General features: G+C 47.1%; 2 protein-coding genes across 2 annotated transcripts; one reads left to right on the top strand and one right to left on the bottom strand.

Annotated features, from left to right (window-relative positions):
• Positions 1 to 18,779: 18,779 nt before the first annotated feature.
• LOC138664742 (platelet binding protein GspB-like) lies at positions 18,780 to 42,392 on the bottom strand. The gene is made up of 2 exons (XM_069751693.1): positions 42,245 to 42,392; positions 18,780 to 19,616 (listed from the first exon to the last, which is right to left on the bottom strand). The coding sequence occupies exons 1-2, from the start codon at positions 42,248 to 42,250 to the stop codon at positions 18,942 to 18,944; spliced, it is 681 nt and encodes a 226-aa protein (XP_069607794.1). The 5' UTR covers positions 42,251 to 42,392; the 3' UTR covers positions 18,780 to 18,941.
• CISD3 (CDGSH iron sulfur domain 3) lies at positions 42,368 to 46,620 on the top strand. The gene is made up of 3 exons (XM_069751694.1): positions 42,368 to 42,482; positions 44,184 to 44,297; positions 46,081 to 46,620. The coding sequence occupies exons 1-3, from the start codon at positions 42,381 to 42,383 to the stop codon at positions 46,252 to 46,254; spliced, it is 390 nt and encodes a 129-aa protein (XP_069607795.1). The 5' UTR covers positions 42,368 to 42,380; the 3' UTR covers positions 46,255 to 46,620.
• Positions 46,621 to 72,089: the final 25,469 nt, after the last annotated feature.

Below are 72,089 nucleotides of genomic sequence, written 5' to 3'. Positions count from 1 at the left end.
TGTGTTTTTTTGTATGCGTTTTGACGCATTTTTGCAACGCATGCGTTTTTTCTGCATGCGTTGTGTTGCAGAAATGCAACATGTAGTATTTTTAGCTGCGTTTTTTTTTGCCGCAAAAAAACGCATGCATTTTTTTGCAGTAAAAAATGCATTGCTGTCTATGTAAACGCATGCGTTTTTAACCACATGCGTTTGCATGCGTTAAAAACGCATGCGTTTAACCCCTTTCTGACATCGGACGTACTATCCCGTCCATGTGGGGTGGGCCCCCATGACCATGGACGGGATAGTACGTCCAGCGCGATCGGCGGCGCTCACGGGGGGAGCGCGGCCGATCGCGGCCGGGTGTCAGCTGCCTATCGCAGCTGACATCCGGCACTATGTGCCAGGAGCGGTCACGGACCGCCCCCGGCACATTAACTCCTGGCACACCGCGATCAAAGATGATCGCGATGTGCCGGCGGTGCAGGGAAGCACCGCGCAGGGAGGGGGCTCCCTGCGGGCTTCCCTGAGCCCCCCGCAGCAACGCGATGTGATCGCGTTGCTGCGAGGGTCTTACCTCGCTCCCTCCCTGCTCGAGCCCCGGATCCAAGATGGCCGCGGATCCGGGTCCTGCAGGGAGGGAGGTGGCTTCACAGAGCCTGCTCAGAGCAGGCACTGTGAAGCCTGCAGCGCTGCATGTCAGATCAGTGATCTGACAGAGTGCTGTGCAAACTGTCAGATCACTGATCTGTGATGTCCCCCCCGGGACAAAGTAAAAAAGTAAAAAAAAAAATTTTCAAATGTGTAAAAAAAAATAAAAAAAAATATTCCAAAATAATGAAAAAAAAAAAAATATTATTCCCATAAATACATTTCTTTATCTAAATAAAAAAAAAAACAATAAAAGTACACATATTTAGTATCGCCGCGTCCGTAACGGCCCGACCTATAAAACTGGCTAGTTAACCCCTTCAGTAAACACCGTAAAAAAAAAAAAAAAAAAAAACGAGGCAAAAAACAACGCTTTATTATCATACCGCCGAACAAAAAGTGGAATAACACGCGATCAAAAAGACAGATATAAATAACCATGGTACCGCTGAAAACATCATCTTGTCCCGCAAAAAACGAGCCACCATACAGCATCATCAGCAAAAAAATAAAAAAAGTTATAGTCCTGAGAATAAAGCGATGCCAAAATAATTATTTTTTCTATAAAATAGTTTTTATCGTATAAAAGCGCCAAAACATAAAAAAATGATATAAATGAGGTGTCGCTGTAATCGTACTGACCCGAAGAATAAAACTGCTTTATCAATTTTACCAAACGCGGAACGGTATAAACGCCTCCCCCAAAAGAAATTCATGAATAGCTGGTTTTTGGTCATTCTGCCTCACAAAAATCGGAATAAAAAGCGATCAAAAAATGTCACGTGCCCGAAAATGTTACCAATAAAAACGTCAACTCGTCCCGCAAAAAAACAAGACCTCACATGACTCTGTGGACCAAAATATAGAAAAATTATAGCTCTCAAAATGTGGTAACGCAAAAAATATTTTTTGCAATAAAAAGCGTCTTTCAGTGTGTGACGGCTGCCAATCCTAAAAATCCGCTAAAAAACTCGCTATAAAAGTAAATCAAACCCCCCTTCATCACCCCCTTAGTTAGGGAAAAATTAAAAAAATGTATTTATTTCCATTTTCCCATTAGGGCTAGGGTTAGAGTTAGGGCTAGGGTTAGGGCTAGGGTTAGGGTTAGGGTTAGGGCTAGGGTTAGGGCTAGGGTTAGGGCTAGGGTTAGGGCTAGGGTTAGGGTTAGGGCTAGGGTTAGGGCTAGGGTTAGGGCTAGGGCTAGGGCTAGGGTTAGGGCTAGGGTTAGGGCTGGGGTTAGGATTAGGGTTAGGGCTAGGGTTAGGGCTAGGGCTACAGTTTGGGTTGGGGCTAAAGTTACAGTTAGGGTTTAGATTACATTTACGGTTGGGAATAGGGTTGGGATTAGGGTTAGGGGTGTGTCTGGGTTAGAGGTGTGGTTAGGGTTACTGTTGGGATTAGGGTTAGGGATGTGTTTGGATTAGGGTTTCAGTTATAATTGTGGGGTTTCCACTGTTTAGGCACATCAGGGGCTCTCCAAACGCGACATGGCGTCCGATCTCAATTCCAGCCAATTCTGCGTTGAAAAAGTAAAACAGTGCTTCTTCCCTTCCGAGCTCTCCCGTGTGCCCAAACAGGGGTTTACCCCAACATATGGGGTATCAGCGTACTCAGGACAAATAGGACAACAACTTTTGGGGTCCAATTTCTCCTGTTACCCTTGGGAAAATACAAAACTCGGGGCTAAAACATATTTTTTGTGGGAAAAAAAAAGATTTTTTATTTTCACGGCTCTGCGTTATAAACTGTAGTGAAACACTTGGGGGTTCAAAGTTCTCACAACACATCTAGATTAGTTCCCTGGGGGGTCTAGTTTCCAATATGGGGTCACTTGTGGGGGGTTTCTACTGTTTAGGTATATTAGGGGTTCTGCAAACGCAATGTGATGTCTGCAGACCATTCCATCTAAGTCTGCATTCCAAATGGCGCTCCTTCCCTTCCGAGCTCTGCCATGCGCTCAAACGGTGGTTTCCTCCAACATACGGGGTATCAGCGTACTCAGGACAAATTGGACAACAACTTTTGGGGTCGAATTTCTCCTCTTACCCTCGGGAAAATACAAAACTGGGGGCTAAAAAATAATTTTGGGGTGAAAGATTTTTTTTTTTTAATTTTCACGGCTCTGCGTTACAAACTGTAGTGAAACACTTGGGGGTTCAAAGCTATCACAACACATCTAGATGAGTTCCTTAGGGGGTCTAGTTTCCAAAATGGTGTCACTTGTGGGAGGTTTCTACTGTTTAGGTACATTAGGGGCTCTGCAAATGCAATGTGACACCTGCAGACCATTCCATCTAAGTCCTCATTCCAAATGGAGCTCCATCCCTTCCGAGCCCTCCCATGCGCCCAAACAGTGGTTCCCCCCCACATATGGGGTATCAGTTCACTCAGGACAAATTGGACAACAAATTGTGGGGTCGAATTTCTCCTGTTACCCTCGGGAAAATACAAAACTGGGGGCTTAAAAATAATTTTTGTGGGAAAAAATTTTTGTTTTATTTTTACGGCTCTCCATTATAAACTTCTGTGAAGCCCTTGGTGGGTCAAAGCGCTCAGCACACATCTAGATAAGTTCCTAAGGGGGTCTACTTTCCAAAATGGTGTCACTTGTGGGGGGTTTCTACTGTTTAGGTACATTAGGGGCTCTGCAAACGCAATGTGACACCTGCAGACCATTCCATCTAAGTCTGCATTCAAATGGCACTCCTTCCCTTCTGAGCCCTCCCATGTGCCCAAACAGTGGTTCCCCCCACATATGGTGTATCATCGCAATCAGGACAAATTGGGCAACAAATTTTGGGGTCCAATTTCTCCTGTTACCCTCAGGAAAATACAAAACTGGGGGCTAAAAAATAATTTTTGTGGGAAAAAAATTTTGTTTTATTTTTACGGCTCTGCATTATAAACTTCTGTGAAGCACTTGGTGGGTCAAAGTGCTCACCACACCTCTAGATAAGTTCCTTAGGGGGTCTACTTTCCAAAATGGTGTCATTTGTGGGGGGTTTCAATGTTTAGGCACATCAGTGGCTCTTCAAACGCAACATGGCGTTCTATCTCAATTCCTGTCAATTTTGCTTTGAAAAGTCAAACGGCGCTCCTTCCCTTCCAAGCTCTCCCATCCGCCCAAACAGTGGTTTACCCCCACATATGGGGTATCAGCGTACTCAGGACAAATTGTACAACAACTTTTGGGGTCCAATTTCTTCTCTTACCCTTGGGAAAATAAAAAATTGGGGGCGAAAAGATAATTTTTGTGAAAAAATATGATTTTTTATTTTTACGGTTCTACATTATAAACTTCTGTGGAGCACTTGGTGGGTCAAAGTGCTCACCACACCTCTAGATAAGTTCCTTAGGGGGTCTACTTTCCAAAATGGTGTCACTTGTGGGGGGTTTCAATGTTTAGGCACATCAGTGGCTCTTCAAACGCAACATGGCGTCCCATCTCAATTCCTGTCAATTTTGCATTGAAAAGTCAAACGGCGCTCCTTCCTTTCCGAGCTCTCCCATCCGCCCAAACAGTGGTTTACCCCCACATATGGGCTATCAGCGTACTCAGGACAAATTGTACAACAACTTTTGGGGTCCAATTTCTTCTTTTACCCTTGGGAAAATAAAAAATTGGGGGCGAAAAGATAATTTTTGTGAAAAAATATGATTTTTTATTTTTACGGTTCTACATTATAAACTTCTGTGAAGCACTTGGTGGGTCAAAGTGCTCACCACACCTCTAGATAAGTTCCTTAGGGGGTCTACTTTCCAAAATGGTGTCACTTGTGGGGGGTTTCAATGTTTAGCCACATCAGGGGCTCTCCAAACGAAACATGGCGTCCCATCTCAATTCCAGTCAATTTTGCATTGAAAAGTCAAATGGCACTCCTTCGCTTCCGAGTCTCTGCCATGCGCCCAAACAGTGGTTTACCCCCACATGTGGGGTATTGGCATACTCGGGACAAATTGTACAACAATGTTTGGGGTCTATTTTCTCCTGTTACCCTTGGTAAAATAAAACAAATTGGAGCTGAATTAAATTTTTTGTGAAAAAAAGTTAAATGTTCATTTTTATTTAAACATTCAAAAAATTCCTGTGAAGCACCAGAAGGGTTAATAAACTTCTTGAATATGGTTTTGAGCACCTTGAGGGGTGTAGTTTTTAGAATGGTGTCACACTTGGGTATTTTCTATCATATAGACCCCTCAAAATGACTTCAAATGAGATGTGGTCCCTAAAATAAAATGGTGTTGTAGAAATGAGAAATTGCTGGTCAACTTTTAACCCTTATAACTCCCTAACAAAAAAAAATTTTGGTTCCAAAATTGTGCTGATGTAAAGTAGACATGTGGGAAATGTTACTTATTAAGTATTTTGTATGACATATCTCTGTGATTTAATTGCATAAAAATTCAAAGTTGGAAAATTGCGAAATTTTCATAATTTTCGCCAAATTTCCGTTTTTTTCACAAATAAACGCAGGTACTATCAAAGAATTTTTACCATTGTCATGAAGTACAATATGTCACGAGAAAACAATGTCAGAATCACCAGGATCCATTGAAGCGTTCCAGAGTTATAACCTCATAAAGGGACAGTGGTCAGAATTGTAAAAATTGGCCCGGTCATTAACGTGCAATCCACTCTTGGGGGTAAAGGGGTTAAAAAAAACAAAAACCGCACTGATAAACCACCCCACACCATAAAATTGATAAAGGGATCCTACCCCTAACCCTAGCTCTACCGCTAACCCTAATCCCTTTAAGGGTAGGGTTAGGGGTAGGGGTAGGGTTAGGGTTAGGATCACTTTAGGGTTAGGGGTAGGGTTAGGATCCCTTTAGGGTTAGGGTTAGGATCCCTACCCCTAACCCTACCCCTAACCCTAGCTCTTTCTGTTTATAGTGGGTTTTATAATTTATTTTGATGATTGGCAGCTGTCACACATTTATCTGCATGCTTTTAAAAAACGCAAACGCATGAAAAAACTCATGTAAACGCGTTAAAACGCCGCGTTTTTTTCACCACACGCAAAAACGCATGCGTCAAAAAAACGCGGCGTTTGCACGCGTTTACATGCGTTTTTTCACCATGCGTTTTTTTTTTAAACGCAAGTGTGAAACCAGCCTTAGAGAAGGCCATGACAGTGTCGTAGCTGTTTTCGTTCTGACCCAAATGTCAGCTGACAGATCACCAGTGAGACCAAATTGTGGAATTACGCCTGTCATTTTACAAGCGCGCTTGGAGACAAAGGACACCTCACATATATTTCTGTGAGCAAGTCACCTTTATCTGATGTAATGCAGCAAGAGGCAATATTTTATACCATTTACAACAAATGCATTTCAATGTAAGTCATGTAGCCCCCACCATCACCCAGGGTCATACTTTACCATAACCCAGAACATGTTGTGACTGACTATTAAGAACATACATTGATAAGAAGTATGGTCTCCTTGAAAGGAGACCATCAGACTACTGCGTCAACAGATTCTAGCAATTCTAACAATTAAAGGTAGAAGACACTTAAAGGCAAACTAATAACCCTTCTATAACAGTGATTGGCTTGCTTTCTGTGGCGTCACAGGGGCTATAAAGGGGCATGCACGCCGACCGCCATCTTACTTCTGCCGATCTTAGCACAGGGAGAGGTTGCTGCAGCTTCATCAGAAGAAGGGATATAGTTAGGGAGGGAAGATTAACCCCCAAACCGATTGTGCTGTAGCGATTTTCAATGTCCAACACCAGCTTTTCTTTGCAGGGACAGTGGAGGCTATATTTTTGTGCATCAGCTCTGTAGCTTTTTAGGCTGCCTTATAAGGCTCACTGATAGCTGCATTGCTGTTTGTACGCTGCTGTGCAAACCAACTGCTTTTTTAAAAGCAAAAATCATGTTGCTCCTTTCTGCACAGGTATCTTGTTTCTTTGTCCACACTTTTGTGTGCAGCAGTCTTTTTTATTGCTGCCATACTTGTCCTGACTCTGAGATCATTGTAGGGAGATTGAAATTGTACTACTGTCCTTGTATTTTTTGATATATCTTCCAGCCACGTTCTGCCACTTATATTGTGTAGTGTAATACACTGGGCCTGAGTTTTGGGTGCAGTCTCCCCCCCAAAAAAGGGAGATTTACATTGCCACTAAGTGGATCTATGTCAGTTCTGTTTGTCGTATATCTTCCAGCCACGTTCTGCCACTTACATTGTGTAGTGTAATACACTGGGCCTGAATTTTGGTGCAGTCTCCCCCCAAAAAAAGGGAGATTTAAATTCTCAACAAGTTTATATACACCTTCTACCTTGTTTTACAGTTCCATATAATGGTTGTTATTACATTTTCCCAAAAATGAGGAAGTCTGGTGGAAGAGGCCATGGGCGGTCGTTGCCAGCTGGTAATGATGGTGGTGGTGGGTGAGCATCATCTGGTGGTAGCGGGAAAAGCAAAATAGCACCTAAGGCTCGAGGTGTTGAGCCAGCGTCATCGTCTGGCTACACAAGCCCTCGAAGGCTCCCTTATCTGGGAGTAGGAAAACCGCTTTTAAATCCGGAGCAGCAGGAAAAATTTTTGGCTTTCCTTGCTGACTCAGACTCTATCTCTTTTGCCTCCTCTTCAGAAAGTTTGAAATATAAAAGCAGCGAGTCGACAGTGGATGCTCTCGGTCAGGAACAAGTCGCTTCCTTGTGTCCTTCACCCAAAGCAAAGGATGCGTCAGGCGACACTACAGTTTACTGCATGGAGCTCTTTACACATACCGTGCCTGGGTTAGAAAGGGAAATTGTTAACAGCCCATTACAAGATGAATCGGACGTGGAGTGCACAGATGCACAGCCACAGCTAGATTATTATGCTGTTCCATTGACTCAGATCACTACATTGCCCTCGCAGTGTACTGAGCCAAAATCTGACCCTCATGAGACTATGGTTCCCCGCCCCAAACGCTATAGCACCTTACACGGTGACACAGAGGAAGGTGCACATGACATTGAAGAGGAGGTGATAGATGACCCAGTTGTTGACCCAGATTGGCAGCCATTGGGGGAACAGGGTGCCGCTGGCAGTAGCTCTGAAGCAGAGGAGGATGATCCGCAGCAGCCATCTACATCGCAACAGCTTTCATCTGGCAGGCTCGTATCTGGCCAAAAACGTTTGACAAAACCAAAAACACTTTTAGGGCAGCGTGGCCATCCGGTGAAAGTAGCACAGCGTGCAATGCCTGAACAGGTATTCGATATTAGGAAGAGTGCAGTGTGGGAATTTTTTAACCAAGATCCGAATGAGCAGTGCAAAGTTATCTGTAAGAACTGCTCAAAGATCTTTAGCAGAGGGAAGAATGTCCAAAATTTAAATACAACGTGCATGCGTAGACATTTAACCAGCATGTACTTGCAAGCCTGGACTAACTACCAAACGTCCTGTGCCGTTGGTGCACCCACTCAGAATGAAGGTAGTCAGCAACGCTACATTGCTTCCCTCACTGTAAGCCCACCACTTAGGACACCAGCAGCAGCAGCAAATGTGGAGGTATCGTCGCAAGGCCAAAGCAGTCAGGGAATCACAAGATTCTTAGTAGGAAACACTGTATGTAGGCCAACATCAAGAATACCATCACCAACCCTCTCTCAATCTGCCATGTCCACCACCACCCCCGCTAGTTCCACCATATGCAGCTCTCCAGTCCAGCTCACCCTACAAGAGACTCTCGTTAGGAAAAGGAAGTACACATCCTCTCATCCGCGTACACAGGGTTTGAACGCCCACATTGCTAGACTAATCTCGTTAGAGACGATGCCCTACCGGTTGGTTGAAAGCGAAGCTTTCAAAGCCCTGATGGCCTACGCAGTACAACGCTATGACCTACCCAGTCGACACTTCTTTGCGAGAAAAGCCATCCCAGCCCTCCACCAGCATGTCAAAGACCGCATTGTCCATGCACTCAGGCAATCAGTCAGTAGAAAGGTGCACCTCAGAACAGATGCATGGACCAGTAGGCATGGCCAGGGATGTTACGTGTCCATCACGGCACACTGGGTTAATGTGGTGGATGAAGGGTCTACAGGGGACAGCCATAGTGGGCCTAGCCACCCCTCCTCCTCCTCTTCCAGAAGCGAAAGCACCTCCACAGAGCGCAGTCGCACGACCACTCCATCCACAGCTGCCAGTGTTGCACACGAGGTGTCCCATTATGGAACAGCTAGTGGTAAGCGTCAGCAGGCTTTGTTGGAAATGAAGTGTTTGGGCGACAACAGACACACCGCGGAAGTACTGGCTGAGTACTTGCAGCAAGAAACGCATTCATGGCTGGGCAGTGTACATCTTGAGGCAGGCAAGGTAGTCAGTGATAACGGAAGGAATTTTATGGCTGCCATAGCCATTTCAGAACTGAAACACATGCCTTGCCTGGCTCACACCTTGAACCTGGTGGTGCAGTGCTTCCTGAAAAATTTTCCAAAGTTACCAGCCCTGCTCCTGAAGTTGCGAAGCCTTTGCTCCCACATCCGCCGGTCGTTCGTACACTCCAGCCGTATGCTCAACCATCCGCGATCGCTGAAGCTTTCCCAGCACCGCCTAATAATCGACGTTGCAACAAGGTGGAACTCCACACTGCACATGCTTCAGAGGCGGTGCGAACAGAGGTGTGCTGTCATTTATTTGTGGGAGGATACACATACACGGGCAGGCAGTTGGATGGCAGACATGGAGTTGTCTGGTGTGCAGTGGTCAAAGCTACAAGACCTCTGTCAAGTCCTTCAGTGTTATGAGGAATGCACATGGCTGGTAAGTGCAGACGACGCCATCATAAGCATGAGCATTCCACTAATGCGTCTGCTGATGCAAAGTTTGATGCACATTAAGGAGCAGGCGTCTGCGGCCGAGGAGGAAGGAAGCCTTGATGACAGTCAGCCATTGTCTGCTCAGGGAACTCTCTTGGACGAGGTGGCGGACGAAGAGGAGGAGGAGGAGGATGATGATGGGGATGAATATTTATGGGAGGATGCTTCTCAGGGGGCAATAGAAACTGGTGGCGTTGCAAGGTCAGGTACAGGGTTTTTGCGGGAGACAAGTGATGTTGATTTGCAAGAAAGGCTACGTTCACATTTGCGTTGTTGGGCGCAGCGTCGTCGATGCATACCGACGCATGCGTCATGCGCCCCTATCTTTAACATGGGGGGCGCATGGACATGCGCCGGTATGCGTTGTACTGCATTTTACGACGCATGCGTCATATAGACGCACAAGACAGGGCGCAGAGGATGCTACTTGTAGCGTTTTCCCTGCGCTGGAAATTCCTGATCTGTAGGATCTTATGACAACGCATGCGTCACAAAACGCTGCGTTATGTACATGCATTGTTGGTTGTGTCGTCGACACTGCGCACAACAACGCAAATGTGAACGTAGCCAAAGTGCTCCTCAACCCAGCACAAGCAGTGAATTGACACCTGGAACATTGGCCCACATGGCTGACTATGCATTGCGTATCCTAAAAAGGGACCCCCGCATTATCAAAATGATGACTGATGACGATAACTGGTTGGCCTACCTCCTGGATCCACGATATAAAGGGAAATTACAAAATATCATGCCACATGAGAACCTTGAGCAACTATTGGCTACCAAATAAGCAACTCTTGTAGACCGTTTGGTTCAGGCATTCCCAGCACACAGCGGCGGTGATGGTTCTCACACGAGCTGTAGGGGGCAACATGGCAGAGGTGTTAGAGGTGCACAAATCAGAAGTGGCGTTGGACAGAGGGGTTTTATGACCAGGTTGTGGAGTGATTTCGCAATGACCGCAGACACGACAGGTACTGCTGCATTGATTCAAAGTGACAGGAGACAGCATTTGTCCAGTATGGTTACAAACTATTTTTCCTCCCTTATCGATGTTTTCCCTCACAGGTCTTTCCCCTTTGATTACTGGGCATCTAAAATAGACACCTGGCCTGAATTGGCAGAATATGCATTACAGGAACTTGCTTGCCCAGCTGCTAGTGTGCTATCAGAAAAAGTCTTCAATGCTGCTGGTTCAATACTAACCGAAAAAAGGACTTGTCTGGCTACCCAGAATGTTGATGATCTAACCTTCATAAAAATGAACCATTGATGGATTTCAAATTATTTTGCCCCACTTTCTCCTGCTGACACGTTGCTTGCCTGAAAAATGTCTTGCTTTTGGCCTCCTCTTACTGACTGCTCCAATTCCTCCATTTGCAGCTGCTGAAAGTCCACCATAAGCCATTTTTATACCTCCCTAAATGGGCTGACTCCCCCCACAGGGCCGTGGTCACCACCTGGTGCAAGCACCCGTGCGAGTGCCGTTTACCTGGACAGGTGGGTGCGCCCACTCTTGGGCGACGGCACTGGCACAGGGTCCCTCATAGTACAATGAAGTGTCTCTGATGGTGGTGGTGCACAACCAACATCAGACACACCGTCGTAATATGAGGGGCCCTGTGCCAGTACCGCCGCCCACGAGAGAGTGTTCCCCCCAGCTCGAACCGTGCTCTACCACTTGCAATACTTACCTCTCCATGCTCCACCACTATGTAGTCTGTGCTGTTAAATCCTTCAATGGCACTGCCAATACAAATTTGTTGAAATGATAGATGATAGTTAAAATATACAGGGGCCCTGGCCTCCATTTAGACCAGTTAATACTTTGCGCCTACTACCACTGTCTGCTACTCAGCAGAGGAGCCTACCCCCGTACCTAGCTATGCCGCCTGTTTAGTCCTGTTACCAATTTTGAACTGCATTTAGCCTACTTTTTTATTTTGGGCCTACTTTTTCTGCGCCACTCAATACAGCTGTCCTCCACAGAACAAAGCTATGCCGCCTGTATACTCCTGTTACCATGTTTGAACTGCATTTAGCCTACTTTTTTTTATTTAAGGCCTACTAAGTCTGACTGTGCCACTCCTTACAGTTGTCCTCCACTGAACAAAGCTATGCCGCCTGTGTACTCCTGTTACCATTTTTGAACTGCATTTTGCCTACTTTTTTATTTTAGGCCTACTACCTGTGTCTGTCTGTGCCACTCCTTAGGGTAGGTTCCCATTGCGTTAATGGGACAGCGCTAACGGATAGCGTTGCACGGTGAAATTAACGCTGTGCAACGCATCCGTTAGAGCGCCAATTAACAGCAATGGGAACGCGCATCACTAGCGCGTGCCATTTTCGCCACGCACTAGCGATGTGCCGGTGTTTTGGGGCGCGCCGCGGACGCTGCTTGCAGCGTCCGAGGCGCACCCGAGGTCCGTTCCCCGCTCTCGCCGATCGGAGATCTGCGCTAGCGGGGGCATTTAACGCGACCCCTTAAAACACATTGCGTTAGCACAATCCGCTAGCGCTAGGCGCTAAACGGATTGCTCTAACGCAATCTGAACCTAGCCTTACAGTTGTCCCCCACCGAACAAAGCAATGCCGCCTGTGCACTCCTGTAACCAATTTTGAACTGCATTTAGCCTACTTTTTTTAGTCTCCCAAAGTTGTTGTGCAATTTTTCCTGAGTACACTTATGCCCCATGTTTGGGTAAACCACTGTTTGGGCGCACATCGGAGCTCGCAAGGGAGGGAGCACCATTGGACTTTTTGAATGCAAGATTGGCTGGAATCAATGGTGGCGCCATGTCGCATTTGGAGAGCCCCTGATGTACCTAAACAGTGGAAACCCGTCAATTCTAACTCCAACACTAACCCCAACACACATGTAAACCTAATCTCAAACCTGACACACCCCTAACCCTAATACCAACTATAACCCTAACCACAAGCCTAACCCTAAAGGTACCATCACACAGTGGCATTTTGATTGCTACGACGGCACGATTCGTGACGTTCCAGCGATATACTTACGATCTCGCTGTGTCTGACACGCTACTGCGATCAGGGACCCCGCTGAGAATCGTACATTGTAGCAGATCGTTTGAAACTTTCTTTCGTCGTCAAGTGTCCCGCAGTGGCGGCATGATCGCATCGTGTAACAAAGGTGTGCACGATATTGTATGCGATGTAATGGGTGGAGGAGCTTGATACGTAGGAGCGCCAAATTCTCCACCCCTTGTGTGCTGATTAGGTGGTACAATACTGTGCGCTCATTCGACAGACGTAGTACTATTGTTCCTGGCCGATAAAACCGGAGCTATCGTGCGCTGTATTCTTTTCTCTCTTGAGCACGTGCTTGAACCAGAACTCCTAAATCCCCTGGACTTTAAACTACAGACTTTTACCGCAGGAGGTATGTACAACGCTACAGCAAAGCAGATAGTGCCCTTCAACGAGGATGTTACTTCCTGTTTACCGCTGGAGCGTGGACGATTGTTCCTTATGGAGAGTAGGGTAGGCAAGAGCGCCTCAGGTAGACAGCTGTAGCGTGGCCTATTTAATCCTTTTACAGATATAGCTGTTGTGCGGTGGACTGCCCCGTTTATGCCAGTAGCACCATATATATTTAGATCAATGGTCAAAACATTTTGTTTGTTAGCACGTGTATTTATTGTACGTTTGCTTTCTTTTTAGCAAGTATGCTCACTTCTGGTGAGAGGTCTGTCGTTGCTACTGCCCTGGTGTTTGAGGCAGCACGGCTCCTAGAGGAGAGACGTCCAAAACAAAAACGTCGCATGTGGACCAGGAGCTGGCTGCAGAAAAGGTCAACATTGTCACACATGGGTCTCATAAGAGAGCTACGTGATAACAACCCTCATGATTTCCGAAACTACCTTAGGATGTCAGAGGAATCCTTCAAGATAATACTTGCTGCTGTTACGCCACTCATACAAAGGCGGGATACGCCGATGCGTGCAGCCGTGCCCGTGGATGAAAGGTTGGTGGTGACACTGCGGTTCCTGGCCACAGGAAGGCCTCTTCAGGATTTGCAGTTTTCCGCTGCTGTTTCCAGGCCTTTACTGAGCGTTATGATTCCGGAGACATGCGAGGCCATTGTGCAGAGCTTAAGGCATTATATGGAGGTGACTGTATGTTTACTACTACTGGTTTTTGCTGCTGTGTTATGTTATGTCGATATTGTGTTCAGCAACCCTCTCATTCAGTGAAGCAGTCTGATAAAATGGCTGCCTGCATACTCTGGATTGTTGACTTTGTTTGACTACTCCATACTGCGCGTCAATCACTCTAAAGATGTCCACATGACAGTGTATGTGCACACCAATATATTTTTCCTAATTTGTACGTTTCCTTTTCATCTTGCAGTTTCCCAAGACGGCGAATGACTGGAAGATTGCTTCCGATTTTGAGCAGCTGTGGCAGTTTCCAAACTGCGGTGGCGCCTTGGATGGAAAGCATGTGCGCATCACGCAACCAGCCAACTCGGGATCATTTTTCTACAACTACAAAGGATATTTCAGTGTGATCCTCATGGCCCTTGTCAATGCGAACTATGAGTTCGTGGCTGTGGATGTTGGCATGAATGGTCGAGTCTCCGATGGTGGTGTTTTTGAACACACTTCATTTGGGGAAGGCTTGAGGAACAATTAACTGCAGTTGCCACAAAATGAAGACACAAAAGGAAACCTCAATTTTGTTTTCATCGCTGATGAAGTTTTCCCTCTTCATCCCCATCTGCTGAAGCCATTTGCGCAGAGAACACTCACAGCGGAGCGGAGAATCTATAACTACCGGTTGTCTAGGGCCCGTCGTGTGGTCGAAAATGCCTTTGGGATTATGGCGAATCGGTTTAGAGTTTTCCACACAGCTATCAACTTGAAGCTGCCGTCTATAGACTTAGTGGTTTTGGCATGCTGTGTGCTGCATAACTTCCTGAGACGCCACGATACCAGCTCCTACTCTCCTCCTTCATTTATTGATTCTGTGGACCCAAGAACCGGAGATATTGTGCCCGGGGAATGGCGGACACAAGAAGAAAATTTTGCAGGTCTTCAAGCGCTGGGATCTGGCAGACAGGCAGACGATGCAAGGGACTGTAGAGAAAAATACTGCCTGTACTTTAATGGTTCTGGAGCTGTGCCCTGGCAGGATCACACCGTATAAAAGCAAATTTGTATGTGTAGTGAAAACTCAATAATCAATTTGTTTTATGCTTTGGTTTCCACAATGTCATAGTTTGAATAGGTAACTCTCTTTTGTTTAATAAAATTGTATTGCTTACTCCCGTTATTCATGGTTGTACATTTTATGTAAAGTGGTTAACTCCTTAATCCCATATGACGTACTATCCCGTCAAGGTGACCTGGGAATTTATTCCCAGTACGGGATAGTACGTCATGGCGATCGGTCAATTTTGCATTGAAAAGTCAAATGACGCTCCATCCCTTCAAAGCTCTGCCATGTACACAAACAATGGTTGACCCCAACATAAGGGGTATCGGCATACTCAGGACAAATTGTACAACATCTTTTGGGGTCCATTTTCTCCTGTTACCCTTGGTTAAACAAAACAAATTGGAGAAGAAGTTAATTTTGTGTGATAAAAATTTAAATGTTCATTTTTATTTAAACCTTCCAAAAATTAGAGTGAAACACCTGAAGGGTTAATAAACTTCTTGAATGTGGTTTTGAGTACCTTGAGGGGGTGCAGTTTTTAGAATGGTGTCACACTTGGGTATTTTCTATCATATAGACCCCCTCAAAATGACTTCAAATGAGATGTGGTCCCTAAAAAAAAGGTGTTTTAAAAATGAGAAATTGCTGCTCAACTTTTAACCCTTGTAACTCCCTAACCCAAAAAAAATTTTTGGTTCCAAAACTGTGCTGAAATAAAGTAGACATGTGGGAAATGTTGCAAATTAAGTATTTTGCGTGACGTATCTCTGTGATTTAAGGCCAAAAAAATTCAAAGTTGGAAATTTTTGCCACATTTCCGTTTTTTCACAAATAAACACAAGTTATATCGAATAAAGTTTAACACTAACATGAAGTACAATATCTCACGAGAAAACAATGTCATAATCGCCAAGATCCGTTGAAGCGTTCCAGAGTTATAACCTCCTAAAGGGACAGTGGTCAGAATTATAAAAATTGACCCAGTCATTAACGTGCAAACCACCCTCGGGGCGTAAGGGGTTATTTCAACTCGCCATAGCGACACAGTCTGAATGCTTATTGTTTATGCCGGTCCGTAGATGTACATTTTATTACGCCTGAGTGGCACGAAAGGAACGCACATAGTAAATGCCGTTCGATGGATGTTTACATAACGCCGGAGCGGCACGTAATGTACGCTCGTGGTCTATGACGGCGTGATGACGAACGTACGTTACAGCATGCGTGCGTGCCTGCGCTAGCTTGCTTTGGTTCCCTGACATCCTGAACATGGCTGCCAGACGACGTGATCCACCAATGGGCATCCCGGAGCTGAAGTTCTTGATTGGCACAATGGATCAGTTGCAGTACAATACCACAGGGCTGGAGCTGCACCGCAACCAGCACAAGGAGGAAGTCGTGCGTGCGGTGTCTGAGGGCCTCAGGAAGCAGTTTGGAATAACCCGAAACAAGGCCCAGATTGTTAAAAAATGGGGTGATCTGAAGTCTAAATGCCCAGCGCGCCTGCAGGAGCTTCGCCGCAAGATCCGCAGAGGTGAGTACGCAGGTACCATAGAGTATGGTACGCTGAAGGGTTAATTGGGTGATTAATGTGAATGGGGGGTACGCTGCAGGGACTTTTATAGGGCATTTTTATTTGCCTGTCCTCGTGGGATCGGTACGGCATACGCTGTTTTTTTTATTAACATTCAAAGAGCCAAAGACACAGTGCCGCCGCCACGATATATCCCACAACGCCTCAGATATATCCTTTTTTTTGTATTATTTTTTTTTTTTTTAAACAAGTAACACACTAATTAACAAACAACAACAAAAAAAAAACCAAACAAACAAGTCCATTGGTGGCAAGGATTAAAATAAAATTTTGAGTCGCCTAATATACATACATATATTTAAAATAGAGCTCACACTTCACAGTGATGTTATACTCTGCATTGTCTGTGGGCTCAGGGGTTCAATGGTCTGCCAGGCCTGCGAAATTGCGGACATCCAAAAATTTAAAATATGGTGGTGGAGATTCTGGAAACCCTGACCTGACCATTTTTGTCACGGACACCGCATTTTCCTCTCGGACAATACATCCATTATAAAAAAGTGGCATGTTTTTCCAGGAATTCCAGGACAAGTTGGCAACCATGAGCGCGAGTCTCCCAATTCCCCCATACTGGTACTTGCCTCATCTTGTCTCCACATGCAACTCTGCCAGAAGTTGTGGGTTTTTGTAACGGAGGTCAGCCCAATTTGTCCGCAGCTGCAGCGCACTGCGGCTGACGCCAAACCTCCTCTACATCATGTGCCCAATATGGCGCAGCACCTCCTGCTTGTGGAGGTTCCGGTGGGCAGGTCGAGTCTCCAGGCCCTCGTAGTCCAGGGCATCCATTTTGCTCACTAAAAAGCGGAGCTCGGTCTGCCCCAGAGCAGATCGTTGTCTCGCCGCCATTTTAGCTCGAAAGACGCTGTAAGGCACCGCCTAACAACGCCCTGAGGAGGTCCTTGACTCTTCCGTGCGATCCGCATCGCTATAGCGTCTGTTTATGCACAGTGTCGCGGTTGTTACGCCGGTATGCCCAGCGTCGCGGTTGTGCTGCCGGCACCAGAAATGTTCCCGTTTTTTAGCTCATCAACGGTATGACATCTTTGAGTTGTTCTTTCTTTCTTTCTTCTGTGTATACTGTATGGCTATGCAGCAATGCTTATCTATGTAGTAGGTAAAAAGATGTATAAAACATCTCTGGCAGCCATCTTGTGCATCTGGCAAGCGGACGCACAAAATGGAGGCACTTTAGGATGCGGTTTGCAAACTCTTTTGCTATGGCTGCCATTTTGTGCGCACACTATATGGAAAGGTAAACCTACTCTTTTGTGTCTGCCTTGGCTGCTCCTGGCCTGCTCCACTAGTTAATTAATACAGCACGCAACATTACGGTTAAATATACCTCTTTTTTCGGCCACGAGGCATCCCACACTGCCTCTGATCCAGATGTGCCCTCCGGGTCAATGCCTCAACATCCTAGTAGGTTCTCACAATAATGTGATTTGGATTTTAGTTGCAGGTATGTTCCCCCGCAGTCACTGTTGCCATATATGCTGACAGCACCTGTTTTTTTTTCCTTCAAAAGAGGCAAAGACACAGCACCGCCGCCACCACGAGGCATCCCACACCGCCTCTGATCCAGATGTGCCCTCCGGGTCAATGCCTCAACATCCTAGTAGGTTCCCACAATAATGTGATTTGGATTTGGTTGCAGGTACGCCCCCCCCCCCGCAGTCACTGTTGCCATATATGCTGACAGCACCTGTTTTTTTTTCCTTCAAAGAGGCAAAGACACAGCGCCGCCGCCACCACGAGGCATCCCACACCGCCTCTGATCCAGATGTGCCCTCCGGGTCAATGCCTCAACATCCTAGTATGTTTGCCATGTTAATTGTATTGTTCATGATAAGTTCATTTTTTTTTTAACATTTCAAATGTCAAGAATAACATAAGAAATAATAATAATATTTTTTTTTAATCTTCATGTTATAGCTGCACATAGTCACGGACGGAGGCATGATGGGAGTCCCTGTGGAACCACCCCAGACTCTGAGAATATGTCCCCAGAAGAGGTCTTGCCACGTAAGTTTTTTCAAACACGCTTAAGATTGTCACTCACTGCCTCTCTCTATGTAACCCGGGACAGCAAGGGCAGTTTCTGAGACTCCCCCGCCACAGAGAGGTTTCCTTCATCCTAAACGCTAGTATGGGGATGTCATCCCAGCATCGGGAGACTGTGTTATTTATGTTATGCTTTTTGACCAACAGCAGCCGGCAGTGTGACCATGGAGGATCTAGAAGCCAGAATTGAAAGGCTGTTAGACACTCTGGCGCAGATTCAGGAGCAGCAGAATGTGGCAATGGGGGAGCTGCAGAAGCTTAGGGACATGTGCCAACTGTTGAAGGCGGGGCAAAAATAAAAACTATTCTCTGTTTGTAAAGTTTATGTTATAAATTAAAAAAATATATATATACTTTTATTCCATTTTCAATGTTTTGTTTTTTGAAAAGTACATTTCTTTGTTAATTTCTGCCGTCATACTGTGCTGTGGACCCATTTTGTCTCTGTGATCAAGACCCACCAATCAAGCTATCGAGATAGAAGTTCAAGAAAAAGGTTTTATTAAAAACACATTATTAACAAGACAAAAAAATACATAACAGTAAAGAAGCAAAGTATCACAATTCGTGATACGCCGAATCTTCATTTCTAACATTAAGGTGCCTGATGGGCGAAGCCATGTGAGACGGAATGGTCGTGTAGGAGTTAGGGGGTGGCGGGCCGAAGTGGGACATTGGGGCGTATTGGTGTCTGTGGCCAACCATGAAAATATGCAGACTCTGGCCGCTCCATTGGCCGGGAACAAACCAAGCGCGTGTGCTCATCCAAAGTGCCATCAGAACCCTTATTAACAGTATCCATAATTAGACGCTCCGTAAGAGTTCTTTGCCTCTCGTCCATTTTTGAAAGTTTGTCTACAATGTACTGTCCAAACCCCTGCAACGCAGGGCTGACATTGTTCGTTAACGCCTGTTTGGCCAGGGTCAAAAGTTCAAGGGAGACGTCAGAGGTGGCTTTACGCTTCCTTGAACTTTGCCTCCATTGAGTCCGGGCAGGTGCAGCCTCCACTATTTGACTCGTCGCACTGTCCTGTGCACTGTCCTGTGCACTGTCCTGTGCACTGTCCTGTGCACTGTCCTGTGCACTGTCCTGTGCACTGTCCTGTGCACTGTCCTGTGCACTGTCCTGTGCACTGTCCTGTGCACTGTCCTGTGCACTGTCCTGTGCACTGTCCTGTGCACTGTCCTGTGCACTGTCCTGTGCACTGTCCTGTGCACTGTCCTGTGCACTGTCCTGTGCACTGTCCTGTGCACTGTCCTGTGCACTGTCCTGTGCACTGTCCTGTGCACTGTCCTGTGCACTGTCCTGTGCACTGTCCTCCTGGGGAGAATAAAAAATGAAGTTATTAAACAGAAAAAAATGATTTAAACCACCCTAACCGCATTCAAACTATATATTCGTATACATGCGAAAATGTTGTAATATATTATTATATTCGTATTATTTAACATTCCCATTTATTTATTACTTTGCGCCCCTTGTGAACAACGTCACGCACAGATTATGCAAAATGTGCTCTGAATTGTGAGAGCACCCCCTGTGTGACATGACCGTACAACTGTCCCATACGACTTCTACATCGCAAATACGTCATGAAATTATCGCTCTAGCGCCGTGCATTGCGAAGTGTGACCGCAGTCTAACACACCCAACCCTAATCCCAAACCTAACACACCCCTAACCCTAAGGCTGGCGTCACACTAGCGAGTTTTACGGACGTATGAGCGCATTAAATACGTCCGTAAAACACGCATTACACACGGCCCAATTATTCTCTATGCCCCAGGTCCTATCTGCCGTATTTTACTGATCCAGAAAATCGCAGCATGCTGCGTTTGTCACCGTATTGCGCAAAAAAACGAAACAAAACAAAATCGCCAATGCAAGTCTATGGGGGCCCGAAAAATACGGATTACACACGGACCAGCAGTGTGACTTGCGAGAAATACGCAGTGGTGTTAGCGAGACGTTGTTAATCCATCTGAAGGGGTTAATTTTTTTTACAGCCAGGAGCTCTGCTATAATGCAGCTATGCTCCTGACTGTAAAACCCCAGCGAATGAATGAAAACTAGGTCAATGACCTGTAGTTACCTTCATTCGCGGTGAGACGCCCTCTGCTGGTTGTCCTCATATGAACTCGAGCCTGGGAACTTATCTGAATTTTTCCCACGCTCGAAGGACATCCAGCAGAGGGCGCCTCACCGCGAATGAAGGTAACTACAGGTCATTGACCTAGTTTCCATTCATTCGCTGGGGTTTTACAGTCAGGAGCATAGCTGCATTATAGCAGAGCTCCTGGCTGTAAAAAAAAATTAACCCCTACAGATGGATTAACGTGGGACGTTACAGATCCTCGGAAGGTATGTATATTGTTGGTTTATTATTTTTTCTTTGTCACAGAGCGAGGGTCTTCAGCCAGTGGATTGAGCGTACAATAAAATATTACAACAAACGGTGTGTTTATTTCATTAAAATACTTTTTAATAATGTGTGTTTTTTTTTTTTTTTTTTAACTCTTTCATACAATTGGATTAATAATGGATAGGTGTCATAATTGACGCCTCTCCATTATTAATCTGGCTTAATGTCACCTTACAATAGCAAGGTGGCATTAACCCTTCATTACCCCATATCCCACCTCTACACGGGAATGGAAGAGAGTGGCCAAGTGCCAGAATAGGCACATCTTCCATGGACCCTCTCCAGGCTATTAATATCTGCCCTCAGTCACTGGCTTTACTACTCTGGCGGAGAAAATTGCGCGGGAGCCCACACCAATTTTTTCCACCATTTAACCCTTTAATTTAATAGCTAGAACTGCCAAATTTTGCACATACACACTACTAACATTAGTAGTGTGGAATATGCAAAAAAAAGGGGGATATGACATGGTTTACTGTATGTAAACCATGTCTCATATCATGTCGGGTTTAGGAAGGAGATAGCAAAAGCCGGCAATTGAATTACCGGCTTTTAAGCCATCTCGCGCTGGATGAAATATATATATATACATATATACATATACACACATACATACACACATGTGTCTCATTAACTATATATATATATATATATATATATATATATATATATATATATATATATATATATATATATATATATATATATATATATATATATATATATATATACACACACACACACACAGTGGGGCAAAAAAGTATTTAGTCAGTCAGCAATAGTGCAAGTTCCACCACTTAAAAAGATGAGAGGCGTCTGTAATTTACATCATAGGTAGACCTCAACTATGGGAGACAAACTGAGAAAAAAAAATCCAGAAAATCACATTGTCTGTTTTTTTAACAATTTATTTGCATATTATGGTGGAAAATAAGTATTTGGTCAGAAACAAATTTCATCTCAATACTTTGTAATATATCCTTTGTTGGCAATGACAGAGGTCAAACGTTTTCTGTAAGTCTTCACAAGGTTGCCACACACTGTTGTTGGTATGTTGGCCCATTCCTCCATGCAGATCTCCTCTAGAGCAGTGATGTTTTTGGCTTTTCGCTTGGCAACACGGACTTTCAACTCCCTCCAAAGGTTTTCTATAGGGTTGAGATCTGGAGACTGGCTAGGCCACTCCAGGACCTTGAAATGCTTCTTACGAAGCCACTCCTTCGTTGCCCTGGCGGTGTGCTTTGAATCATTGTCATGTTGAAAGACCCAGCCACGTTTCATCTTCAATGCCCTTGCTGATGGAAGGAGGTTTGCACTCAAAATCTCACGATACATGGCCCCATTCATTCTTTCATGTACCCGGATCAGTCGTCCTGGCCCCTTTGCAGAGAAACAGCCCCAAAGCATGATGTTTCCACCACCATGCTTTACAGTAGGTATGGTGTTTGATGGATGCAACTCAGTATTCTTTTTCCTCCAAACACGACAAGTTGTGTTTCTACCAAAAACAGTTCCAGTTTGGTTTCATCAGACCATAGGACATTCTCCCAAAACTCCTCTGGATCATCCAAATGCTCTCTAGCAAACTTCAGACGGGCCCGGACATGTACTGGCTTAAGCAGTGGGACACATCTGGCACTGCAGGATCTGAGTCCATGGTGGCGTAGTGTGTTACTTATGGTAGGCCTTGTTACATTCGTCCCAGCTCTCTGCAGTTCATTCACTAGGTCCCCCCGCGTGGTTCTGGGATTTTTGCTCACCGTTCTTGTGATCATTCTGACCCCACGGGGTGGGATTTTGCGTGGAGCCCCAGATCGAGGGAGATTATCAGTGGTCTTGTATGTCTTCCATTTTCTAATTATTGCTCTCACTGTCGATTTCTTCACTCCAAGCTGGTTGGCTATTGCAGATTCAGTCTTCCCAGCCTGGTGCAGGGCTACAATTTTGTTTCTGGTGTCCTTTGACAGCTCTTTGGTCTTCACCATAGTGGAGTTTGGAGTCAGACTGTTTGAGGGTGTGCACAGGTGTCTTTTTATACTGATAACAAGTTTAAACAGGTGCCATTACTACAGGTAATGAGTGGAGGAAAGAGGAGACTCTTAAAGAAGAAGCTACAGGTCTGTGAGAGCCAGAAATCTTGATTGTTTGTTTCTGACCAAATACTTATTTTCCACCATAATATGCAAATAAAATGTTAAAAAAACAGACAATGTGATTTTCTGGATTTTTTTTTCTCAGTTTGTCTCCCATAGTTGAGGTCTACCTATGATGTAAATTACAAACGCCTCTCATCTTTTTAAGTGGTGGAACTTGCACTATTGCTGACTGACTAAATACTTTTTTGCCCCACTGTGTATATATGTGTGTGTGTGTGTGTGTGTGTGTGTGTGTGTGTGTGTGTGTGTGTGTGTGTGTGTGTGTGTGTGTGTGTGTGTTTTTATTATTTTTTGAGCACATGGATCCATTGTATATCCGTATGTCGGTTTTGCAAGCCTGCGAGAAAATCTCGCAGTACGGATGCCATACGGAGGATGCCATGCGCAAAATACGCTGACACACCCTGCCTACGGAGGAGATACGGACCACTATTTTGGGGACTTTTCAGCGTATTACGGCCTTAAAATACGGACCGTATTGTCTTACGCCGAGTGTGACGCCGGCCTAATACCAACCATAACCCTAACCACAAGCCTAACCCTAACTCCAACCCTAACTCTAGTTCCAACCCTAACCCTAAGTGGCCACGTTGCGGATCCGCAGTTTTTGAAAAATCCGCAGGCAAAACGCACTGTATTTTACTTGTGGATTTACAATGTTTTCTGTGCGCCTTTCACCTGCAGATTCCTATTGAGGAACAGGTGTAAAACGCTGCGGAATCCACACAAAGAATTGAAATGCTGCGGAACATACAACGCAGTGTTTCTGCGCGGTATTTTCCGCACCATGGGCACAGTGGATTTGGTTTTCCATAGGTTTACAAGGTACTGTAAACATGATGGAAAACTGCTACGAATCCGCAGCGGCCAATCCGCACCGTGTGCACAGAGCCTAATTCTAACCCTAACCCTAATTCTAACCCTAGTGGAAAAATAAAAATATATTTTCTTTATTTTATCATTTTGCCTACCTATGGGGGTGATAAAGGGGGGGTTATTTACAATTTTTTTTTTTAATTTTGATCACTGTGATAAGTTGTATCACAGTGATCAAAATGTACCTGGAATGAATCTGCCGGCCGATTCGGTGAGCGCACTGCACATGTGCCTGCCCTTTTGGAAGATGGCGGCGCCCATGGAGAAGACAGACGGACACCCGGAGGGACACCAGGACTTGGTAAGTATGGGGGGTGGAGGGGCGTGGCCTAGCGAGGAATGTGAGCGGACGTGCGGCTGATCTCTCTCCCCGCACCGCTCTGAAAACTGACCCTTGAAGGCGCCGCCGAACGCCGAAAACCGGCCAGAGAGGCCCCGCAAGTCCCCTGCGAGGGGGAGAAAGCACCGCTGATAACGAGCGGTGAGGAGCGGAGATGCCGCGCCGCAAGCAGTCGGCCCGAAAATCCAAGATGGCGCCGTGGCTGAGGAGGAGGCGGCCAGAGCCAGCGCTTCATACCGCCGGAGGCTGGAGGTAATAGCTCGGCTGGAGCGATTTGCCCATACGGAGGAGGGGGGAGCCCTGCTGTTGGGTCCAGAAGGACTTGATGAGGTGGAAGCCCTGATGAGGCAGAAAGGTGGAGGGGAAGTTAGTGCCAGTGAAGTGGAGGTGCACCGTTCCCCAGGGAGGGCGCAGGGAGTGCACAGTGCAGAAAATGTGACACCTGCTGATAGCCCTGTGCAGACCAATGATTCTAATGAAGTGCAGCAGCCAAGTATGGGGGAACCAACACTGCAGGACATTTTCTCTGTCGTTATACACTGCAAATCTGCTTTGGCCGCGCTGAACCTAAGGGTGGATGATCTCACAGTTGAAATGAAGTCCCTTAACTCTGCTATGCGCAAAGTGGAAAAAAGAGTGGAGGTGGTGGAGGAGCGTGTGGGCAGTGTGGAGGACCAGACAAACGAACTGTTAAAAAGAGAAAAGAAATATATTCAACGAATCGCAGAGTTAGAATTTAAGACAGATGATTTGGAAAATCGATCCCGGAGAAACAATTTAAGAATAATCGGGGTGCCGGAGAAGGTGGAGGGAAACAACCCCACTGAATATATTGAGGCATGGCTTAAGAACTCGGTGGGAGGAGCAGACCTTACCAACCATTTCTCGGTGGAGAGGGCTCATCGGGTCCCCACTCGTCGTCTGCCGCCTGGCTCTGCCCCTCGAGCTATATTGGCAAAAATTTTGGACTACCGGGATCAGGAAACTCTACTGAGGAAGGCTAGGCTGAGTGATGGCCTGAGCATAAACGGAAATCGGATCTCCATTTATCCGGACTATTCGGCATCGGTCACTCAAATCCAATAGGAGTCTTAAATAGTCGCAAAGCGCTGCAGACCTCCAAAATACACAATGAACCATAATAAAAAATCAATAATATTTATTAATAATTTCAATAATCAAGAACAATGATAATAAACAAGAGAAGACCTCCAATGAAAAAGGAGCGAACTATCCACATAACATCAAAAAATGAAACACATCAGAGTATACAATAGCCAAATACCTAGATCAAATGAACAAGTCTGCCTACATCACCCAAATAACACAAGCCCAGTGGTGACGTAATCCTCCAAACGCAGCGGCCCAGTGTAATAAGGTAAAGCCAAGTAAAAAGTGGGGCTTAATTACTTTATCACGGCCATACGGCATGTACACAGTAGCGCAACCCACTAATCTACAATGCTGCTAACCAAAAAAAAGGGGGGGTTTGTGGCATGTAACAAGGTAGGCCATAGATATACTTACAGAGGTGTATGATGTCCGTGGGTCCGTTCCTTTACCCCGAAGCGCGTTTCGTAACACTTCCTGATATACTTCCATAGATATACTTACCTCTGTAAGTATATATATGGCCTACCTTGTTACATGCCACAAACCCCCCCTTTTTTTTGGTTAGCAGCATTGTAGATTAGTGGGTTGCGCTACTGTGTACATGCCGTATGGCAGTGATAAAGTAATTAAGCCCCACTTTTTACTTGGCTTTACCTTATTACACTGGGCCGCTGCGTTTGGAGGATTACGTCACCACTGGGCTTGTGTTATTTGGGTGATGTAGGCAGACTTGTTCATTTGATCTAGGTATTTGGCTGTTGTATACTCTGATGTGTTTCATTTTTTGATGTTATGTGGATAGTTCGCTCCTTTTTCATTGGAGGTCTTCTCTTGTTTATTATCATTGTTCTTGATTATTGAAATTATTAATAAAATTATTGATTTTTTATTATGGTTCATTGTGTATTTTGGAGGTCTGCAGCGCTTTGCGACTATTTAAGACTCCTATTGGATTTGAGTATTGTAGATTGAACACGATGACACAATAGTGATCATTTGGTTGATTTAATTACTCGGCATCGGTGCAGAAACTTAGAATGAAGTTTGGTGAAGTCAAGTGACGGCTCCGTGAACTGGACCTAAAATACTCAATGCTCTACCCAGCCAAGCTCAGGGTGGTGGCGATGGATCGTGTTCAATTTTTTCAAAATCCGGAGGAGGCGACGCAATGGCTGGACACCAACGCCAAGAAAATTGGCACTGATTGGAACCGTTGAGACTGATTCTGAAGATCTATAACTCTACTGGTTCTGCCTCTCTTTGGGGGAGGGGTTCTGTTTGAATGTTACTGTTGAAGTTGGTCTAATTACACCTAACGGTTACAGTATTGTGTTCGGCGGCGCAATGAATAGTTCATATTGGTCGCGGTGGGAGGGGGAGAGATGGACGGTAAAGGACCTAGCTCTAGGGTATATCAAGTGCCCTCAATTCTCATATAGAGAAAGAAAGTTCGGAGTATCTGAGTTATTTTGAATTCCAGATTGGGTAGGTTGGTTTAGTTGTTGGGGTGGGGGTGGGAAGGGGGGGGGAGGAGGGCATTGGTGGAGACCTGGGAGAGGTGATTCTTATCTTATATCTTTCTTTAAGGAAATGGGAGGGAATGTTAATATTATAAGCTGGAATGTTAGGGGGCTAGCGGATGCCACTAAGCGTGCGGCAATATTCCAGTACCTATTGAAACAGAGGCCCTCGGTGATATGCCTGCAAGAAACTCATTTAGTTGAGGAAAAAGTTGATATGTTACAGAAAAAATGGGTGCGCAGGGCGTATCACTCGACGTTCTCTAATTATGCAAGGGGGGTGTCTGTTTTGATCCATACAAGTACTCCATTTGAGGAAATTGATGTAAAAATTGATAAGGATGGTCAGTATGTTTTTTTAGTGTGTAAAATTTTTAACCGTTTGATTTGCATTGTTTCACTATATATACCCCCGCCGTATTCTGGCAAGAAAATTCAAGAGATTTTGGAGCATATGAGAGGGTGGGTCGGGGTTCCCTTTCTGGTGGTGGGAGATGTGAACAACATTGCTGACGACCATTGGGATAAGAGTAATCACGCTCCGCTACGCGGGGACGGGAACGGCACTCCTTTCGGGAACTATCTTAGAGAAATAGGCTGGATTGACTTATGGCGGGTTCGCAATACTAACATTCTTATTCTTGCTACTCGACCACGTACGGTTCTATGTCTCGAATCGATGTCGCCTTGGGTAATGATGGGATGAACAAATTACTAAGTGGGGTGGAATATAATCCCAGGATTCTATCAGATCATAGTCCGGTGCGGCTCTCATTAAAGCTATCAGAACAGGTTGGGTCACGGAAGATGGGATGGAAGGTTCACCCCTCCTGGCTACAACTCCTGGACATGGAAAGTGTGGGGGCAGAGATAGAGGAGTTCTTTAAGATTAATGAGGGTAGTGCGGAATGCCATGTAGTATGGGACACTATGAAGGCGTATTTGAGGGGTATTTTGTTTCGGGACATTTCACGACACAAGACTAGGACTAGAACACAGGATCAAGCTGTCCTGGAGGAACTGAAGGCAGCTGAGGCGGCATTGGGGGCCCATTGCACTAAGTAGTCTCAGAGTCGGATGAGGAAGGCTCAACAGGATGTCAATCAATTGTATCTGAGAAAGGCGGAGAGATTGCGGGCTTTTCAAAGAGCATCTTTCTATTCGGAGCGGGAAAAGGTTGGGCATTTACTTTCGGTAGTGGCGTCCGCACAAAGGGATTCCTCGCACGTCTACTCCATTAAGAGGGAGGATGGAACATTGGCTACTCGGGGGGAGCAGATTCTGGAAGTGTTTAGGAAATTCTACGATAAACTATATACTCATCAAAGAGAAAATGAAGACTTATATACTCAAAGAGAATGAAGACTTTCTAGACAGAACAGAAGCATCTCTACTGGTCACAGAAGGTGAAAAAAGTGTCAGAGAACCTCCAAAAGCAGATGAGTGGAAGCATGTGACCAAAAGAAGCAAGAAGACCATAGAGAAATCACCAACCACACAACTGAAGAACCGATATCAAATCTTTGTAGAGGATGAAGATGGCACACCTAAGGATGAAGCAATACCAGCAAGCAAAAAAGAAAAGGGCACACAGCAACAAGTGACAGCAAAAAGTACAGCCAAGAAGCAACGAAGAGTGGTGGTGGTGGGAGACTCACTACTGAGAGGCACAGAAGCAGCCATCTGCAGACCGGACATAACTGCAAGAGAAGTATGCTGCCTTCCAGGTGCGATGATCAAGGATGTGACCGATAGGATACCAAAGCTCTTCAGCTCCAAGGACGTCCACCCATTTCTTCTGATACATGTTGGCACCAATGACACGGCAAGGAAGGACCTACCGACAATCTGCAAAGACTTTGAAGAGTTGGGGAAGAAAGTAAAGGAACTGGATGCACAGGTAGTTTTTTCTTCTATCCTTCCAGTAGACGGGCATGGCACCAGGAGATGGAACAGGATCCTTGATGCAAACAACTGGCTAAGACGATGGTGCAGACAACAAGGATTCGGATTCCTGGACCACGGTGTGAATTACTTGTACGATGGACTCCTCGCCAGAGACGGACTACACCTCAACAAACCTGGGAAACACACATTCGCCAGAAGACTCGCTACACTCATCAGGAGGGCGTTAAACTAGAAGAAGAGGGGACGGGAAGAAAAACATTAGACTTGAACAAAGAAGATCCAGGAAAACAAACTCAGAAGGGAGGTAAGAACATTTCTAAAACAATCCACAGCGAGGAGATTGGAACAAAACAAAATCCTCTAAACTGCATGCTTGCAAACGCCAGAAGCCTGACAAACAAGATGGAAGAACTAGAAGCAGAAATATCTACAGGTAACTTTGACATAGTGGGAATAACCGAGACATGGTTAGATGAAAGCTATGACTGGGCAGTTAACTTACAGGGTTACAGTCTGTTTAGAAAGGATCGTAAAAATCGGAGAGGAGGAGGGGTTTGTCTCTATGTAAAGTCTTGTCTAAAGTCCACTTTAAGGGAGGATATTAGCGAAGGAAATGAGGATGTCGAGTCCATATGGGTCGAAATTCATGGAGGGAAAAATGGTAACAAAATTCTCATTGGGGTCTGTTACAAACCCCCAAATATAACAGAAACCATGGAAAGTCTACTTCTAAAGCAGATAGATGAAGCTGCAACCCATAATGAGGTCCTGGTTATGGGGGACTTTAACTACCCGGATATTAACTGGGAAACAGAAACCTGTGAAACCCATAAAGGCAACAGGTTTCTGCTAATAACCAAGAAAAATTATCTTTCACAATTGGTGCAGAATCCAACCAGAGGAGCAGCACTTTTAGACCTAATACTATCTAATAGACCTGACAGAATAACAAATCTGCAGGTGGTTGGGCATTTAGGAAATAGCGACCACAATATTGTACAGTTTCACATGTCTTTCACTAGGGGGACTTGTCAGGGAGTCACAAAAACACTGAACTTTAGGAAGGCAAAGTTTGACCAGCTTAGAGATGCCCTTAATCTGGTAGACTGGGACAATATCCTCAGAAATAAGAATACAGATAATAAATGGGAAATGTTTAAGAACATCCTAAATAGGCAGTGTAAGCGGTTTATACCTTGTGGGAATAAAAGGACTAGAAATAGGAAAAACCCAATGTGGCTAAACAAAGAAGTAAGACAGGCAATTAACAGTAAAAAGAAAGCATTTGCACTACTAAAGCAGGATGGCACCATTGAAGCTCTAAAAAACTATAGGGAGAAAAATACTTTATCTAAAAAACTAATTAAAGCTGCCAAAAAGGAAACAGAGAAGCACATTGCTAAGGAGAGTAAAACTAATCCCAAACTGTTCTTCAACTATATCAATAGTAAAAGAATAAAAACTGAAAATGTAGGCCCCTTAAAAAATAGTGAGGAAAGAATGGTTGTAGATGACGAGGAAAAAGCTAACATATTAAACACCTTCTTCTCCACGGTATTCACGGTGGAAAATGAAATGCTAGGTGAAATCCCAAGAAACAATGAAAACCCTATATTAAGGGTCACCAATCTAACCCAAGAAGAGGTGCGAAACCGGCTAAATAAGATTAAAATAGATAAATCTCCGGGTCCAGATGGCATACACCCACGAGTACTAAGAGAACTAAGTAATGTAATAGATAAACCATTATTTCTTATTTTTAGGGACTCTATAGCGACAGGGTCTGTTCCGCAGGATTGGCGCATAGCAAATGTGGTGCCAATATTCAAAAAGGGCTCTAAAAGTGAACCTGGAAATTATAGGCCAGTAAGTCTAACCTCTATTGTTGGTAAAATATTTGAAGGGTTTCTGAGGGATGTTATTCTGGATTATCTCAATGAGAATAACTGTTTAACTCCATATCAGCATGGGTTTATGAGAAATCGCTCCTGTCAAACCAATCTAATCAGTTTTTATGAAGAGGTAAGCTATAGGCTGGACCACGGTGAGTCATTGGACGTGGTATATCTCGATTTTTCCAAAGCGTTTGATACCGTGCCGCACAAGAGGTTGGTACACAAAATGAGAATGCTTGGTCTGGGGGAAAATGTGTGTAAATGGGTTAGTAACTGGATTAGTGATAGAAAGCAGAGGGTGGTTATAAATGGTATAGTCTCTAACTGGGTCGCTGTGACCAGTGGGGTACCGCAGGGGTCGGTATTGGGACCTGTTCTCTTCAACATATTCATTAATGATCTGGTAGAAGGTTTACACAGTAAAATATCGATATTTGCAGATGATACAAAACTATGTAAAGCAGTTAATACAAGAGAAGATAGTATTCTGCTACAGATGGATCTGGATAAGTTGGAAACTTGGGCTGAAAGGTGGCAGATGAGGTTTAACAATGATAAATGTAAGGTTATACACATGGGAAGAAGGAATCAATGTCACCATTACACACTGAATGGGAAACCACTGGGTAAATCTGACAGTGAGAAGGACTTGGGGATCCTAGTTAATGATAAACTTACCTGGAGCAGCCAGTGCCAGGCAGCAGCTGCCAAGGCAAACAGGATCATGGGGTGCATTAAAAGAGGTCTGGATACACATGATGAGAGCATTATACTGCCTCTGTACAAATCCCTAGTTAGACCGCACATGGAGTACTGTGTCCAGTTTTGGGCACCGGTGCTCAGGAAGGATATAATGGAACTAGAGAGAGTACAAAGGAGGGCAACAAAATTAATAAAGGGGATGGGAGAACTACAATACCCAGATAGATTAGCGAAATTAGGATTATTTAGTCTAGAAAAAAGACGACTGAGGGGCGATCTAATAACCATGTATAAGTATATAAGGGGACAATACAAATATCTCGCTGAGGATCTGTTTATACCAAGGAAGGTGACGGGCACAAGGGGGCATTCTTTGCGTCTGGAGGAGAGAAGGTTTTTCCACCAACATAGAAGAGGATTCTTTACTGTTAGGGCAGTGAGAATCTGGAATTGCTTGCCTGAGGAGGTGGTGATGGCGAACTCAGTCGGGGGGTTCAAGAGAGGCCTGGATGTCTTCCTGGAGCAGAACAATATTGTATCATACAATTAGGTTCTGTAGAAGGACGTAGATCTGGGGATTTATTATGATGGAATATAGGCTGAACTGGATGGACAAATGTCTTTTTTCGGCCTTACTATGTTACTATGTTACTTCTAGTGTGGAGAGGGGGGCTGAGGACATGACGGGTTACTTGGAGGGGATTGACCTGCCTAGGTTGAGCAGAGAAGAATGTGAGTTGTTGGAGGAGCCGATTGGGGAGGAAGAATTGGGGGCTGCTTTGGCGGGGGTCGCTGGGGGTAAGGCTCCGGGGGCGGACGGTATTCCAGCCGAGGTGTACAAGGTACTGAAAGAAACATTGTTGGCCAAATTGTCGGAGGTGTATAATAGTTCACTGGAAAGAGGGGAGCTACCTTTATCAATGAGAGGGGCTATTGTGGTCGTTATACCCAAGGCCGATAAGGACCCACAACTACCAGAATCCTATAAACCAATCTCACTTTTGACGGCCGACATCAAGATTCTGGCAAAAGCTCTGGCAAATAGGTTATCCAGGGTGATTGATAGACTGGTTCACCCGGATCAGTCAGGTTTTATGCCCAACAAATCAACGGCACTCAATCTGAGAAGGTTATTTTTAAATTTGCAAATCCCTTCTGACAATGTCGGAAGACGGGTTGTGGTATCCTTAGACGCCCATAAGGCTTTTGATTGCGTGGAGTGGAGCTATTTGTGGTCAGTACTGGAACGAATGGGGTTTGGGCCTAAATTTATTTCATGGGTGCGGCTGTTGTACTCTTCTCCGGTAGCCAAAATTAGAGTGAATGATGCTCTCTCTGAGACCTTTTCGTTGTCTAGATGTACTAGACAGGGCTGCCCTTTGTCCCCGCTGCTCTTTGCGTTGGCGGTGGAACCCCTTGCTGCGCAGATCAGAGGTTCCCGGGAGGTGAGGGGTTTTATGTACGGGGAGGCAGAGGAAAAAGTAGCGTTGTACGCTGATGATATTCTGCTATTCTTGAGGAAACCCTGGTTAAGACGGAAGCCATTATTGAGGAATTTGGGAGTTACTCGGGCCTAAGGATCAATTGGGACAAATCGAATATGATGTTGATAGATGGGGATAGCGGGAACGGTGGGGGGGGTTCTTCTACAAGGTTGAAGCTAGTTGATAAATTTAAATACCTGGGGATTCAGATCGCTCTCCCTTTGACTAGTTTTGAGGAACTGAATTTGGCACCTCTTCTGCGTAGGATACGTACTAAAGTCCAGGCGTGGATGAAGTTACATTTATCAGTAATCGGCAGGATAAACTTGATAAAGATGATTGTGATGCCGCAGCTTCCTTATGTGCTGCACAACTCCCCTATATGGATATCGCAGAATAGGTTTCGGAGGATTAAATCTTTGTTTGGGGAGCTGATTTGGGGTGGAAAGAGCCCCAGATTTAAACAGGAAACTCTACAGAGACCAAAGACGGAGGGAGGGGTGGCACTGCCTAATCCGTGGTTGTACTTTTTGGCTTCACAGTGCCAGCATTTCAAAGGATGGGGAGATGTGTTAGGTGGGAAGCGGGCACCTTGCAGCCTGAGATCACTGATTGGGACGAAGGTGTTGAGTGAGGGTCTGGAGGGGGGACATTTCCGAGAGAAGGGCTCTAAATTTTGTACTATCAGGCTCATCCATAAGGTTTGGGACAAAGTTAAGGGGATTAGGGGTGTGCACGCACTCACTAGATTCTCACCCATTTGGAATAACTGTGTCCTACAGGAGTTTAGACAGATGGAGGGATTTCATAATTGGAGGGAGGCAGGCATCTCTCGGATGGGCCAGATTCTACATCAGGGCAGAATTAGAGACTTTGAGGCATTGCAGGAGGAGTTTTTACTACCGGACTCTGAGTTGTTTCAATACCGCCGTCTTTCACATGCGCACCGGGTACAGTGTAGGAGAGGACCCGTTGAAATCCAGGTGGACCTTATGCTAGATTTTATTTTATCCTTGTAGGGGGTGGCACGAAGGGGGTGATTTCGGGAATATACGAATTCCTTTTGTTCTCTTTCTTGGAGGAACACCCTATTAGAGCAAGGGCGAAATGGGAGGCTGACCTGGGGGCAATTGATAATGATCATTGGGAATCAGTACTGGACTATGTGCCCAAAATATCAATGAGCGAGCCTGGGAGGCTGTCACAATTATTTGTTATTCATAGGGCATATAGAACTCCGGATATGTTATTCAAAGCCGGATTGAGATCTAGTTCAGAATGCCCCAGATGCTCGCAGTCCGAGGCGGGCATCCTTCATATGCTGTGGCAGTGCCCCAGGTTGTCCTCCTTCTGGGTGGTGGTGCTGAATAAAGTGGGACTGGCATATGGTTGCACTGTGCCGCGTGATCCCTTGGTATGTGTTTTGGGCTATGTTGAGGAGATTATAACTGATAAGTTGTATAAAATGGTTATTGCCAGACTGTTGTTTATCGCGCGAAAGTTGATTGCCAAATTCTGGATTAGAGAAGAGCCACCAACAAGGAGAGACTTTATGAAGCAAGTGGACCATATTATTGCTTTGGAGAGGAGTATCTACGTTAGGAGGAACAAGACGGACCTCTTTGACAGGTTGTGGAACCCGTGGCTTGAATCAATGTGATCTAAAAGACCTTTTGCCCCATTGGGAGGATTATTGACAAGTCATCTTCCTTTTCTTGTACTTTTATATATGACATAGTAGGGGGGGTCGACTCTTGACAGGTCTCTGGGGGGGGGAGGGGGGGGGGGTGTTCACACTATGCGGTTTCTACTGCGGAACCGCAGCGATTTTGCCGCTGCGGGTCCGCAGCTGTTTTCCATGCAGGGTACAGTACAATGTTACCCTATGGAAAACAAAAACCGCAGTGCACATGATGCGGAAAAACCCGAAAAAAAACCGCGCTGAATTGCTGCGGAAAAAAAGAAGGACCATTTCACTTCTTTGTGCAGAATCGCAGCGATTCTGCACCCATAGAAATGCATTGATCCGCTTACTTCCCGCATGGGGCTGTGCCCACCATGCGGGAAGTAATGCGGATAATGTGCGGGTTATACCCGGGGTGAATGAGAGGAGACTCTCCTCCAGGCCCCGGGAACCATATTTGTGTTAAAAAAAAAAAGAATTAAAATAAAAAATAATGTTATACTCACCTCTAAAGTCTCAGCGCTGCACGCGGCCGTCCGATCTCAGGTTTGCTATGCGACCAGGACCTTCGGTGGCGTCGCGGTCACATGACCGTGACGTCACCGAAGGTCCTGGTCGCACAGCATCTTTGGAACCGGACCGCCGCCTGCAGCGCCGAGGATATCGGGACGTCAGAGGGTGAGTATATCATCATGATTTTATTATTTTTAACACTACTACTGATGCTGCATATTGCTGCATATGCAGCATCAATAGTAGGGGTAAATCCCGCAGCGGAACCCGCAGGACAAACCGCGATAAATCTGCAGGGATAACCGCAGCGGGTTTGCCCTGCAGATTTATCAAATCCGCTGCGGGAGAACCCGCAGGATAAAAAAGGAACGTGTGAATGTGGCCTTATAATCTGAACCTTAAAAAAAAATAAATAAATAAAATAACTTACTGAGGGGGAGTGATGCATGCCCCCTCACACCAGCCCCCTGCATGCCCCTCTACATACCCCATGCCCCCTCACACCAGCCACAAGGCAGCCTGGATGCCCCTCTACATACCTCCTCACACCAGCCCCCTGGATGCCCCTCTACATACCCCATGCCCCCTCACAACAGCCACAAGACACCCTGGATGCCCCTCTACATACCCCATGCCCCCTCACACCAGCCCCCTGGATGCCCCTCTACATATCCCATGCCCCCTCACAACAGCCACAAGGCCCCCTGGATGCCCCTCTACATACCTCATGCCCCCTCACACCAGCCCCCTGGATGCCCCTCTACATATCCCATGCCCCCTCACAACAGCCACAAGGCCCCCTGGATGCCCCTCTACATATCCCATGCCCCCTCACAACAGCCACAAGGCCCCCTGGATGCCCCTCTACATACCCCATGCCTCCTCTACATGCCCCCCCTCACACCAGCCCCCTGGATGCCCCTCTACATACCCCATGCCTCCTCACAACAGCCACAAGGCACCCTGGATGCCCCTCTACATACCCCATGCCCCCTCACACCAGCCCCCTGGATGCCCCTCTACATAACCCATGCCCTCACACCAGCCCCCTGGATGCCCCTCTGCATACCCCATGCCCTCCTCACAACAGCCACAAGGCACCCTGGATACCCCTCTACATACCCCATGCCTCCTCACAACAGCCACAAGGCACCCTGGATGCCCCTCTACATACCCCCTCACACCAGCCCCCTGGATGCCCCTCTACATACCCTATGCTCCCTCACACCATCCACAAAGCACCCTGGATGCCCCATGCCCCCTCACAACAGCCCCCTGGATGCCCCTCTACAAGACCCATCACACCAACCCCCTTGATGTCCCTCTACATACCCCAGGCTTTCTCACAGCAAATTACAACCTCAAAGCACTCACACTGATTCCTGCATCCTCATTCCCTTGTACAAGGCTCCATGGTGCCGCCCGAGTCCTCTCCTCACTCAGCTCCATGGTGCGGCCCCTCAGTCCTCTCCTCACACTGCTCCACGCTGCGGCCCCTCGGTCCTCTCCTCACACGGCTCCATAGTGCAGCCCCTCGGTCCTCTCCTCACACTGCTCCATGCTGCAGCCCCTCGGTCCTCTCCTCACACGGCTCCACGCTGCAGCCCCCCGGTCCTCTCCTCACACGGCACCACACTGCAGCCCCCCGGTCCTCTCCTCACACGGCTCCACACTGCAGCCCCCCGGTCCTCTCCTCACACGGCTCCACGCTGCAGCGCCCCGGTCCTCTCCACACACGGCTCCACACTGCAGCCCCCCGGTCCTCTCCACACACGGCTCCACACTGCAGCCCCCGATCCTCTCCTCACACGGCTCCACACTGCAGCCCCTCGATCCTCCTCACACGGCTCCACGCTGCAGCCCCCCGGTCCTCTCCTCACACGGCTCCACGCTGCAGCCCCCCGGGCCTCTCCTCACACGGCTCCACACTGCAGCCCCCCGGTCCTCTCCTCACACGGCTCCACACTGCAGCCCCCCGGTCCTCTCCACACTGCAGCCCCTCGATCCTCTCCTCACACGGCTCCACGCTGCAGCCCCCCGGTCCTCTCCTCACACGGCTCCACGCTGCAGCCCCCCGGGCCTCTCCTCACACGGCTCCACACTGTAGCCCCCCGGTCCTCTCCTCACACTGCAGCCCCCCGGTCCTCTCCTCAAACAGCTCCACACTGCAGCCCCCCAGTCCTCTCCTTACACGGCTCCACACTGCAGCTCCCCGGTCCACTCCTCACACGGCTCCACACTGCAGTCCCCCGATTCTCTCCTCACACGGCTCCACACTGCAGCCCCCGATCCTCTCCTCACACGGCTCCACACTGTAGCCCCCCGGTCCTCTCCTCACACTGCAGCCCCCCGGTCCTCTCCTCACACAGCTCCACACTGCAGCCCCCAGTCCTCTCCTTACACGGCTCCACACTGCAGCTCCCCGGTCCACTCCTCACACGGCTCCACACTGCAGTCCCCCGGTTCTCTCCTCACACAGCTCCACACTGCAGCCCCCCGATCCTCTCCTCACTGCAGCCCCCCCAGTCCTCTCCTCACACGGCTCCACACTGCAGCCCCCTGGTTCTCTCCTCACACGGCTCCACACTGCAGCACCCCCGGTCCTCTCCTCACACGGCTCCACACTGCAGCACCCCCGGTCCTCTCCTCACACGGCTCCACGCTGCAGCCCCCCGGTCCTCTCCTCACACGGCTCCACGCTGCAGCCCCCCGGTTCTCCCCTCACACGACTCCACGCTGCAACCCCCCGGTCCTCTGCTCACACGGCTCCACGCTGCGGCCCCCCGCTCCTCTCCACACTGCAGCCCCCCGGTCCTCTCCTCACACGGCTCCACACTGCAGCCCACCGGTCCTCTCCTCACACGGCTCCACACTGCAGCCCCCCAGTCCTCTCCTCACAAGGCTCCACACTGCAGCCCCCCGGTCCTCTCCTCACAAGGCTCCACACTGCAGCCCCCCGGTCCTCTCCTCACACGGCTCCACACTGCAGCACCCCAGTCCTCTCCTCACACGGCTCCACACTGCAGCACCCCCGGTCCTCTCCTAACACGGCTCCACGCTGCAGCCCCCCGGTCCTCTCCTCACACGGCTCCACGCTGCAGCCCCCCGGTCCTCTCCTCACAAGGCTCCACACTGCAGCCCCCCGGTCCTCTCCTCACAAGGCTCCACACTGCAGCCCCCCGGTCCTCTCCTCACAAGGCTCCACACTGCAGCCCCCCAGTCCTCTCCTCACAAGGCTCCACACTGCAGCCCCCCGGTCCTCTCCTCACACGGCTCCACACTGCAGCCCCCGGTCCACTCCTCACACGGCTCCACACTGCAGCCTCCCGGTCCTCTCCACACTGCAGCCCCTCGGTCCTCTCCTCACACGGCTCCACGCTGCAGACCCCCGGTCCTCTCACACGGCTCCACACTGCAGCCCCCCGGTCCTCTCCACACTGCAGCCCCCCGGTCCTCTCCTCACACGGCTCCACACTGCAGCCCCCCGGTCGTCCCCTCACACGGCTCCACACTGCAGCCCCCCGGTCCTCTCACACGGCTCCACGCTGCAGCCCCCCGGTCCTCTCACACGGCTCCACGCTGCAGCCCCCCGGTCCTCTCCTCACACGGCTCCACACTGCAGCCCCCCGTTCCTCTCCTCACACGGCTCCAAACTGCAGCCCCCCGGGCCTCTCCTCACACAGCTCCACACTGCAGCCCCCGATCCTCTCCTCACACGGCTCCAGACTGCAGCCCCCCGGTCCTCTCCTCACACAGCTCCACACTGCAGCCCCCCGGACCTCTCCTCACACAGCTCCACACTGCAGCCCCCCGGACCTCTCCTCACACGGATCTACACTGCAGCCCCCCAGTCCTCTCCTCACACGGCTCCACACTGCAGCCCCCCAGTCCTCTCCTCACACGGCCCCACACTGCAGCCCCCCAGTCCTCTCCTCACACGGCTCCACAGTGCAGCCTCCCGGTCCTCTCCTCACACAGCTCCACACTGCAGCCCCCCAGTCCTCTCCTCACACTGCTCCACACTGCAGCCCCCCGGTCCTCTCCACACTGCAGCCCCCCCGTCCTCTCCTCACACGGCTCCACACTGCAGCCCACGGTCCTCTCCTCACACGGCTCCACACTGCAGCCCCCCGATCCACTCCTCACACGGCTCCACGCTGCAGCCCCCCGGTCCTCTCCTCACACGGCTCCACACTGCAGCCCCCCGGTCCTCTCCTCACACGGCTCCACACTGCAGCCCCCTGGTCCTCTCCTCACACGGCTCCACACTGCAGCCCCCCCGGTCCTCTCCTCACACGGCTCCACACTGCAGCCCCCCGGTCCTCTCCTCACACGGCTCCACGCTGCAACCCCCGGTCCTCTCCTCACACGGCTCCACGCTGCAGCCCCCCGGTCCACTCCTCACACGGCTCCACACTGCAGCCCCCCGGTCCTCTCCTCACACAGCTCCACTGCAGCCCCCCGGTCCTCTCCTCACACGGCTCCACACTGCAGCCCCCCGGTCCTCTCCTCACACAGCTCCACACTGCAGCCCCCCGATCCACTCCTCACACGGCTCCACGCTGCAGCCCCCCCGTCCTCTCCTCACACGGCTCCACGCTGCAGCCCCCCGGTCCTCTCCTCACACGGCTCCACACTGCAGCCCCCCGGTCCTCTCCTCACACGGCTCCACACTGCAGTCCCCCGGTCCTCTCCTCACACGGCTCCATGCTGCAGCCCCCCGGCCCTCTCCTCACACGGCTCCACGCTGCAGCCCCCCGGTCGTCTCCACACTGCAGCCCCCCTGTCCTCTCCTCACACGGCTCCACACTGCAGGCCCCTGGTCCTCTCCTCACACTGCAGCCCCCCGGTCCTCTCCTCACACAGCTCCACACTGCAGCCCCCAGTCCTCTCCTTACACGGCTCCACACTGCAGTCCCCCGGTTCTCTCCTCACACAGCTCCACACTGCAGCCCCCCGATCCTCTCCTCACTGCAGCCCCCCGGTCCTCTCCTCACACGGCTCCACACTGCAGCACCCCGGTCCTCTCCTCACACGGCTCCACACTGCAGCACCCCCGGTCCTCTCCTCACACGGCTCCACGCTGCAGCCCCCCGGTCCTCTCCTCACACAGCTCCACGCTGCAGCCCCCCGGTTCTCCCCTCACATGACTCCACGCTGCAACCCCCTGGTCCTCTCCTCACACGGCTCCACGCTGCGGCCCCCCGCTCCTCTCCACACTGCAGCCCCCCGGTCCTCTCCTCACACGGCTCCACACTGCAGCCCACCGGTCCTCTCCTCACACGGCTCCACACTGCAGCCCCCCAGTCCTCTCCTCACAAGGCTCCACACTGCAGCCCCCCGGTCCTCTCCTCACAAGGCTCCACACTGCAGCCCCCCGGTCCTCTCCTCACACGGCTCCACACTGCAGCACCCCGGTCCTCTCCTCACACGGCTCCACACTGCAGCACCCCCGGTCCTCTCCTCACACAGCTCCACGCTGCAGCCCCCCGGTCCTCTCCTCACACGGCTCCACGCTGCAGCCCCCCGGTCTTCTCCTCACAAGGCTCCACACTGCAGCCCCCCAGTCCTCTCCTCACAAGGCTCCACACTGCAGCCCCCCGGTCCTCTCCTCACACGGCTCCACACTGCAGCCCCCGGTCCTCTCCTCACACGGCTCCACACTGCAGCCCCCGGTCCACTCCTCACACGGCTCCACACTGCAGCCTCCCGGTCCTCTCCACACTGCAGCCCCTCGGTCCTCTCCTCACACGGCTCCACGCTGCAGACCCCCGGTCCTCTCCTCACACGGCTCCACACTGCAGCCCCCCGGTCCTCTCCTCACACGGCTCCACACTGCAGCCCCCCGGTCGTCTCCTCACACGGCTCCACACTGCAGCCCCCCGGTCCTCTCACACGGCTCCACGCTGCAGCCCCCCGGTCCTCTCACACGGCTCCACGCTGCTGCCCCCCGGTCCTCTCCTCACACGGCTCCACACTGCAGCCCCCCGTTCCTCTCCTCACACGGCTCCAAACTGCAGCCCCCCGGGCCTCTCCTCACACGGCTCCACACTGCAGCCCCCGATCCTCTCCTCACACGGCTCCAGACTGCAGCCCCCCGGTCCTCTCCTCACACAGCTCCACACTGCAGCCCCCCGGACCTCTCCTCACACGGATCTACACTGCAGCCCCCCAGTCCTCTCCTCACACGGCTCCACACTGCAGCCCCCCGGTCCTCTCCTCACACGGCTCCACACTGCAGCCCCCCGGTCCTCTCCTCACACGGCTCCACACTGCAGCCCCCCAGTCCTCTCCTCACACGGCTCCACACTGCAGCCCCCCAGTCCTCTCCTCACACGGCTCCACACTGCAGCCCCCCAGTCCTCTCCTCACACGGCTCCACACTGCAGCCCCTCGGTCCTCTCCTCACACGGCTCCACGCTGCAGCCCCCCTGGTCCTCTCTTCACATGGCTCCACACTGCAGCCCCCCGGTCCTCTCCTCACACGGCTCCACACTGCAGCTGTTATGGACCTGGTGGTTAGGAGCACCCGGAACGACCTGATGGTTAAACTCACACAGGACAAGCTCTGGGAAGTGGGAGCTCTGCTGACCGCAACCCCTAATCCTATCACACAACTAGAAATAGCCGTGGAGCGTACCTAACACGACCTAGACGCCTCTTCACAGCCTAAGAGCTAACTAGCCCTAGAGATAGAAAATAAAGCCTACCTTGCCTCAGAGAAATTCCCCAAAGGAAAAGGCAGCCCCCACATATAATGACTGTGAGTAAAGATGAAAGTCACAAACACAGAAATGAAACAGGTTTCAGCAAAGGGAGACTACAGCCCGCCGGTCCTCTCCACGCTGCAGCCCCCCGGGTCCTCTCCTCACACGGCTCCACGCTGCAGCCCCCCCCCCGGTCCTCTCCACGCTGCAGCCCCCCCCCGGTCCTCTCCTCACACGGCTCCACGGTCCGCTCCACACTGCAGCCACCGGTCCGCTCCACACTGCAGCCCCCCCGGTCCGCTCCACACTGCAGCCCCCCCGGTCCGCTCCACACTGCAGCCCCCCCCCGGTCCGCTCCACACTGCAGCCCCCCCGGTCCGCTCCACACTGCAGCCCCCCCGGTCCGCTCCACACTGCAGCCCCCCCCCCGGTCCGCTCCACACTGCAGCCCCCCCGGTCCGCTCCACACTGCAGCCCCCCCGGTCCGCTCCACACTGCAGCCCCCCCGGTCCGCTCCACACTGCAGCCCCCCCCCGGTCCGCTCCACACTGCAGCCCCCCCGGTCCGCTCCACACTGCAGCCCCCCCCCGGTCCGCTCCACACTGCAGCTCCTGGGTCCTCTCCTCACCTCCATGCTGCAGCCCCTCGGTCCTCTCCTCACACGGCTCTATGGTTCAGCAGCCTCTCATTTCCCGCGTCTCTTCTCCAGCAGCAGCTTCCTTCCTTGAGTCAATAAAAGAGGCCCCGCCCCTTCCGGTGACATCATGATTTCAAGGAATCACTCCTCCCCTTCAAGAAATCAACTCCAATCTAGACGCTACCCAATAATGAGGTCACTGCAGGGACTGAAAGTCATAGTGTCGCGGGTGAGTGCAGGATTATAGTGAATACAATCTTAGCTGCTGGAGTCCCTGTACCGTGCAGCTGTGTGCAGCAGTAAAGCTCCTCCGCCGTGTGCTGTCTGTGCATGTGCACTGTGCAGCTTCGTTATGTGCAGATTTTTCCTGTTACACTTGCGCCCTCTGTCGTCCAATGTAGGCTATTACAAGTTAGTTTTGCTTAGAAGTCTGGTATTGTGTATATTAGTGTCACCATTAATGTCTGATTTACAGACGACTCCATCTGCACATTATTCTAGTCTACTACTGATTTTAAAGGGGTTGTCCACTATTTTGATATTGATGACCTATTTTAGGAATAAACTTGGATTACGGCTGTCAGGAGCAGACGAAGATAGAAGAGGCCCCTGTACAAAAACAGTATATGGCCTTTTGCAGTCCAGTAGTTCATCATCATAATGTAGCCCATTAGGTGTCATTGACATTGACAGAAGCTGCTTCCTTCTTTAGAGGCAGAAATGGACCCCCTTACCTCCTGGGCCCTTGTGCAACCCCGCCTGCTATACCGACATGCAATGCCAAGAATATATATGCTTTAGTCTATCCTTTAGATATTTGCCCCTTTACAGTCTCGTTAGTGCTGATGTAGCGTAGGTCTGGTCCGTGTGCACACTAGACGGACGAATATAAGAGATTAATCCACTTATTTCCATAAAGACCATGGCTCCGTGGGTTAAAAAAAATAGTCTTTATGTTGCTAGTTTTAATTGTTCCCAATTGCACAGTCGTTTTTTTTTTTCGTCTGGCCCAGACTATTATGACTTGTTCTCATCTGTAGAGTTTGCAACAACATCCCCATCTACTCCCAACCTACAAGCTTCCCTTCCCGCAGACACCCCTAATTCTGTGCCTGGTGCTGCACCAAATACTGTACTTCACAAATATTGGTGCCATTGTCATGCCCCTTTTATGCCTCATTAAAGGCTAGAAAAATATTTAGAATTGAGAGTCCTCAGTGGTTGATACCTTTTAATGGCTAACTGAAAAACTAAAAGGTATCAACCACTGAGGACTCTCAATTCTAAATATTTTTCTATCCACTGGCTAACACGGTACCAAGATATATTTCTTTCCTGTGTCATTAAAGGCTATAATTCCCAGAATTCCTCTATATAGGGTAATAGTGTCCTTTTAACAATTAACTAATGTCCATTTAAATGACCCAGAATTTATTTATTTATTACCAATCCCTAGTCCCGAGTTCTCAGTCTCTCTCTACCTCCTCTCTGCACTGCAGAAAAACCAATGGAAGAATCTTTGTAGCTTATTTGTCAGGAAAGAAAGAGATTCCATAGAGTAGCATGGCAGCACAGCTGAGAAGACTTCCATGGGAAATAAGCAGGGATTATACTGTCCGCTCCCAGGAGGGGAAGGGGATTGATTCCCAAAAAGGAAGAGGATTGAATCCTGCCACCACCTAGACAGATTAACAGCCGCCCATTGGGGATCAATGGAAACATCAAATTATAAAAAAAAGTATATATAATTTGGTATGCCAGTAACATTGAAAAACAGTGATAAATATTTCAAGATTTTTGGCATGAAAATCATTCATGCGTAACCAATTTTTAAAGCATTAGTCATAGGTGTTACCAGAAATCTACTTGCGGAATACCCTTGCTTTACTGTACCAAATGCATTTTCCAGTAATCTTTTTCCTCTTTATAGGCATGCAGCACCGCGCAGTCGGCCCCGGTTATTGCAGCAAAACATCCTTTTCAAGTGCAGCTGAAGGCTGACAAACGATACTCGTGGTGTAGCTGTGGACACAGCAAGAAGCAGGTGGGCGGTGTGAATTATAGTCTATAAGTATGTGGCGATGTCCTAAAGGATTCCCATAAGTGTACTATATTTCCAGTTATTGACCAGGAAAGGGTCATAGGTCCCAACCAGCAATATTCGCCTTCTGAGCACTGGGCAGATTTTTCAGCTTAGATGTCTGAAATGTGTAGCTGTGCCAGTGTGGTACAATGGCGCAGTCCCAGGTTTTCTCCACCTGGTGATGATGTGGATAGGGTTGAGCTGTCTTTCATTGCTCTCGCACATATTAGTCTATATTCACATACGGCTGATTTGTCGGAGAAATGTCAACGACTGAAAATCATTTCCATTCATCTGAATGTGATTCTACAAGTACATGGATTTCTGCATGCCTTATTCCATAAAATGGAACAGTCTCAGAAAGGCTCTGCTTTACACTGGCCGCCATAGCGGTCCGTGAGGCTTGCACCAACATTCGGAGGTGCCTCTGCAGCGTGGAGCTGGCTCTGTGCTCTGCAGCCCGCTCTATGCAGCGTGGAGCTGGTTCTGTACTCTGCAGTCAGTTCTGTGCTCTTCAGCCGGCTTTTCTGTGCTCTGCAGCGTGGAGCCGGTTCTGTGCTCTGCAGCCAGCTTTTCTGTGCTCTGTGGCCGGCTTTTCTGTGCCCTGCGGCTGGCTTTTCTGTGCTCTGCGGCCGGCTTTTCTGTGCTCTGCGGCTGGCTTTTCTGTGCTCTGCGGCCGGCTTTTCTGTGCTCTGCGGCCGGCTTTTCTGTGCTCTGTGGCCGGCTTTTCTGTGCTCTGCGGCTGGCTTTTCTGTGCTCTGCGGCCGGCTTTTCTGTGCTCTGCGGCCGGCTTTTCTGTGCTCTGCGGCCGGCTTTTCTGTGCTCTGCGGCCGGCTTTTCTGTGCTCTGCGGCCGGCTTTTCTGTGCTCTGCGGCCGGCTTTTCTGTGCTCTGCGGCCGGCTTTTCTGTGCTCTGCGGCCGGCTTTTCTGTGCTCTGCGGCCGGCTTTTCTGTGCTCTGCGGCCGGCTTTTCTGTGCTCTGCGGCCGGCTTTTCTGTGCTCTGCGGCCGGCTTTTCTGTGCTCTGCGGCCGGCTTTTCTGTGCTCTGCGGCCGGCTTTTCTGTGCTCTGCGGCCGGCTTTTCTGTGCTCTGGGGCCGGCTTTTCTGTGCTCTGCGGCCGGCTTTTCTGTGCTCTGCGGCCGGCTTTTCTGTGCTCTGCGGCCGGCTTTTCTGTGCTCTGCGGCCGGCTTTTCTGTGCTCTGGGGCCGGCTTTTCTGTGCTCTGCAGCCCGCTCTGTGCTCTGCGGCCGGCTTTTCTGTGCTCTGCGGCCGGCTTTTCTGTGCTCTGCAGCCCGCTCTGTGCTCTGCGGCCGGCTTTTCTGTGCTCTGCAGCCCGCTCTGTGCTCTGCGGCCGGCTTTTCTGTGCTCTGCAGCCCGCTCTGTGCTCTGCAGCCGGCTTTTCTGTGCTCCGCCATGGGCTTTTTTTCTATCATTCAAGTGACCACTTGGATTGTGCTGAAGAAGAAGGAGAGTCCAGTTTAGGAGGAAAAGATGACAAACCTAGAGGAAATGGAGGCAGGTGTCATTTCTCCGCACAGTCAAATGCTCTAGGGAAAGGAAAACACGCCATTAGAGCAATTCTGTTAAAGGACAATGCACATCTATAGGGGTTCTCCAATTCTGTTAAATTAGTGACCTGCTTTCTGTTACTGGGCAGTGAGTTTAGTTTATTCCTAAAGATGGAGGTTTTTCACATAGACGATTGGACACTTCATAACTTTTTTTTTTTTCTTATCTGCTCTCCAGCCATTCTGTGATGGGTCACACAAGAAGGCAGCCCCTGATCTCGCTCCAGTTCGCTTCACTCTAACAGAAGATAAAGAAGCCTGGCTCTGCGGCTGCAAGCAGACAAAAAAGCCTCCATACTGCGATGGGACCCACAAACAGAGCTACGTGCAGAATTGCTCCACGGAACAGTGATTTCTGGTCTGCTAATCGAGCTGCGGCCTGCGTAATCTAATTGTGCCAATATACTGCAGCTATAAGTCACAATGCAACATGTAATTTACACTCTGATTGCCAGGGGGTCTCTATGACAAAGCTAGGGTGACACAGCAGATGGAGACAGTGGTCTATGACAGACTTGAGTACATGACTATGGTGGCTAGTGGCCACAATGTCACCCTGACTCCGCTGTAGACTACCTACAGGATTGGCGTTCCAGGTTTTTCTGGTCTTTGGTCTACGAGTTACATGATTTACATGCTGACGATCTATGTATGAATCAGTTTAAATGCTGTTAAATGTTTGTAAGAAATTGTAAATTAAATGAGTCGACTAGATGAACATTATGGGCCTTTTCATATTTTGTCAAAAACATACAGAATTAAGATGTTTTCATCATTTAATTTCTAGCTTGTGTAGGATCTATACACCTCCATGGTGGCCACTCGTGGGCTCTATGTCCACATGAAACTCCAGTATTACTGGTCTGTCACAGCTCTGCCAACAGATCTCGTCTGCGATCTCTGCCTGGCACAGAATTAGGCCGGCGTCACACTAGCGAGTTTTACGGACGTATGAGATTTGCAGAAAATACGGATTGCATACGGTACAATGATTCTCTATGCCCCAGCTCCTATCAGCCGTATTTTACTGATCCGTATTATACGGTCTTCTACGGCCGTAGAAAATCGCAGCATGCTGCGCTTGTCACCGTATTGCGCAAAAAATACGTCAATGAAAGTCTATGGGGGCCAGAAAAATACGGATTACACACGGACCAACAGTGTGACTTGCGAGAAATACACAGCGGTGTTCTAGAGAAAAGCCGGCAATTCAGTGCGGTGTACAGTAAAATCACACTGACAGGTTAGAATAGAATAGAATAGCTAAGATAAATGTCTACACATAGTATAGGGGTATATATATATATATATATATATATTGTCAGTGAGACACATATATGTATATATATTATTATTTCATACAGCGCTAGATAGCTTAAAAGCCGGTAATTCAATTGCCGGCTTTTCCTATCTCCTTCTCAAACCCGACATGATATGAGACATGGTTTACATACAGTAAACCATCTCATATCCCTTTTTTTGCATATTCCACACTACTAATGTTAGTAGTGTGTATGTGCAAAATTTGGGCGCTCTAGCTATTAAATTAAAGGGTTAAATCGCGGAAAAAATTGGCGTGGGCTCCCGCGCCATTTTCTCCGCCAGAATGGTAAAGCCAGTGACTGAGGGCAGATATTAATAGCCTAGAGAGGGTCCATGGTTATTGGCCCCCCGGCTAAAAACATCTGCCCCCAGCCACCCCAGAATAGGCACATCTGTAAGATGCGCCTATTCTGGCACTTGGCCACTCTCTTCCCATTCCCGTGTAGCTGTGGGATATGGGGTAATGAAGGGTTAATGTCACCTTGCTATTGTAAGGTAACATTAAGCCAGATTAATAATGGAGAGGCGTCAATTATGACACCTATCCATTATTAATCCAATAATATGAAATGGTTAAAAAAACACATTATTATAAAGTATTTTCATGAAATAAATACACAGGTTGTTGTAATATTTTATTATACTGGTAATCCACCTGAAGACCCTTGTCACCTGGAACAAATGTACAAAAAACAAACAACAATATACCGTACCTTCCGACGATCAGTCACGTCCCACGCTGTAAATCCATCTGAAAGGGTTAACTAATTTTACAAGCAGAAGCCTGCTAATGCAGCCACCCCTGCCTGTAATAACCTGGCGAATGAATGGAATGTAGGTGAATGACCTGTAGTTACCTCGAGTTGCGGTGATGCGCCCTCTGCTGGATGTCCTCATATGAACTCGAGCGTGGGAAAATATTCTGAAAAGTTCCCAGGCTCGAGTTCATATGAGGACATCCAGCAGAGGGCGCATCACCGTAACTCGAGGTAACTACAGGTCATTCACCTACATTCCATTCATTTGCCATGTTATTACAGGCAGGGGCAGCTGCATTAGCACACTTCTGCTTGTAAAATTAGTCAACCCTTCAGATGGATTTACAGTGTGGGACGAGACTGATCATCGGAAGGTATGGAATATTGTTGTTTGGTTTTTTATATTTGTTCCAGGTGACAAGGGTCTTCAGGTGGATTACCAGTATAATAAAATATTACAACAACCTGTGTATTTATTTCATTAAAATACTTTGTAATAATGTGTGTGTGTTTTATTAACTATTTCATACTATTTGATTAATAATGGATAGGTGTCATAATTGACGCCTCTACATTATTAACCCCTCTCTGACATTGGACATACTATCCCGTCGAGGTGACCTGGGCCTATCTGACCCTCGACGGGATAGTACGTCATAGCGATCGGCAGCGCTCACGGGGGGAGCGCGGCCGATCGCGGCCGGGTGTCAGCTGCCTATCGCAGCTGACATCCGGCGCTATGTGCCAGGAGCGGTCACGGACCGCCCCCGGCACATTAACCCCCGGCAGAGCAAAGTGTCAGATCAGCGATCTTACACTATAACATGATGCCCCCCCTGGGGCAATGTTATAGTGTAAAAAAAAAATATTCCAATGTGTAAAAAAAATTTTAAAAAATCCCCCCCCAAAAAAAAAATATTGTTCCTATAAATACATTTCTTTATCTAAATAAAAAAAAAAAAAAACAATAAAAGTACACATATTTAGTATCGCCGCGTCCGTAACGACCTCACCTATAAAACGATATCACTAGTTAACCCCTTCAGTGAACACCGCAAAAAAAAAAAAAAAAAACGCAAAAAACAACGCTTTATTCTCATACCGCCAAACAAAAAGTGGAATAACATGCGATCAAAAGGACGGATATAAATAACCATGGTACCGCTGAAAACGACATCTTGTCCCGCAAAAAACGAGCCGCCACTCAGCATCATCAGCAAAAAAGTAAAAAAGTTATAGTCCTCAGAATAAAGCGATGCAAAAATAATTATTTTTTCTATAAAATAGTTTTTATCGTATAAAAGCGCCAAAACATAAAAAAATGATATAAATGAGGTGTCGCTGTAATCGTACTGACCCGAAGAATAAAACTGCTTTATCAATTTTACCAAACGCGGAACGGTATAAACGCCTCCCCCAAAAGAAATTCATGAATAGCTGGTTTTTGGTCATTCTGCCTCACAAAAATCGGAATAAAAAGCGATCAAAAAATGTCACGTGCCCGAAAATGTTACCAATAAAAACATCAACTCGTCCCGCAAAAAACAAGACCTAACATGACTCTGTGGACTCAAATATGGAAAATTATAGCTCTCAAAATGTGGTAATGCAAAAAATATTTTTTGCAATAAAAAGCGTCTTTCAGTGTTTGACGGCTGCCAATCATAAAAATCCGCTAAAAAACCCGCTATAAAAGTAAATCAAACCCCCCTTCATCACCCCCTTACTTAGGGAAAAATAAAAAAAAAATAAAAAATGTATTTATTTCCATTTTCCGATTAGGGTTATGGCTAGGGTTAGGGCTACAGTTAGGGTTGGGGCTAAAGTTTGGGTTAGGGTTGGGGCTAAAGTTAGGGTTTGGATTACATTTACGGTTGGGAATAGGTTTGGGATTAGGGGTGTGTCTGGGTTAGAGGTGTGGTTATGGTTACCGTTGGGATTAGGGTTAGGGGTGTGTTTGCATTAGGGTTTCAGTTATAATTGGGGGGTTTCCACTGTTTAGGCACATCAGGGGCTCTCCAAACGCGACATGGCGTCCGATCTCAATTCCAGCCAATTCTGCGTTGAAAAAGTAAAACAGTGCTCCTTCCCTTCCGAGCTCTCCCGTGTGCCCAAACAGGGGTTTAACCCAACATATGGGGTATCAGCATACTCAGGACAAATTGGACAACAACTTTTGGGGTCCAATTTCTCCTGTTACCCTCGGGAAAATACAAAACTGAGTGCTAAAAAATAATTTTTGTGGGAAATTTTTTATTTTATTTTTACGGCTCTGCATTATAAGCTTCTGTGAAGCCCTTGGTGGGTCGAAGTGCTCACCACACATCCAGATAAGTTCCTTAGGGGGTCTACTTTCCAAAATGGGGTCACTTGTGGGGGGTTTCTACTGTTTAGGTACATTGCGGGCTCTGCAAACGCAATGTGACGCCTGCAGACCATTCCATCTAAGTCTGCAATCCAAATGGCGCTCCTTCCCTTCCGAGCCCTCCCATGCGCCCAAACGGTGGTTCCCCCCCACATATGGGGTATCAGCATACTCAGGACAAATTGGACAACAACTTTTGGCGTCCAATTTCTCCTGTTACCCTCAGGAAAATACAAAACTGAGGGCTAAAACATAATTTTTGTGGGAAATTTTATTTTTTATTTTTACGGCTCTGCATTATAAACGTCTGTGAAGCCCTTGGTGGGTCAAAGTGCTCACCACACATCCAGATAAGTTCCTTAGGGGGTCTACTTTCCAAAATGGTGTCACTTGTGGGGGGTTTCAATGTTTAGGCACATCAGTGGCTCTCCAAATGCAACATGGCGTCCCATCTCAATTCCAGTCAATTTTGCATTGAAAAGTCAAACGGCGCTCCTTCCCTTCCGAGCTCTCCCATGCGCCCAAACAGTGGTTTAACCCCACATATGGGGTATCAGCGTACTCAGGACAAATTGTACAACAACTTTTGGGGTCCATTTTCTCCTGTTACCCTTGGTAAAATAAAACAAATTGGAGCTGAAGTAAATTTTTTGTGAAAAAAAGTTAAATGTTCATTTTTATTTAAACATTCCAAAAATTCCTGTGAAGCACCAGAAGGGTTAATAAACGTCTTGAATGTGGTTTTGAGCACCTTGAGGGGTGCAGTTTTTAGAATGGTGTCACACTTGGGTATTTTCATTATCATATAGACCCCTCAAAATGACTTCAAATGAGATGTGGTCCCTAAAAAAAAATGGTGTTGTAAAAATGAGAAATTGCTGGTCAACTTTTAACCCTTATAACTCCCTAACAAAAAAAAAGTTGGTTCCAAAATTGTGCTGATGTAAAGTAGACAGGGGGGGCAATAACTATGGGCCCTCTCCAGGCTATTAATATCTGCCCTCAGTCACTTTACCATTCTGGCGGAGAAAATTGCGCGGGAGCCCACGCCAATTTTTTCCGTGATTTAACCCTTTAATAGCCAGAGCGCCCAAATTTTGCACATACACACTACTAACATTAGTAGTGTGGAATATGCAAAAAAAAGGCATATGAGATGGTTTACTGTATGTAAACCATGTCTCAAATCATGTCGGGTTTGTGAAGGAGATAGGAAAAGCCGGCAATTGAATTACCGGCTTTTAAGCTATCTAGCGCTGTATGATATATTAATATATATATATACAGTTATATGAAAAAGTTTGGGCACCCCTATTAATCTTAAGCTTAATGTTTTATAAAAAGTTTTTTTTGCAACAGCTATTTCGGTTTCATATATCTAATAACTGTTGGACACAGTAATGTTTCTGCCTTGAAGTGAGGTTTATTGTACTAACAGAAAATGTGCAATCTGCATTCAAACAAAATTTAACAGGTGCATAAGTATGGGCACCCCACCCGAAAAGTGACATTAATATTTAGTAGATCCTCCTTTTGAAAAAAATAACAGCCTCTAGTCGCTTCCTGTAGCTTTTAATGAGTTCCTGGATCCTGGATGAAGGTATTTTTGACCATTCCTCTTTACAAAACAATTCCAGTTCAGTTAAGTTTGATGGTCGCCGAGCATGTACAGCCCTCTTCAAATGATCCCACAGATGTTCAATGATATTCAGGTCTGGGGACTGGGATGGCCATTCCAGAACAGTGTAATTGTTCCTCCTCATGAATGCCTGAGTAGATTTGGAGCGGCGTTTTGGATCATTGTCTTGCTGAAAGATCCATCCCCTGCGTAACTTCAACTTTGTCACTGATTCATGAACATTGTTGTCAAGAATCTGCTGATACTGAGAGGAATCCATACGTCCCTCAACTTTAACAAGATCCCCGGTGCCGGCATTGGCCACACAGCCCCAAAGCATGATGGAACCAAATTTTACTGTGGATAGCAAGTGTTTTTCTTGGAAAGCTGTGTGTTTTGGCTGCCATGCACAACGCCTTTTTGTATGACCAAACAACTCAATCTTGGTTTCATCAGTCCACAGGACCTTCTTCCAAAAAGAAATTGGCTTCTCCAAATGTGCTTTTGCTACCTCAGCCGACTGTTTGTGGCGTGCTTGCAGAAACGGCTTCTTTCGCATCACTCTCCCATACAGCTTCTCCTTGTGCAAAGTGCGTTGTATAGTTGACCGATGCACAGTGACACCATCTGCAGCAAGTTGATGCTGCAGCTCTCTGGAGGTGGTCTGAGGATTGTCCTTGACTGATCTCACCATTCTTCTCTGCGTTTCTAGTGTTTTTCTTGGCCTGCCACTTCTGGCCTTAACAAGAACTGTACCTGTGTTCTTCCATTTCCTTACTATGTTCCTCACAGTGGAAATTGACAGGTTAAATCTCTGAGACAGCTTTTTGTATCCTTCCCCTGAACAACTATGTTGAATAATCTTTGTTTTCAGATCATTAGACAGTTGTTTTGAGGAGCCCATGATGCCACTCTTCAGAGGAGATTCAAACAGGAGAACAACTTGCAAGTGGCCACTTTAAGTAGCTTTTCTCATGATTGCATACACCTGGCTATGAAGTTTAAAGCTCAATGAGGTTAGAAAACCACAAAAAGTGCTTTAGTAAGTCAGTAAAAAGTAGGTAGGAGTATTTAAAACAAGATAATGATAAGGGTGCCCAACTTATGCACCTGTCAAATTTTGTTTGACTGCAGATTGCACATTTTCTGTTAGTATAATAAACCCCATTTCAAGGCAGTGTCTCACATATATATATAGCAAAATTTACCAACCACCCTCACACTCACTAAATCAGCTCCAAAATACCATATTTTTTAAAAAGGAGAAAAATACGGAGCATCGATGAAAAAAATGTTTATTCAATAAATAGTCTATAATAAAACGTGAAATTCAACAACGTTAACATTTTACAGTAACATGCACAAAAGAAATGCCTAGAAATGCTGAAACCCACATCCCCACAAGTGATGCCCCCACAATGGAGTGCATCAAAAAGCCCCACCCCCCATAGTCATATATAATAAGGTGCCGTATAATGAAAAGGCCACAATAGGCCTGGCCCAATATCAGATACCAATACCCTAAAACCAGCGTCCCTCAGTAGGGTTTCATATATCACCAATAAATAAGGGGTTGGTAAAAGTACAGGGCTTACCAGTAACGGGAGTGAGGTGGGGAGATAGCCAGAAGGTGGACCCCGACGCGCGTTTCGCGGCAGCACAGTGCCGCTTCCTCAAGGGGATAATCTCTTTGTGCCTACCAGGACCTTGAAATAGCCCCTGACCCCTGTCACATGGTATTCGGCGGCCAATCACGGCGGCACTGTCGGCGCATGCGCACTGCGTCCGACAGGTCCTGGCCGTGGAACTCGGCGTCAGGCCAAGTGCGCACGCGCGGGGAGCAAAAAAGCACCCAGAGCGCGCGAACAGGATCAAGAGACGCCGGCCAACAACAGGACACAGCGGACCGCAGCGCGACGCGCACGGCCACCAATGGAAAGTAAAGTTATAATTATATGCTGTGACTTTCCTACAGCGCAAATACCCCACGTGCCCCTGTAAATATCATGTCGCTCATCTAAAGGGGTTTTTCCCCCAACCACAAAAAAAGAGACCCCATATAGGCGTTTCCACCTTACAATATCAAAAAAGGACATATATTGAATGAACAATCGTATCACGGTACGGCAAGTCCACATTTTAGGAGAAGAATTTTTTTCCATCCGTTCCAATGTTAGTAGGTGTCCATCATAGTAGGCAAAAGAGGAGGTCACACTTCTTGTCCATAGGGCCTAACTAGGATCCCCCCGGGTTGAGGTGGCATCAATCAAAGAATAATGGCAGGGCCGGAAGCACATTCATAGGGAAAACCTTGGGCACCAGATCTATTAGAATTACTGATAATGCAGAAAAGAAAAACGTTAAAATCACAAACAAAATGAATTAAAAACAACGAACCGGCTGAAACGGAGGGGAAGGGGAAAAGAGGGGTTTGATGGGAGGCAGAAGGTATCTTTGTATAGAACATACCAAAAACAATAATAGAGCACGAGGATCACAGACTACTTATAGATAGGGAGCGAAGCTAAGTGCTTCGTTCAAACCATTTGGTGACATAGTGTCAAGTTGCACGATCCATTTTGTTTCAATTCGTGCTAAAAGCTTTTTGTTGTCACCACCACAAATCCCCAGATGTAAAGCATCAATTCCCCTCACCTGGAGAAGTTTCGCATCACATTTGTGGTGCGACCTAAAGTGGCGGGGAATTGATTTAAGGTCCGACGTGTCGGACACTGTCCTGGCCGCACCAATGTCCCGCACATACTCACGAACTCGGACTCTAAAGGTACCGTCACACTGAGCGACGCTGCAGCGATATAGACAACGAGCCGATCGCTGGAGCGTCGCTGTTTAGGTCGCTGTAGAGACGTCAAACACAGCAACTCCAGAACGATGCAAGGACTGATCCAGTGACGTAACGGCGACTCACTTATCGTTCTTGCTGGTTGTTAGCTCCATGTAAAACATTGCTGGCATCGTTGCTTTTGCTGTCAAACATGACGATACACGCCGACCTGACGACGAAATAAAGGTCTGGACTTCTAGCTCCGACCAGCGATGGCACAGCGGGACCCAGATCGCTGCTGCGTGTCAAACACAACGAGATCGCTATCCAGGACGCTGCAACGTCACGGATCGTTGTCATTCTCGTTGTAAAGTTGCTGAGTGTAAAGGTACCTTAAGTTCCCGAGTAGTTAGCCCCACATACACCATTGGGCAAGGACATGTAGCATAATAGATTACGTTGGTTGTGCTACAAGAAATCCGTTGTTTAATTTGGAGTTCTTTAGTTCCGTCAGTAGAGGTGAAACTAGAGCAGCGCAGGACATTGGTGCAGGCAAGACAGTGCCCGCACGGAAAACATCCCTGAATGGGGCCTTTAGTACCAAATGGGTTGTTTGGGGTGGGAACGTAATGACTATGCACCAATAAATCATTTAAATTTTTACACCTCATAGAGGTCATTTATGGAAAGGAGCCTAGGGCGGCCGCCAGGGAGGGTTATGTCCCAAGAATGGACCAATTTTTAGTCAGGATGGAGCGCATGTTGTTCCACTCATGCTCTCCATTGTGGGGGCATCACTTGTGGGTTGTGGGGATGTGGGTTTCAGCATTTCTAGGCATTTCTTCCGTGCATGTTACTGTATAATGTTAACGTTGAATTTCACGTTTTATTATAGACTATTTATTGAATAAACATTTTTTATATTATTTTCATCGATGCTCCGTATTTTTCTCCTTTAAAAAATATATATATATATATATATATATATGTGTATATATATATATAGACAGTATATACAGTTAGGGCCAGAAATATTTGGACAGTGACACAATTTTCGCGAGTTGGGCTCTGCATGCCACCACATTGGATTTGAAATTAAACCTCTACAACAGAATTCAAGTGCAGATTGTAACGTTTAATTTGAAGGGTTGAACAAAAATATCTGATAGAAAATGTAGGAATTGTACACATTTCTTTACAAACACTCCACATTTTAGGAGGTCAAAAGTAATTGGACAAATAAACATAACCCAAACAAAATATTTTTATTTTCAATATTTTGTTGCAAATCCTTTGGAGGCAATCACTGCCTTAAGTCTGGAACCCATGGACATCACCAAACGCTGGGTTTCCTCCTTCTTAATGCTTTGCCAGGCCTTTACAGCCGCAGCCTTCAGGTCTTGCTTGTTTGTGGGTCTTTCCGTCTTAAGTCTGGATTTGAGCAAGTGAAATGCATGCTCAATTGGGTTTAGATCTGGAGATTGACTTGGCCATTGCAGAATGTTCCACTTTTTGGCACTCATGAACTCCTGGGTAGCTTTGGATGTATGCTTGGGGTCATTGTCCATCTGTACTATGAAGCGCCGTCCAATCAACTTTGCAGCATTTGGCTGAATCTGGGCTGAAAGTATATCCCGGTACACTTCAGAATTCATCCGGCTACTCTTGTCTGCTCTTATGTCATCAATAAACACAAGTGACCCAGTGCCATTGAAAGCCATGCATGCCCATGCCATCACGTTCCCTCCACCATGTTTTACAGAGGATGTGGTGTGCCTTGGATCATGTGCTGTTCCCTTTCTTCTCCAAACTTTTTTCTTCCCATCATTCTGGTACAGGTTGATCTTTGTCTCATCTGTCCATAGAATACTTTTCCAGAACTGAGCTGGCTTCTTGAGGTGTTTTTCTGCAAATTTAACTCTGGCCTGTCTATTTTTGGTATTGATGAATGGTTTGCATCTAGATGTGAACCCTTTGTATTTACTGTCATGGAGTCTTCTCTTTACTGTTGACTTAGAGACAGATACACCTACTTCACTGAGAGTGTTCTGGACTTCAGTTGATGTTGTGAACGGGTTCTTCTTCACCAAATTAAGTATGCGGCGATCATCCACCACTGTTGTCATCCGTGGACGCCCAGGCCTTTTTGAGTTCCCAAGCTCACCAGTCAATTCCTTTTTTCTCAGAATGTACCCAACTGTTGATTTTGCTACTCCAAGCATGTCTGCTATCTCTCTGATGGATTTTTTCTTTTTTTTCAGCCTCAGGATGTTCTGCTTCACCTCAATTGAGAGTTCCTTTGACCGCATGTTGTCTGCTCACAGCAACAGCTTCCAAATGCAAAACCACACACCTGGAATCCACCCCTGACCTTTTAACTACTTCATTGACTACAGGTTAACGAGGGAGACGCCTTCAGAGTTAATTGCAGCCCTTAGAGTCCATTGTCCAATTACTTTTGGTCCCTTGAAAAAGAGGACGCTATGCATTACAGAGCTATGATTCCTAAACCCTTTCTCCGATTTGGATGTGGAAACTATCATATTGCAGCTGGGAGTGTGCACTTTCAGCCCATATTATATATATAATTGTATTTCTGAACATGTTTTCTAACCGCTAAAATAACAAAACTTGTGTCACTGTCCAAATATTTCTGGCCCTAACTGTATGTTTTTACGATTATTTGAGCCCATGGATCCATTATATGTCCGTATGTTGGTTTTGCAAGCCTGCGAGAAAATCTCGCAGTACGGATGCCATATGGATTACTGTTATGATAGGTAATTCAGTACCACAATGGACATAGAGGTCAGAACACATACAGTGACCTGACAATAACCCAAAAACATAGAACGAGCTCTGAGACGTGGGAACTCTGCTGACCGCAATCCCTAATCCTCTCCAACCACACTAGAGGCAGCCGTGGATTGCGCCTAACGCTCCCTATGCAACTCGGCACAGCCTGAGAAACTAGCTAGCCTGAAGATAGAAAATAAGCCTACCTTGCCTCAGAGAAATACCCCAAAGGAAAAGGCAGCCCCCACATATAATGACTGTGAGTTAAGATGAAAAGACAAACGTAGAGATGAAATAGATTTAGCAAAGTGAGGCCCGACTTTCTGAACAGAGCGAGGATAGGAAAGGTGACTTTGCGGTCAACACAAAACCCTACAAAAACCACGCAAAGGGGGCAAAAAGACCCTCCGTACCGAACTAACGGCACGGAGGTACACCCTCTGCGTCCCAGAGCTTCCAGCAAGCAGGAAAAAACAAATAGACAAGCTGGACAGAAAAAACAGAAAACAAAATAGCAAAGCGGAACTTAGCTATGCAGAGCAGCAGGCCACAGGAACGATCCAGAAGGAAACAGGTCCAATACTAGAACATTGACTGAAGGCCAGGATCAAAGCACTAGGTGGAGTTAAATAGAACAGCACCTAACGACTTCACCACATCACCTGAGGAAGGAAACTCAGAAGCCGCAGTACCACTTTCCTCCACCAACGGAAGCTCACAGAGAGAATCAGCCGAAGTACCACTTGTGACTACAGGAGGGAGCTCTGCCACAGAATTCACAACAGATTACATACGGAGGATGACATGCGCAAAATACGCTGACACACCCTGCCTACAGATGACATACGGATCACTATTTTGTGGACTTTTCTACGTATTACGGCTATAAATAACGGACCGTATTTTTATACGCCGAGTGTGAGGCCGGCCTTAGGTGGCACTGCTTGATCGGCTGCTCACCTGTAGTTAGTATTATGGGGCTCTAAGAAGGACTGGACGATTAATTGTATTTGATTATTGTAATTTGGCAGCTGAGATTCACAAGATTCTCATTTTTTTCAAAATCAAAACTTTAAATTTACCCCTTACACACCCCCCGTTAGCATTTTTATTATTGATGGGAGTGGGCACTGCAAGAAGAAGCAAGGAGCTGCAGAGATCCTTGATTGGGCAGAGTTGATCTGACTTGAGCGAGAGCTCTGTTGGTAGAGCGGCATTTTGACAAGCGGTAACTAGCTGCTGCACTCAGAAGCTGGGAATGCAGTAGAGTGGTGGACAAGATGCGGCCTCATTTCGGAGATAAAGTGTTTTATACAGTGCCTTGCGAAAGTATTCAGCCCCCTGGAACTTTTCAACCTTTTCCCACATATCATGCTTCAAACATAAAGATACCAAATGTACATTTTGGGTGAAGAATCAACAACAAGTGGAACACAATTCTGAAGTTGAACGAAATTTATTGGTTATTTTATATTTTTGTGGAAATTCAAAAACTGAAAAGTGGGGCGTGCAATATTATTCAGCCCTTTACTTTCAGTGCAGCAAACTCACTCCAGAAGTTCATTGTGGATCTCTGAATGATCCAATGTTGTCCTAAATGCCTAATGATGATAAATATAATCCACCTGTGTGTAATCAAGTCTCCGTATAAATGCACCTGCTCTGTGATAGTCTCAGAGTTCTGTTTGAAGCACAGAGAGCATCATGAAGACCAAGGAACACAACAGGCAGGTCTGTGATACTGTAGTGCAGAAGTTTAAAGCCGGATTTGGATACAAAATTATTTCCAAAACTTTAACCCCTTAGCGACCGCCGATACGCCTTTTAAAGGCGGCCGCTAAGTGTACTTAAACCACATTTACCACATTTACCACTATTTACTGGAAAAAGTAAATAGCGCCCCCCAGAGTCGGATTTTTTCCGGGGTCTCGGCTGCCGGGGGTAGTCGAGACCCCAGGGAACATGATTCGGGGGGTTTTTTACCGACCCCGCATTTGCGATCGCTGGTAATTAACCGTTTACCGGCGATCGCAAAAAAAAAAACCGCGATTTCTTTTTAATTTCTCTGTCCTCCGATGTGATCGCACATCAGAGGACAGAGAAATGGGGTCCCAGGTAGCCCCCCAATACTTACCTATCTCCCCCGGTGCTCCTTGTGGCTCCCGATGGGCGCCGCCATCTTCAAAATGGCGGGCGCATGGGCAGTGCGCCCGCCGGCCGGCACCGGGAGAATCTTTGGGGTCTCGGCTGCCGGGGGTAGCCGAGACCCCAAAGAACATGATCGGGGTCGGTTTTACCGACCCCTGTTTTGCGATCGCCGGTAATTAACCCCTTCCCGACCCATGACGCCACGTAGGCGTCATGAAAGTCGGTGCCAATCCGACCCATGACGCCTATGTGGCATCATGGAAAGATCGCGTCCCTGCAGATCGGGTGAAAGGGTTAACTCCCATTTCACCCGATCTGCAGGGACAGGGGGAGCGGTAGTTTAGCCCCCCCCCCCCCCCCCGTGGCTACGATCGCTCTGATTGGCTGTTGAAAGTGAAACTGCCAATCAGAGCGATTTGTAATATTTCACCTATTATAACTGGTGAAATATTACAATCCAGCCATGGCCGATGCTGCAATATCATCGGCCATGGCTGGAAACACTAATGTGCCCCCACCCTACCGATCCTCCGTCCTGTGCTCCGCTCCCCCCATGCTCTTGTCCGCTCCCCCCGTGCTCCAATCACCCCCCCCTGTGCTCCAATCACCCCCCCTGCACTCCGATCCACCCCCCCGGTGCTCCGATCCACCACCCCCGTGCTCCATTCCACCCCTCCCGCACTCCGATCCACCCCCCCATGCTCCGATCCCCCCCCCCCGTGCTCCCCCCTACCCCATCATACTTACCGATCCTGCCGGGGTCCGTCCGTCTTCTCCCTGGGCGCCGCCATCTTCCAAAATGGCGGGCGCATGCGCAATGCGCCCGCCGAATCTGCCGGCCGGCAGATTCGTTCCAAAGTTCATTTTGATCACTGAGATAGATTATATCTCAGTGATCAAAATAAAAAAATAATAAATGACCCCCCCCCCTTTGTCACCCCCATAGGTAGGGACAATATAAAAATAAAGAATTTTTTTTTTCCACTAATGTTAGAATAGGGGTAGGGTTAGGGGTAGGGTTAGGGCTAGGGTTAGGGGTAGGGTTAGGGTTAAGGTACCTTCACACATAACGATATTGTTAACGATATCATTGCTTTTTGTGACGTAGCAACGATATCGTTAACAATATCGTTATGTGTGACAGCGACCAACGATCAGGCCCCTGCTGGGAGATCGTTGGTCGCTGAAGAAAGTCCAGAACTTTATTTCGTCGCTGGATCTCCCGCTGACATCACTGGATCGGCGTGTGTGACACCGATCCAGCGATGTCTTCACTGGTAACCAGGGTAAACATCGGGTTACTAAGCGCAGGGCCGCGCTTAGTAACCCGATGTTTACCCTGGTTACCAGCATAAAAGTTAAAAAAAACAAACACTAGATACTTACCTACCGCTGTCTGTCCCCGGCGCTCAGCTTCTCTGCACTCCTCCTGTACTGGCTGTGAGCGTCGGTCAGCCGGAAAGCAGAGCGGTGACGTCACCGCTCTGCTTTCCGGCCGCTGTGCTCACAGCCAGTACAGGAGGAGTGCAGAGAAGCAGAGCGCCGGGGACAGACAGCGTTAGGTAAGTATGTACTGTTTGTTTTTTTTACTTTTAGGATGGTAACCAGGGTAAACATCGGGTTACTAAGCGCGGCCCTGCGCTTAGTAACCCGATGTTTACCCTGGTTACCGGCATCGTTGGTCGCTGGAGAGCTGTCTGTGTGACAGCTCTCCAGCGACCAAACAGCGACGCTGCAGCAATCCGGATCGTTGACGGTATCACTGCAGCGTCGCTTAATGTGACGGGCGTTTAGGGGTAGGGTTAGGGGTAGGGTTAGGGCTAGGGTTAGGGTTAGGGCTAAGGTTAGGGTTAGGGTTTCGGTATGTGCACACGTATTCTGGTCCTCTGCGGATTTTTCCGCTGCGGATTTGATAAATCCGCAGTGCTAAACCGCTGCGGATTTATGGCGGATTTACCGCGTTTTTTCTGCGCATTTCACTGCGGTTTTACAACTGCGATTTTCTATTTGAGCAGTTGTAAAACCGCTGCGGAATCCGCACAAAGAAGTGACATGCTGCGGAATGTAAACCACTGCGTTTCCGTGCAGTTTTTCCGCAGCATGTGTACAGCGATTTTTGTTTCCCATAGGTTTGCATTGAACTGTAAACTCATGGGAAACTGCTGCGGATCCGCAGCGTGTGCACATACCTTTAGAATTAGGCTATGTGCACACAGTGCGGATTTGGCTGCGGATTGGCCACTGCGGATCCGCAGCAGTGTTCCATCAGGTTTACAGTACCATGTAAACCTATGGAAAACCAAATCCGCTGTGCCCATGGTGCGGAAAATACCGCGCGGAAACGCTGCGTTGTATCAGCATGTCAATTCTTTGTGCGGATTCCGCAGCGTTTTACACCTGTTCCTCAATAGGAATCCGCAGGTGAAATCCGCACAAAAAACACTGGAAATCCGTGGAAAATCCGCAGGTAAAACGCAGTGCCTTTTACCCGCGGATTTTTCAAAAAATGATGCTGAAAAATCTCACACGAATCCGCAACGTGGGCACATAGCCTTAGGGTTAGGGTTGGAATTAGGGTTGTGGTTAGGGGTGTGTTGGGGTTAGGGTTGTGATTAGGGTTATGGCTACAGTTGGGATTAGGGTTAGGGGTGTGGGGGGGTTAGTAGAGGTAGAATTGAGGGGTTTCCACTGTTTAGGCACATCAGGGGTCTCCAAACGCAACATGGCGCCACCATTGATTCCAGCCAATCTCGTATTCAAAAAGTCAAATGGTGCTCCCTCAATTCCGAGCCCCGACGTGTGTCCAAACAGTGGTTTACCCCCACATACGGGGTACCAGCATACTCAGGACAAACTGCGCAACAATTACTGGGGTCCAATTTATCCTGTTACCCTTGTGAAAATAAAAAAATGCTTGCTAAAACATCATTTTTGAGGAAAGAAAAATGATTTTTTATTTTCACGTCTCTGCGTTGTAAACGTCTGTGAAGCACTTGGGGGTTCAAAGTGCTCACCACATATCTAGATAAGTTCCTTGGGGGGTCTAGTTTCTAAAATGGGGTCACTTGTGGGGGGTTTCTACTGTTTAGGTACACCAGGGGCTCTGCAAACGCAACGTGACGCCCGCAGACCATTCCATCAAATTCTGCATTTCAAAAGTCACTACTTCCCTTCTGAGCCCCGACGTGTGCCCAAACAGTGGTTTACCTCCACACATGGAGTATCAGCGTACTCAGGAGAAACTGGACAACAACTTTTGGGGTCCAATTTTTCCTGTAACCCTTGGGAAAATAAAAAATTCTGGGCTAAATAATTATTTTTGAGGAAAGAAAACGTATTTATTATTTTCACGGTTCTGCATTATAAACTTCTATGAAGCACTTGGGGGTTCAAAGTGCTCACCACACATCTAGATAAGTTCCTTAAGGGGTCTAGTTTCCAAAATGGTGTCACTTGTGGGGGGTTTCCACTGTTTAGGCACATCAGGGGCTCTCCAAACGCAACATGGCGTCCAATCTCAATTCCTGCCAATTCTACATTGAAAAAGTAAAACGGCGCTCCTTCACTTCCAAGCTCTGCGGTGCGCCCAAACAGTGGTTTACCCCCACATATGGGGTATTGGCGTATTCAGGAGAAATCACACAACAGCTTTTGTGGTCTAATTTCTCCTGTTACCCTTGTGAAAATAAGAATTTGTGGGCGAAAAGATCATTTTTGTGTAAACAAATGCGATTTTTTATTTTCACGGCTCTACGTTATAAACTTCTGTGAAGCTCTTGGGGGTTCAAAGTGCTCACCACACATCTAGATAAGTTCCTTAAGGGGTCTAGTTTACAAAATGGTGTCACTTGTGGGGGGTTTCCACTGTTTAGGCACATCAGGGGCTCTCTAAACGTGACATGGCGTCCGATCTCAATTCCAGCCAATTCTGCATTGAAAAAGTCAAACGGCGCTCCTTCACTTCTAAGTTCTGCGGTGCGCCCAAAAAGTGGTTTACCCCCACATATGGGGTATCAGCGTATTCAGGAGAAATTGCATAACAAAATTTATGGTTACATTTCTGTTTTAACACTTGTGAAAATAAAAAAAATGGTTCTGAATTAAAATGTTTGCAAAAAAAAGTTAAATGTTCATTTTTTCCTTCCACATTGTTTCAGTTCCTGTGAAGCACGTAAAGGGTTAATAAACTTCTTGAATCTGGTTTTGAGAACCTTGAGGGGTGTAGTTTTTAGAATGGTGTCACACTTTGTTATTTTCTATCATATAGACCCCTCAAAATGACTTCAAATGTGATGTGGTCCCTAAAAAAAAAAAGGTGTAAAAATGAGAAATTGCTGGTGAACTTTTAACCCTTATAACTCCTTAACAAAAAAAAATTTGTTTCCAAAATTGTGCTGATGTAAAGCAGACATGTGGGAAATGTTATTTATTAACTAAATAATAATACTATTAACCACCGTGCTAAACGATACTTACTTATAATATAGCTGTTTCTGTATTGTGTGGGGATCCTTATGCATAGAAGGGTGCACCCAGTTATAGTAGTTTACTGAAAGGTAAATATACAAAAGAACAATATATTATTTTATTTTATTTCATTTGGACTATGCAAATTTATTTATCAGGGGTGTAGATAGAATGCACTTACTCCTTTTGAGAGGCTGTACAATCTACACCTGAGGTGTTCCTATATGGGTTTGAATATTTCTCTTTTCACAATGTGGTAAGTTAATACTGAAAAATAAATTGTATAGAAAAAACAATATGTTATTTGGAGCGTCCAAATGAGTAATCAAGGGAATTACCAAGGGTATTAATTGGATCCACTTACTCTTTTTATAAAAATGTATAGGTTGCACCTGAAGTGTTCCTATGTGGGATTTCTTTTTTCTTTTACTTTCTTTCCACTGTGTGGCAGACTGATACTGATAAACGAAAAAAAAAAAAAAAGGTAGAGCTATGCTGCAAGCAGCATTCTGAATCATTCAGTGCTGCGATAGTTACAGTGGTGTTAATGGCTAGGGTTGAGTGAAACGGATTGTTCATTTTCAAAAGTCGCCGACTTTTGGCAAAGCCGGGTTTCATGAAACCCGACCCGACCCCTGGTGGGGTCGGCCATGCGGTACGCGACTTTCGCGCCAAAGTCGCCTTTCAATGACGCGAAAAGCGCCATTTCTCAGCCAATGAAGGTGGACGCAGAGTGTGGGCAGCGTGATGACATAGGTCCTGGTCCCCACCATCTTAGAGAAGGGCATTGCAGTGATTGGCTTGCTGTCTGCGGCGTCACAGGGGCTATAAAGAGGCGTTCCCGCCGACCGCCATCTTACTGCTGCTGATCTGAGCCTAGGGAGAGGTTGCTGCCGCTTCTTCAGAAGCAGGGATAGCGTTAGGCAGGGTCCATTAACCACCAAACCGCTTGTGCTGTAGCGATTTCCACTGTCCAACACCACCTTTTGTTTGCAGGGACAGTGGAAGCTACTTTTTTTTCTCTCAGCGCTGTAGCTCATTGGGCTGCCCTAGAAGGCTCCCTGATAGCTGCATTGCTGTGTGTACGCCGCTGTGCAAACCAACTGCTTTTTTCAAAGCACAAATCCTCTTGTTCCTTCCTTTCTGCACAGCTATCTTGTTTGTTTGTCCACACTTTTTATTTTATTTGTGCATCAGTCCACTCCTTGTTGCTGCCTGCCATACCTGGCTGAGATTACTGCAGGGAGATAGTAATTGTAGGACAGTCCCTGTTTTTTTTGTTTGTTTTTTTTTTAACCCCTTCATGACCCAGCCTATTTTGACCTTAAAGACCTTGCCGTTTTTTGCAATTCGTACCAGTGTCCCTTTATGAGGTAATAACTCAGGAACGCTTCAACGGATCCTAGCGGTTCTGAGATTGTTTTTTCGTGACATATTGGGCTTCATGTTAGTGGTAAATTTAGGTCAATAAATTCTGCGTTTATTTGTGATAAAAACGGAAATTTGACGAAAATTTTGAAAATTTCGCAATTTTCACATTTTGAATTTTTATTCTGTTAAACCAGAGAGATATGTGACACAAAATAGTTAAAAAATAACATTTCCCACATGTTTACTTTGCATCAGCACAATTTTGGAAACAAAATTTTTTTTTGTTAGGAAGTTATAAGGGTTAAAATTTGACCAGCGATTTGTCATTTTTACAACAAAATTTACAAAACCATTTTTTTTAGGAACCACCTCACATTTGAAGTCAGTTTGAGGGGTCTATATGGCTGAAAATACCCAAAAGTGACACCATTCTAAAAACTGCACCCCTCAAGGTACTCAAAACCACATTCAAGAAGTTTATTAACCCTTCAGGTGCTTCACAGCAGCAGAAGCAACATGGAAGGAAAAAATGAACATTTAACTTTTTAGTCACAAAAATTATCTTTTAGCAACAATTTTTTTATTTTCCCAATGGTAAAAGGAGAAACTGAACCACGAAAGTTGTTGTCCAATTTGTCCTGAGTACGCTGATACCTCATATGTGGGGGTAAACCACTGTTTGGGCGCACGGCAGGGCTTGGAAGGGAAGGAGCGCCATTTGACTTTTTGAATCAAAAATTGGCTCCACTCTTTAGCGGACACCATGTCACGTTTGGAGAGCCCCCGTGTGCCTAAAAATTGGGGCTCCCCCACAAGTGACCCCATTTTGGAAACTAGACGCCCCAAGGAACTTATCTATATGCATAGTGAGCACTTTGAACACCCAGGTGCTTCACAAATTGATCCGTAAAAATGAAAAAGTACTTTTTTTTCACAAAAAAATTCTTTTAGCCTCAATTTTTTCATTTTCACATGGGCAACAGGATAAAATGGATCCTACAATGTGTTGGGCAATTTCTCCTGAGTACGCCGATACCTCATATGTGGGGGTAAACCACTGTTTGGGCACATGGTAAGGCTCGGAAGGGAAGGAGCGCCATTTGACTTTTTGAATGAAAAATTATTTCCATCGTTAGCGGACACCATGTTGCGTTTGGAGAGCTCCTGTGTGCCTAAACATTGGCGCTCCCCCACAAGTGACCCTATTTTGGAAACTAGACCCCCCAAGGAACTTATTTAGATGCCTAGTGAGCACTTTAAACCCTCAGGTGCTTCACAAATTGATCTGTAAAAATGAAAAAGTACTTTTTTTTCACAAAATAATTCTTTTCGCCTCAATTTTTTCATTTTCACATGGGCAGTAGGATAAAATGGATCATAAAATTTGTTGGGCAATTTCTCCCGAGTACGCCGATACCTCATATGTGGGGGTAAACCACTGTTTGGGCACACGGCAGGGCTCGGAAGGGAAGGCGCGCCATTTGACTTTTTGAATGGAAAATTAGCTCCAATTGTTAGCGGACACCATGTCGCGTTTGGAGAGCCCCTGTGTGCCTATGCATTGGAGCTCCCCCACAAGTGACCCCATTTTGGAAACTAGACCCCCCAAGGAACTTATCTAGATGCATATTGAGCACTTTAAACCCCCAGGTGCTTCACAGAAGTTTATAACGCAGAGCCATGAAAATAAAAAATAATTTTTCTTTCCTCAAAAATGATTTTTTAGCCTGGAATTTCCTATTTTGCCAAGGATAATAGGAGAAATTGGACCCCAAATATTGTTGTCCAGTTTGTCCTGAGTACGCTGATACCCCATATGTGGGGGTAAACCACTGTTTGGGCGCACGGCAGGGCTCGGAAGGGATGGCACGCCATTTGGCTTTTTAAATGGAAAATTAGCTCCAATCATTAGCAGACACCATGTCACGTTTGGAGAGCCCCTGTGTGCCTAAACATTGGAGATCCCCCAGAAATGACCCCATTTTGGAAACTAGACCCCCAAAGGAACTAATCTAGATGTGTGGTGAGGACTTTGAACCCCCAAGTGCTTCACAGAAGTTTATAACGCAGAGCCATGAAAAAAAAAAAAAATTATTTTCTCAAAAATGATCTTTTAGCCTGCAATTTTTTATTTTACAAAGGGTAACAGGAGAAATTTGACCCCAAAAGTTGTTGTCCAGTTTCTTCTGAGTACGCTGATACCCCATATGTGGGGGTAAACCACTGTTTGGGCACATGCCGGGGCTCGGAAGTGAAGTAGTGACATTTTGAAATGCAGACTTTGATGGAATGCTCTGTGGGCGTCACGTTGCGTTTGCAGAGCCCCTGATGTGGCTTAACAGTAGAAACCCCCCACAAGTGACCCCATTTTGGAAACTAGACCCCGAAAGGAACTTATCTAGATGTGTGGTGAGCACTTTGAACCCCCAAGTGCTTCACAGAAGTTTATAATGCAGAGCCGTGAAAATAATAAATACGTTTTCTTTCCTCAAAAATAATTATTTAGCCCAGAATTTTTTAATTTTCCCAAGGGTAACAGGAGAAATTTGACCCCAATATTTGTTGTCCAGTTTCTCCTGAGTACAGTGATACCCCATATGTGGGGGTAAACTACTGTTTGGGCACATGCCGGGGCTCGGAATTGAAGTAGTGACGTTTTGAAATGCAGACTTTGATGGAATGCTCTGCGGGCGTCACGTTGCGTTTGCAGAGCCCCTGATGCGCCTAAACAGTAGAAACCCCCCACAAGTGACCCCATTTTGGAAACTAGACCCCGAAAGGAACTTATCTAGATGTGTGGTGAGCACTTTGAACCCCCAAGTGCTTCATAGAAGTTTATAATGCAGAGCCGTGAAAATAATAAATACGTTTTCTTTCCTCAAAAATAATTATTTAGCCCAGAATTTTTTATTTTCCCAAGGGTTACAGGTGAAATTGGACCCCAAAAGTTGTTGTCCAGTTTCTCCTGAGTACGCTGATACCCCATGTGTGGGGGTAAACCACTGTTTGGGCACACGTCGGGGCTCAGAAGGGAAGTAGTGACTTTTGAAATGCAGACTTTGATGGAATGGTCTGCGGGCGTCACATTGCGTTTGCAGAGCCCCTGGTGTGCCTAAACAGTAGAAACCCCCCACAAGTGACCCCATTTTAGAAACTAGACCCCCCAAGGAACTTATCTAGATATGTGGTGAGCACTTTGAACCCCCAAGTGCTTCACAGACGTTTACAACGCAGAGCCGTGAAAATAAAAAATCATTTTTCTTTCCTCAAAAATGATGTTTTAGCAAGCATTTCTTTATTTTCACAAGGGTAACAGGAGAAATTGGGCCCCAGTAATTGTTGCGCAGTTTGTCCTGAGTATGCTGGTACCCCATATGTGGGGGTAAACCACTGTTTGGGTGCACGTCGGGGCTCGGAAGTGAGGGAGCACCATTTGACTTTTTGAATACAAGATTGGCTGGAATCAATGGTGGCGCCATGTTGCGTTTGGAGACCCCCTGATGTGCCTAAACAGTGGAAACCCCTCAATTCTAACTCCAACACACCCCTAACCCTTATCCCAACTGTAGCCGTAACCCTAATCACAACCCTAACCCCAACACACCCGTAACCCCAACACACCCCTAACCACAACCCTAATTCCAACCCAACCCTAGCCCTAAGGCTATGTGCCAACGTTGCGGATTCGTATGAGATTTTTCAGCACCATTTTTGAAAAATCCGCGGGTAAAAGGCACTGCGTTTTATCTGCGGATTTACCGCGGATTGCCAGTGTTTTTTGTCCGGATTTCACCTGCGGATTCCTACTGAGGAACAGGTGTAAAACGCTGCGGAATCCGCACAAAGAATTGACATGCTGCGGAAAATACAACGCAGCGTTCCCGCGCGGTATTTTCCGCACCATGGGCACAGCGGATTTGGCTTTCCATATGTTTACATGGTACTGTAAACCTGATGGAACTCTGCTGCGGATCCGCAGCGGCCAATCCGCACCGTGTGCACATAGCCTAATTCTAAAGGTATGTGCACACGCTGCGGAAAACGCTGCGGATCCGCAGCGGTTTCCCATGAGTTTACAGTTCAATGCAAACCTATGGAAAACAAAAATCGCTGTACACATGCTGCAGAAAAACTGCACGGAAACGCAGCGGTTTACATTCCGCATCATGTCACTTCTTTCTGCGGATTCCGCAGCGGTTTTACAACTGCTCAAATAGAAAATCGCAATTGTAAAACCGCAGTGAAATGCGCAGAAAAAACATGGTAAATCCGCCATAAATCCGCAGCGGTTTAGCACTGCGGATTTATCAAATCCGCAGCGGAAAAATCCGCAGAGGACCAGAATACGTGTGCACATACCGAAACCCTAACCCTACCCCTAACCCTACCCCTAACCCTAACCCTACCCCTAACCCTACCCCTAACCCTAACCCTACCCCTAACCCTACCCCTAACCCTACCCCTACCCCTAGTTCTTACCCCAACCTTAGTCTAAAAAAAAAAAAAATTTTATTTTTTTTATTGTCCCTACCTATGGGGGTGACAAAGGGGGGGGGGGGTCATTTACTTTTTTTTTTTATTTTGATCACTGAGATATAACCTATCTCAGTGATCAAAATTCACTCTGGAACGAATCTGCCGGCCAGCAGATTCGGCGGGCGCACTGCACATGCGCCCGCCATTTTGGAAGATGGCGGCGCCCAGGAAAGAAGACGGACGGTCCCCGGGAGGCCAGGTAAGTATAAGGGGGGAAGATCAGGGCACGGGGGGGCGTCGGAGCACGGGGGGGTGGATCGGAACACGGGGGGTGGATTGGAGCACGGAGTGGGGGATCGCTGTGCGGGCGGGTGGATCGGAGCACGGGGGGGGGATCGCTGTGCGGGGGGGATCGGAGTGCGGGGGGGTTTGATTGGAGCACGGGGGGAGCGGGCAGGAGGACGGGGGAGCGGAGCACAGGACCGAGGGGAGCAGACCACAGATCGGAGGAGTGGGGTGGGTGCACATTAGTGTGTCCAGCCATGGCCGATGATATTGCAGCATCGGCCATGGCTGGATTGTAATATTTCACCATTTTTTTAGGTGAAATATTACAAATCGCTCTGATTGGCAGTTTCACTTTCAACAGCCAATCAGAGCGATCGTAGCCACGAGGGGGTGAAGCCACCCCCCCTGGGCTAAACTACCACTCCCCCTGTCCCTGCAGATCGGGTGAAATGGGAGTTAACCCTTTCACCCGATCTGCAGGGACGCGATCTTTCCATGACGCATATGCTGCGTCATGGGTCGGAATGGCACCGACTTTCATGACGCAGCGTATGCGTCAAAGGTCGGGAAGGGGTTAATTCTCCCTAAAAAAATAAGTTGTGGGAGATTAAGATTGGCATTTCTGCTAGAGTGCCATCCCTGTGTGTGCCATCTCTCTCACATAGTGGGCCATAGAAAGCCTTTTTATTTTTCTGTTTTTTTGGGGGGGTTTATAAATTCTCCCTGAAAAATAAAAAAACAGTGGGAGATTATTATTGGCCTTTGGGCTTGTGTGCCAGTCCTGAGTGTGCCATCTCTCTCTCAAATAGTGGGCCATAGAAAGCCTATTTATTTATTTTTTTTAAATTTGGTTTCTAAATTCTCCCTGAAAAAATAAAAAAAAACAGTGGGAGATTAATATTGGCCTTTCTGCTTGTGTGCCAGTCCTGACTCCTGGGTGTGCCATCTCTCTAAAATAGTGGGCCATAGAAAGCCTATTTATTTATTTTTTTTTATTTGGTTTCTAAATTCTCCAAAAATAAACAAAAAAAAAAAAGTGGGAGATTAATATTGGCCTTTCTGCTTGTGTGCCAGTCCTGACTCCTGGGTGTGCCATCTCTCTCTCTCAAATAGTGGGCCATAGAAAGCCTATTTTTTTTTTTATTTGGTTTCTAAATTCTCCCAGAAAAAAAAAAAAAAAGTGGGAGATTAATATTGGCCTTTCTGCTTGTGTGCCAGTCCTGACTCCTGGGTGTGCCATCTCTCTCTCTCAAATAGTGGGCCATAGAAAGCCTTTTTTTTTTTTTATTTGGTTTCTAAATTCTCCCTGAAAAAATCAATTTTTTTTATTTGGTTTCTAAATTCTCCCTGAAAAAATAAAAAAAAACAGTGGGAGATTAATATTGGCCTTTCTGCTTGTGTGCCAGTCCTGACTCCTGGGTGTGCCATCTCTCTCTCTCAAATAGTGGGCCATAGAAAGCCTATTTTTTTTTAATTTGGTTTCTAAATTCTCCCGGAAAAAATCAATTTTGTTTATTTGGTTTCTAAATTCTCCCTGAAAAAATAAAAAAAACAGTGGGAGATTAATATTGGCCTTTCTGCTTGTGTGCCAGTCCTGACTCCTGGGTGTGCCATCTCTCTCTCTCAAATAGTGGGCCATAGAAAGCCTTTTTTTTTTATTTGGTTTCTAAATTCTCCCTGAAAAAATCAATTTTGTTTATTGGGTTTCTAAATTCTCCCTGAAAAAATAAAAAAAAACAGTGGGAGATTAATATTGGCCTTTCTGCTTGTGTGCCAGTCCTGACTCCTGGGT

Source organism: Ranitomeya imitator, chromosome 2, assembly GCF_032444005.1.
Source record: "Ranitomeya imitator isolate aRanImi1 chromosome 2, aRanImi1.pri, whole genome shotgun sequence".
NCBI lineage: Eukaryota > Metazoa > Chordata > Amphibia > Anura > Dendrobatidae > Ranitomeya > Ranitomeya imitator.
Note: the sequence above shows the minus strand (reverse complement) of the source record. Positions and strands in the feature narration are given on the sequence as shown.

Coding starts and splice junctions, on each gene's coding strand:
- CISD3 (XM_069751694.1), top strand. CDS start 42,381: ATGATTTCAAGGAATCACTCCTCCCCTTCAAGAAATCAACTCCAATCT. Junction 42,483..44,183: donor TGAAAGTCATAGTGTCGCGG/GTGAGTGCAGGA, acceptor TCCTCTTTATAG/GCATGCAGCACCGCGCAGTC. Junction 44,298..46,080: donor GTGGACACAGCAAGAAGCAG/GTGGGCGGTGTG, acceptor TCTGCTCTCCAG/CCATTCTGTGATGGGTCACA.